The sequence below is a fragment of the Microcaecilia unicolor genome, chromosome 9 (genome assembly GCF_901765095.1).
Source record: "Microcaecilia unicolor chromosome 9, aMicUni1.1, whole genome shotgun sequence".
NCBI classification, from domain to species: domain Eukaryota; kingdom Metazoa; phylum Chordata; class Amphibia; order Gymnophiona; family Siphonopidae; genus Microcaecilia; species Microcaecilia unicolor.
This window is the reverse complement of record NC_044039.1, coordinates 120685592-120757680: the sequence shown is the minus strand read 5'-3', so window position 1 is coordinate 120757680 and position 72089 is coordinate 120685592. Positions and strand designations below refer to the sequence as shown.

Genomic DNA, 72089 nt, shown 5'->3' with positions numbered 1-72089 from the left:
CTTTCATATTTGAAAGCCCTTGTACTACCATGAGGGCATAATTGAATGGGGCACCCAAGTTTTCCTGAGGGTGTCCTCACAGGGGCGTCCCCGCGAAGGGGCGGGGAAACCTGTATTATCGAAACAAGATGGGCGTCCATCTTTCATTCAATAATACGGTCGGGGATGCCCAAATCTCAACATTTAGGTTGACCTTAGAGACGTCGTCCTTAGAGATGGTCATCCCCGGTTTTCGCCGATAATGGAAAACTGAGGATGCCCATCTCAGAAATGACCAAATCCAAGCCATTTGGTCATAGGAGGAGCCAGCATTCGTAGTTCACTGGTCTCCCTGACATGCCAGGACACCAACTGGGCACCTAGGGGGCACTGCAGTGGACTTCATAAATCTGCTCCCAGAAACATAGCTCCCTTCCCTTGTGTGCTGAGCCCCCAACCCCCCCCCCCCCACATACACACACAAAACCCACTTCCCCACAACTGTACACCACTACCATAGGCCTAAGGGATTAGATGGAGACGTATATGGGGCTTATATGTGTGTGTGGTGTGTGTGCGTGTGTGTGTGTGTGTGTTGGTGGGTATAGTGCACTGAGTGTGGTTGTACGCATGGTGACTGTGGGTTGATTTTGTATGTGGGGGGAGGATGGTGGCAATAGTATAGGGGTGCATAACTGTGTATCTGTATGTGGAGGATAGGTATGAATACATGGAGTAAGGGGTAGGGGGAAAGTAGGTGAGGGTATGTAAGAGTTTGTGTGGAAAGTGGTAAATGGCAAGTGACATTATACGGCAGAGGTTTGGGTATGTAGGTGTGTATATGAGTAAGCATGTACAAAGCAATGTGTGGAAGTGTAAAATAGTGGTTGTATGAAAGGAATATGTTTGTAGGAATATATTTGTGAAGTTGTGGTTTTGTGTCAGGGTGTGATCAAGTGAATGGCAAATGTTCATTAGGTACGTTGGTGTATGAGATAAGTAGGTTTAAGGGATATATATCTATATCTATCTATATCTATAGATAGATAGATAGATACATACATACATACATACTATATCACTATATCATTATATTTAATGTTATATAATTAGCTAGTTATATAATATTATTTCCCAAGTATGCCTGGTCTCTCTAATTTGTAATCCACATAGAACTTTGAGGTAGGTGTGTATTGTGATACAATGTAATGTAAATAAGAGCCTTGTGAAACTTTTATCTGTAAGACGTTTTAGTGATGCTCATATTTAGGTGCAGAACAGACGTGGATGTGTGCTGGCATCCCTCATTGACATTTTCTGCACATATAATGTGAATACATTTAGCTTGAATATGTGATGAAATGTCACTTGATAAATGTCTATGTGATGAAGTGTCATCAAATTGACTTTCCCTTTCTCCTAAGCTCAGCTGTTATTCTGGCTCCACAGCTGCCATTATAGACAATGTCTCAGTAGCTTGTTTTTTCCATTTGTCCAACTGCATCGACCCCCATACTGGTTTAGATACTTACCCCAATGTGCCTCAGGATCTCACAGTATCTCTCAGCTCAGGATCCTCAGGCCTGAATCGGCTTCTGACTAGTTCTCCAGATTGCTTACTCCATATCTTCTCAGGAATTCTTGAGCCAGCACAGTGAAAATGACTCAATCATCTAGAATTAAAAAGGATGTCATCACTCAGCGGGGACAGCCCCCACCTTACCCTGCAAAGGACAGATTGCAGGATAACAATGTCTTTTTGGTAGGGAGCTGTCACTAGCGTCATCTAAGGGGAATCCAAAGAAGTCACTCTAAATTTCCCCTTGCTGATTAAAACTGAGCTGGGGGAAATGAAGATGTTAAGATATTTAAAATTTGATATACTGCCCATTATAGGACCTTTCTGAGTAGTTTACAATATATTAGGTAAACCTAGCAAAAATGAAAATGAAAAACGTGAAAGAAAAAGAAGAAAAAAAGAAAGTTACAATTATTTCTGGAGGACAGAGAGAGAAAGAGAGCAAGAGAGAGCAGGGCTGGCATTGGGCGGGGGGGGGGGGGGGGGGGCAAACAAGGCAGCTGCCCTGGGCCCCACAGCTCCAGGGGGTCCCACAGTCCAGGTGTCTCTCCCCCTTCTCCCCACCATAGGGGACCATCAGGGGCCCACTCTTTAATTTGTGCCCCGGGCCCCACCAGCAGACCAATTCAATATTTTTCCTTCTCTGGCTGAAACTAACAGCATGTAGAGTAATCTTCACAGACTCCTGGCTGTTTTCTCAAAGCAGCTACAGCCTGATACATAGGCTACTCCCATATGCAAATTGATATACAGGGGTGGGGAGAATTTGTAATATGTGTCTTATGTGGGTCCTGGTTGAATATTGGCTGGGACATGCATAAATCCAAGCAACAAACGTTTAGCCAGTCAACCTTGAATATTCAATGCCAGTGCCTGCACATGGCTCAGCATTGAAAATTGGACCCCAATACTGCCTGCGGCTGTTAGTCGGTTGAATATTGACCATTATCCAGCTTATAATCGAACGAGAAAAAACGCCCAAGTTCCGACCTAAATCGGGAGATGGGCGTTTATCTCACAAAAACGATTAAAGCGGTATAATCGAAAGCCGATTTTGGACGTTTTCAACTGCACTCCGTCGCGGATGCGGACAAAGTTGATGGGGGCGTGTCAGAGGTGTGGCGAAGGCGGAACTGGGGCGTGGTTATCTGCCGAACAGAGATGGGCGCATTTCACAGATAATGGGACAAAAGTATGCGTTTTTAGCTAGAATTTAGGGCACTTTTCCTGGACCCTGTTTTTTCACGAATAAGGCCCCAAAAAGTGCCCTAAATGACCAGATGACCACTGGAGGGAATCGGGGATGACCTCCCCTGACTCCCCCAGTGGTCATAACCCCCTCCCACCACAAAAAATGATGTTTCACAACTTTTTATTTTGACCCTCAAATGTCATACCCACCTCCCTGGCAGCAGTATGCAGGTCCCTGGAGCAGTTGTTAGGGGGTGCAGTGGACTTCAGGCAGGTGGACCCAGGCCCATCCCCCCCCTACCTGTTACAATTGTGCTGCTTAATGCTTAGTCGTCCAACCCCCCCCGAACCCACTGTACCCACATGTAGGTGCCCCTTTCACTCCTTAGGGCTATAGTAATGGTGTAGACTTGTGGGCAGTGGGTTTTGAGGGGGATTTGGGGGGCTCTACACACAAGGGAAGGGTGCTATGCACCTGGGAGCTCTTTTACCTTTTGTTCTGTTTTTGTAAAAGTGCCCCCTAGGGTGCCTGGTTGGTGTCCTGGCATGTTAGGGGGACCAGTGCACTACGACTCCTGGCCCCTCCCACGAACAAATGCCTTGGATTTATTCGTTTTTGAGCTGGGCGATTTCATTGTCCATTATCGCTGAAAAGCAAAAACGCCCAGCTCACAACTTGGCGAATAAAACATGGACGTCTAATTGTTTCGAAAATACGCTTGGGTCCGCCCCTTCACGGACCCGTTCTCGGAGATAAACGCCCATGGAGATAGGCGTTTCTGTTCGATTATGCCCCTCTATGTAGCCTATACAGTTTGTCCAGCCATACAATCTACTATCTCTTTATGTCCCTAAGAGATTCTATGTGCTTGTTCTACACTTGCTTGAATTCAGATACAGTCTTCGTCTCCACCACTTCCACTGGAAAGCCATTCCAGGCATCTACCACCCTTTCTGTAAAGAAGTATTTCCTTAGATTCAGAAACAGACCATACGTTTGGGGGCCCCTTGGCCAAATAGCAGATAGGATCCCTTCTCCCTTCCCAGACACCACTGCCAAGTACATAGTTTTACTATCCATCACACAGGCACACAGTATACATGCAACTCATTTCTTGCCTGATCTGTTGCCAGCTGGGGGCCCTGGTCGCAATCCACTAACAGACACAAATCAAAAAGATGATATTGGTTTCAACAATTCCAATTCTTTTTTATTTCTTCTTTTGGAAGTTTGCACTTAGCAGTGCCACTTAAAGGCTTATGATCCATTTGATAATAACAATATCAACAACAGCCGACAAAATGTCAATGACAAATTACGTAAAAGGCATAAGCAGGAGTAGGTTGCATAGAGTATGAAACACAGAGATAGGCAGATTTATCACATTCCTGAAAAACACAACCACCAGACTATACAGGTAGGTAGGATACTACGTAAAACCCGCCTTAATAATGAGAAGGGCCCCCCCCAGCCCTTTGGGCCCCTGGACCTGAGCCTAGTAGGCCTGTGCTAGGATCCGTTCCTGCTTAGATTATTCCCGAGATTGTCCTCATTCAGCTTCATCTTATTCCAGAGCTTCTTTTCAATGTCTACCTTCTGTGCATTCATATCACAAAGTGGGGTTGTAGTTTGAGTAGTTAGGGTACTGACTTTAAACCCCTGGATTCTGTTTGAGAGTTAACTATAAAAGGACCACGAAAGTCAATTTTCAGTGAGATGGCTGGCACATGAAGATAAGGGGATGCCAAGTCCTCTAATGCTGGGTTTCAGCTGGCTTATCCCTTGAAGTAGGATTGATACATTTGCTGTCCTAAACTTAAACAGGTAAGCTATCCATTTAAGTCAGAGTGGCTGTAGTGCTGTTCTGCTTAAACTTATACAATTATCTGGATAGTTCTAAATATCAGTTCTAGCCACAGAGCTTTTGTTCCTCTCCCCTTCCGGAAACATCTAGTCTGCTAAAGTTAGCCCCCTGGTTCTGTAATCTTTGCACATACATGTTCACGCTTTATTACACATTGCTGTGCACTCAGGTTGTAGACTATTGCCAGTTACATGCATCAGTTAATTGCCTAATTAAGTATGAATTGACACGAACCAATAATCTGCAATTATTGAAGTTAATTGGTGTTAATTGGCCCTAATAAGCACATAACCGCACTTAGGCACTACTCTATAATATTAGCACCTAAATTCAACTGGGCCGATATTCAGACCATGGGAAGTAGCTGAGCTGCCTCCTGTGGTCAGCGCTAAGCCCGGATATTCAATGCTGGGCCGTTTCTAGTGACAGGCATTGAATATCTGGTTTATTTTTGTCTGCCAAGCTGATATTCAGTACTGGTCAGTCAAGTTCAAACCAGCCAAAAGATATACCAGGTTTTCACATAGCCACATTTGACCGCTTAACTGGCACTGAATATAACCAGCTAGCTGCTATCTGTTGACCAGGGATATTCAGCAAAACAAAAGAGTGAGGCTGACTCATAAAAGTCTTTATTGTAAAAGGCATAAAACCGACCCAACACGGCTGTGTTTCGGCACAATGTTTCGGCACAAAAGGCCTGTCTCAGGGGTCAAGCCAATCTGTTATATGTGTGGAAAGAAACTTGACTTTAAAAGAGATGTCAAGGTCTTGGCTGTTAAAATGATGGGTAGTCCCAAGTGGAAAAAACGCTCTGCAATGCACACATCTTACTCATGAACCGAAACATGGCTGTGTCAAATCAGTTTTATGACTTTTACAATAAAGACTTTTGCATGTTTATATCCTTTCCGAGTCAGCCTCACTCTTTTGTTTTGCTGTTTACATTTGCGTGAGGCATCTTTTCTGTTTTTTTTTTTTCTTCCCTCGACCAAGGGATATCAGCAGGAGACCGCTGGCTATCTCCTACTGAATATTTGCAGATAGACTGTTATGTACCATTAAACCGGCCAGGTGACAGTTCCTGGCCCGTTTAAAGGCTTTGAATATCGGGGGAAATAGCACGTAACTGCAAGAGAGATGTGGACATGAGATGGGCATTGACAGGGCAAAGGCATACCAAGCACTTAAGTACTAAACTTTTAGGGCCCTCTTTACTAAGGGGTGCTAGCATTTTAGCATGCGCTAATGCTAGACACACCCACATATTCCTATGGTGTCTCTAGGGTTAGAGCACGCTAATTTTTAGCATGTGCTAAAAATGCTAGCGCACCTATAGTGCGGCTTAGTAAACAGGGCCCTTAGAATGCTGTCAGTTACGAGCATAACTGCTTGCATTTAGGCACGAACATTTATGCCTTCTACAAAACTAGCGTAAGTACTTGTGCCTAAAGTTATGCTAGTAGACATGCTAGTACTTTATAATGGCAATTAAGTGCTTAATTGTGTTATTGAAATCGCACTTAGCGCATACACTTTAGGCGACCTGTACAGAATTACCCCCTATGTGTTATTTGGCTCCAAATTTGAAAATAAAAAAATGGTTTTATGCAGTTAATTATTTGTTTTCTGTTAATATTGCCTTCAAGTATTATATTTAAGACCAGTGTAATGTCTTGCTCATTATTTCCATGAGCATTGACTGTTTGTGAAAACAGTTAAATTCTATTTAGAATTTCCGAGTATGGCCACTTCATGTTAAATTGTCACAGAGAATTTCTTACTAACTAACTAATGCCTTAAGATTCATTGTTGTGTGTATTCCATTTCTCCTTGTCTTTTATTACCCAGGGGATGTTGTTAAACATAATCAGTGAGGAAAATATAACTTCCTTGGGATGCAGTGTTTCATTTGGAAAACCATCTTTTACAAGGTGTTAATGAAAATCTAATAGACTAGCTGACTGTCTAAATATACTTTGTCATAGCTGTCTGTACACAGTTTTATTATTTGCCTTGATGTTTGATTTTTAAAAAAGTTGTATCTTATCTATATAATTCTTTTGATGCATATTTCTGTTTGTTTTGATAAATATTCTGTAACCTTGGGACTCGGCAACTGGGGTCCCTGTACCCTAAGGAGGGGAGTTATCAACATGGGCTACTGTTAAGACAGGTACATTTACCACAAGTTTCTATTTTATGCAATGAATCCCTGTGCTACATTAGCATGGTAAAATAACCCATCTTAACACTAGTTTACATTGATTACTTACCCCTTAAATGCTATTCAACAATACTCTCCCCTCCCCCTAAATGCTATTCAACAACACTCTCCCCTTCCCCTTCCCAAAGAGCCTCCAGACTGCTTTGCTGGCAAACTTTTTGGCCCAAGCTTTATTAACCACATAAACATTGAACAGTACAAATGAACCATTGAGCTGGAAGTACCTGAGCCAAACTGACAATCCATAACTGCCAAACCCCAATCCTCCTTCCCACCATCAAAACTAGTTGGAAAAAAGGAAATAATTTTCAACCGTGTCCACATGGGAAGCCTGCCCAGTTTATTGTCCCTGTCTTCACCTTGCTACTAGCTAGAGACAAACTGCCACAACTGACCCGCACCCTGCCAGATTGCACAGTTTGCATCCATGCACCTGTTTAGCACCCGCTGGTGGCCATCTGTGGCTCCAGGAGCTCTTCATCTCCAAGAATGTAATGCTAGACTCAAGGTAACCCACCACCTGTTGACCCAGCTGCAACAACTTGACATACCTCAACATATTCCACAGCGGGCAGGGGAAGGAGCAAGGAGGAAAGTAAATGAATCCATCAAAGGCAGTGGTCCCTTTTTATTATCAACCACTAGTAAAACATGCCTGTTTCTGGAGCAAATGAAACGGGCGCTAGCAAGGTTTTCCTTCCGAACCCCCCTCCCTACCCACCCCTTCGGCGTTGTGAAGCCACTGACCGCCATTGCTCCGCACCTCGTCAACGCACGCCACCTTCATCCACTGACGCCATTGCTCTGCCCTCGATCTTTGACGCAATGCTCCACCCTCGACGTCATCACGTTTGACGCGAGGGCGGGGCCCAGACACTGATTTTGGTGGCTTCACCACCACAAAACCCTTCAAACCCAAAGGAAGTGCCCGCAGGAAGTGACACTGACGTCAATGTCCTCAGAACGTTGAGGGTGAGTTTATTATATAGGATGATGATTACAAATGAGTGATTTTTTTTGTAAACATTGGACTGTTTTGAACCACATAGATTCATTTACTTTTATTTTATAGTTTTTACTAATCAGGTGATGTTGTCAGAATATACCTATTGGGTATATCAACTTTTATTTCACCTCTACCAATTTTAGACCCCTGTTTACAAAGCCGCACTAGTGACTGTCAATGCAGTTATGCCGTCACAGCTCATTCGCTATAAATGGGTTGTGTCGGCAGTGCTGAGCGGCAGCCACTAGCGTGGCTTTATAAACAGGGGGATTACTCATTTATCTGTCACCAAATGTCTATGTTTTATTCAATATCATTTGTCTTATTATATATTTATTTACTTTTATGATTTATCTTATTGGACATTATTTCTTATTATTTTAGCAATACTTGTTCCTTATGCATTGTGATAAGGCTACAGCCAGAGGTACAAAATGAAACAAAATCCTGAACTACGTCTCCCAGAATGCATTGCCCGTCCCAGCAAAGGGAGCCCCAGGGATAGACAAGAGGGAGGAGGAAGGAAGAAGCCCAGTTCCCTGGCTCCGTAATCAATACATGATGCCTCCCACCTGTAGAGGGAAGGGTGGGGTGAGAAGCAGGTGGAGGAGGGGGTTAAGGCTGCTGAGCAAGAAGCAGAAGGAGGATGGAATGGGAGCTGGAGAGCCCTGAGGAAGGTAGCACCTAAAGGGGGAAAGCTATGTGTTTAAAAGTTTTGATTTAAAACCTGTTGTAAGGAAGAAGCCTGTTTTGATTTGAACTGTTTGCTGTGGGGGAAGGGCAGAGGACTGGAAGAGTTATAAGCCTGGTTCCCCAGCTGCTCCTGTTTGTTGTGTAAGAACTGTGGGAGCTGGAAACCCTGGGTGGACAGGAGGGAACAATTTTGCTGAAAGGCCAGCACTGCTTGTGATACGTACTTTGGGCCAGCACTGCTTGTGATACGTACTGTGAAAAGGAAGTATTCCAAAGGGGACTATTGCAGCCCTCAAGAAAGGTCAGGACTTTGGATTGCTGGGTGAGGGCAGCACTACCCTGCCTGGGGCTAGCCCTAACCCAGGGCTGGACTGAAGCTTTGTGTTGTAACTTGCAGTGGCGTACCAAGGGGGGGGGGGGCGGTGGGGGCGGTCCGCCCCGGGTGCCAGTGGGTGGGGGGTGCTCCGCTCCCGCCGCCTCCCGTGGCCGTTCCCGCGGCGCCGCACATTAAAAAAACCAGCGAAGCAGCGTCGCAGGCAGCGCCTCGTGCCCTGCTTGTAAAAAAAAAAAGATCAAAGCTCCTTCCTTCTTCTCCTCCTCGTCTTGATGTCGACGTCAAGACGAGGAGAAGGAAGGAGATTTGATTTTTTTTTTTTACAAGCAGGGCACGAGGCGCTGCCTGCGACGCTGCTTCGCCGGTTTTAACGGGACTGAGGTGGGGAAGGAGAGGGGCGAAAGGGACTCGGATGGGGGTGTTTAGAGGGGAGAAGGGGGGACTGGGGTGGGGGTCTCAGACAGGGGAGGAGAGAAGGGGACTGGGGTGGGGATCTCAGAGGGGAGAAGGGGAGGGGAGAAGGGGACTGGGGTGGGGTGTTCAGAGGGGAAAAGGGGAGGGGAGAAGGGGACTGGGGTGGGGATATCAGACAGGGGAGGGAGAAGGGGACTGGGGTGGGGATCTCAGAGGGAAGAAGGGAAGGGGAGGGGAGAAGGGGACTGGGGTGGGGGTCTCAGACGGGAGAAGGGGAGGGGAGAAGGGGACTGGGGTGGGGGTGTTCAGAGGGGAGAAGGGGACTGGGGTGGGGATCTCAGACAGGGGAGGGGAGAAGGGGACTGGGGTGGGATCTCAGAGGGAGAAGGGGACTGGGGTGGGAGTGTTCAGAGGGGAAAAGGGGAGGGGAGAAGGGGACTGGGGTGGGGATCTCAGACAGGGGAGGGGAGAAGGGGACTGTGGTGGTGATCTCAGAGGGGAGAAGGGGACTGGGGTGGGGTGTTCAGAGGAGAGAAGGGGACTGGGGTGGGGATCTCAGACAGGGAAGGGGAGAAGGGGACTGTGGTGGGGGTCTCAGACAGGAGAAGGGGAGGGGAGAAGGGGACTGGGGTGGGGGTGTTCAGAGGGGAGAAGGGGGCCTAGAACTGGGGCCTGAAAAAGGGGCAGAGAGAGAGAGGGGACAGATCCTAGGTGGAAGGGGGAGCGAGAGGGAGGGCAGACCCTGGATGGATGGAGAGGGAGGGCAAATGGTGGATTGAAGGGGCAGAGAGAAAGGGCAGGCAGTGGATGGAAGGGACGGCAGAGAGGGCAGACACTGGATGGCAGAGAGAGAGAGATAGAGTGAAGACGCTGGATGGAAGGAAGACGGTGAAAAGAAGATGAGGAAAGCAGAAACCAGAGACAACAAACTGTAAATAAAATATATTTTTTTATTTTTTTTGCTTTAGGATAAAGTATTGTAGATGTGTTAAATGTTTATAATAGAACATGTAAATAAGGTAATCTTTTTATTGGACTAATTTTAATACATTTTGACTAACTTTCAGAGAACAAAACCCCCTTCCTCAGGTCAGGTTAGGATACTGTAACAGCACTATACTGTATTGACCCGAGGACGGAGGTTTTGGCCTCTGAAAGCTAAATGTATTAGTCCAAAAAAATGGTATTATTTTACTTTCTATATTTGTTTTATTTCTATTTGTTAATTTGTAAAGTGGTGATTGGTACTTGTTAGTTTTTTTCAAATTTACATCTGCTGTCTTTATATTTTGCACAGTACTAGGGGACAGTTTCTGTTTCTGTGGTGTTGCATTGTATGCAGAGTCTGGCATGGGGGTTCAGTTTAATTTTTGTCTAAATAGAAAGTTTATGATTACTTATTCTATAGTGGATTAGGGTGTATCTGTGTTTGTGAAAAAGACATGGCTTTCAGTTGGCATTGACTGTGCAGGATCTACAATCTGTACTATTCTGTCTGGTTTCGTTTTACAATAGGTGAATTGATGTTCTAGTGCTCACTGTAGTGTTTAAGATGCTTTCCTTTTCCTTGTGTGACTCGTAGAAATGACTGCTTATGGTATGGTAGAATTGCTCTATAGGTCCTGAGTGTTTTTGTATTCTCGGCATGCCTAGTACTGGATTTGGGGGGGGGGGGGTTGTTAAAAAATGACCGGCCCCGGGTGTCAACTACCCTAGGTACGCTACTGGTAACTTGGAAACAAAAATAAAAAGAAAAGAATATTTGAAAGTATCTGCTGGTGGCAATTTGTGGGGCTTAGATTAATCCTGGGGAGGAGACTTCCTTCCTCCCCCTACTGGCGCAGCGGTCCCGTTTACAGCATTTATTAACAGTTCTTTATACCTCTGATGCAGCCCTTGTGTGGGTGAAACATGGCCGTGTCGGGCTTCTAGGTTTTAAGTATATGTTGTGGTAAATACATTTTGGTGAAAGACTTTTTTCTTCTGGTCTGCTACTCTTTATACCATTTTGGGTCTTGCAGATTATTTGCCTATTTGTTTCCTTGGACCCATATAGATATTGGGTCTGATATTTCAAATGATTGATTAAATCAGGCTGAGAAGGTCAGGAAGGGATGTTCAGCGGCACTTAATTGATAACCCCTCTGATCGCCATTGCACTGTCTGAACAATGCCAGGGCAGTCTGGGAGCAGACACTGGGCAGAGCCAGGACTTGTGTGGGCATTGTTGGTAAGTAGGACTGCTTATTCGATTACAACATACCCTTGTATTTGTTCTCAACCGGACTTGGCGTATGCCTTTACGGTACTGTGTAAGCCACATTGAGCCTGCAAATAGGTGGGAAAATGTGGGGTACAAATGTAACAAATAAATAAATAGCAGTGCTATTATTGATTAATCAGCTATATGTGTACAATACTGAATAACTGTCATACCCACATAACTTCTGGGTGCCAACGCTGATATCACCTGGCACTGAATATCTAGGTCTCAATTAGCTGGTTGTAGTCAGAGTTTATAAAAATACAGATCACCGTTGCCTCAATATTGAACCAATCATCTTTATCTCATAGAATTCTGCTCTTCGTGTCCCGCTAGTAGAAAGGATGCAATTAAAATTTCTCATATATGCATATGTGGTAAGAGTTTAGCAAAGCAGAGAAATTATAGACAGAGGATCAAAGAGATATCAAAACATTAATAGATGTCCTTTAGAATGTGTACTGAGTCAGTGGGAATCAGGGAAATTATATAAAAACTTAGACATAGAGAGGCGTATCTTCAAAGCTCTTAGACTTACAATGTTCCATGATAACCTAGGGAACTTAAGGGGTCCTTTTACTAAGGTGCGCTGAATAATGGCCTGCGCTAGTGTAAGTGCATGTTTTGGACGTGTGCATATCCATTTTTCAGTGCAATTGTAAAAATGCCTTTTTAAAAATTTTGACCGAAATGGACGTGCGGCAAAATGAAAATTGGCAAGCGTCCATTTTGGGTCTGAGACCTTACCGCCACCCACTGACTTAGCAGTAAGGTCTCACGCGTTAACCAAGCAGTAATGGTCTATGCACGTCACATGCCATTTACTGCCCGGTAGCGTGGTGCACCAGAAAATAAAAATTTCTGATGCGCGTGAAAAATGAATTTACCACCCAGGCCACATGGTAGCTCGGAATTGGCGCACACAGGTGCTTATGCAGCTTAGTAAAAGGGTGCCTAAGTGCTTTGGAAATGAGCCAACATGGAAACAGAAGAACAAATCATCGCACTCAACAGAACAATGCACACACAGCAAAGGTGACTACAAACAATAGCCAGATGATATGAAATATCAAATGTTTATTTTCATCCAAAACTCAACATGAGTCGTGTTCGGCCTAATAGGCCTGCATCAGGAGTCATAAGAGGAAGTATTAAGTATTCCAACTATTGCAAATGCACTAAGAGAAATCTAAAGCCATGCCATACAGCCGGGTCCTTATCTGCGTCTAGCAACTGACGTCCCAATAGCCAAAATCACTGTTATAATGTCTCTATAAACTTCAGCAAACCACAGATTCTAGGGCTCATTTTCAAAGCGAAGGTGACACCAAACAATAGCCAGACAATGTGAAAATACCAAATGTTTATTTTCATTTAAGACTTGATATATTTATAACTTGCCTATCCAGCCATCTAAGCGGGGTACAATATAACACTCATAAAAACAGATAAAACATTACGAACATCCAGTGCCCCAGAAAAGCCTGAAACCCACCCCTCAAGCAAATACTAGTTAGTCAGTTTGGCACTGACTATCCATGCCTATGTTGAGTGATCAAATAGGCTGCTTAAATAGAGCAGAATATCGACATAGCCAGTTAACCTTTTAGCAGCCAAAATAAACCCGGATATGGTCCTGTATTGAAAATCCAGGTTTAACGTCGGCAGTGGATAGCAAACACACTGCCTGCCACCAGCTGAATGTCAGGGCCTCTAGCATTTAAGAGAAAGCACCTAAGCACAGTATTCTGTAACTTATATGTAAGTGGGGGCCTTGCCTATATATACTACCTATACCCCATCCCTGTGTACATTACCTTGCAAATATGTGCCACATAGGTTATGCGGGTATTTGCAGGATAGCATTTAACTGGAATTCTAGCATTTATAGGTGAGTTATAAATGTATCAAATAAATAACGAAATATGTTGCACAATATAGCCGGTTAGCAGCTAACCACTAACTGTGATATTCACCGGGAGATAACTGGTTATCTAGTGGTGTGCTGGTAAATGTTTAACAACAGGCTCTCTCCCTAATCCACCTTTGCGTCCCTCCCCCATCCACCTCTATGCCCCTCATCCAACTCTGCGCCCTCCGTCCACCTCTGCGCCCCCCCCCCCCAATTGCAGAGCTGGCTATAGCCGGGGAGAGCCTGGGGGGGGGGGGGGCAAAGCATTACTCCAGGAAAAAAAATTAAATGATCCCAGGTTCCAATCTAATTCTTGTTTAATGTGGGATAAAATGCCATAAATAAGTAAATAAATATAAACTTTTAATGTTGAGCACCTGATTCTCAAAGTGGACATATTCCAAACACTATAATGAAAATAAAATTATTTTTTCTACCTTTGTTGTCTGGTGACTTTGTTTTTCTGATCATGCTGGCCCAGTATCCGATTCTGCTGCTATCTGTCCTCTTAACTCCATTTCCAGGGCTTCCTTTCCATTTATTTCTTTACTTCCCGCCTTTCTTCATTTCTTGTCCTACATCTGTAAGTAAAAGCTGGGTCCTCCGCAGGCTTCACTGTCCAGTAGATCTAGCTTCTGCCTATTTTCTTAATCCATGTGCAGTTTTCTCTTCTCTTCCTTTTCCCTCATCTCATCTCCTTCCTCACTCTTCCCTCCCCTCCATCCATGTCAAGCATTTCTTCTCTCTCCCTTCCCTTCTCCATCCATGTCCAGCAACCCTCCTCTCCCCCCTGCCCTCACCTCCATCCACCCATGTCCAGCAACTCTCCTCTTCCCTCCATCCACCCATATCCAGCAACCCTCCTCTCCCCCTGCCCTCCCCTCCATCCACCCATGTCCAGCAACTCTGCTCCCCCCTCCCCTCCACCCACCCATGTCCAGAAACTCTCCTCTCCCCTGCCCTCCCCTCCATCTACCCATGTCCAGCAACTCTCCTCTCCCCTGCCCTCCCTCCATCCATCCATACCCAGCGATTCTCTTCTCTCCCCTGCCCCCCCTGCAACCATCCATACCCAGTGATTCTCTTCTCTCCCCTGCCCCCCCCCCCTGCAACCATCCATACCCAGCGTGCCACATATACACAGCAGGAACCTAGATTTGTGAGCCCTTGGGCCACTGCCGAGGAGCGGCAGCAGCAGGAGAATCACCCCAACACAAGACAAGGCAGACCAGAACTGGAACACAGTGGACCGGAGCAAGGCTTCACCTGCACCTGGCCGCTTTTCACCAGAAGTTGAGCTTCTGGCTTCAGGTGGCCGGCAGGACTTACCGGACAGGACAGGGAGGCAGGACTGCAGGACACAGCAGCAGGCTGACAAATAACAGGTAACACTAGAAACACGCTGGGTTCCAGGAAAACCGCAGGCAAACGAACAATCCAGAAACAAGCCGGGTCAGGGCAGGCTGTAGGCAGAAGAATAGTCCAATAACAATCCGGGTCTGGGCAGGTGGCAGGCAGAAGAATAGTCCAATAAACAATCTGGGTCTGGGCAGGCGGCAGGCAGAAGAATAGTCCAAAAAACAAGCAGAGTAAAAGTCACCAAAACGAAAAGCACAAAGGCACTGCAACAACTCACACCAAAGGAACGCCTCTGAAGAACATTGTTGCAAGGCAACTAGGAACCTTACCAGGTGGTTAATAAAGGCAGGTCACAAGGGAGTTCACCAGGTATGGGTGCTGCTTGATTCAAAAAAAACTCCCAAAACAATCTGGAGAGCTGGAAGATCCAGACCGGACCAGCATATCTTCCGGAACAAGGGAAACAGTAAACCATCACTTTGCAGCATTCCCCAGGTCTAAACCCCAGGGACCGAGGTGACTGCGAGCCAGGGACCTGGGTACAACCGTGACACAGCGATTCTCTTCTCTCCCCTGCCCCCCCTGCAGCCATCCATACCCAGCGATTCTCTTCTCCTCCCTTGCCCCCCCTCCAGCCATCCATACCCAGCGTTTCTCTTCTCTCCCCTGCCCCCCCTCCAGCCATCCATACCCAGCGATTCTCTTCTCTCCCCTGCCCCCCCTCCAGTCATCCATACCCAGCGATTCTCTTCTCTCCCCTGCCCCCCCTCCAGTCATCCATACCAGCGGATTCTCTTCTCTCCCCTGCCCCCCCTCCAGTCATCCCATACCCAGCGATTCTCTTCTCTCCCCTGCCCCCCCTCCAGCCATCCATACCCAGCGATTCTCTTCTCTCCCCTGCCCCCCTCCAGCCATCCATACCAGCGATTCTCTTCTCTCCTCTGCCCCCCCTCCAGCCATCCATACCTAGCGATTCTCTTCTCTCCCCTGCCCCCCGCCAGCCATCCATACCCAGCGATTCTCCTCTCTCCCTGATTACCTCCGTTGAAGCGGCCGCATCATTGAAAGCCCTGCCCGTCTCTAGCCTTCCCTTTGAGTTCGTTCCCTCAGTCCCGCCCTCGCGGAAAAAGGAAATGACATCAGAAGGCGGGACTCTGAGGGAACGAACTCACAAAGGGAAGGCTAGAGACCGGCAGGGCTTTCAGTGATGTGGCCTGCTTCAACAGAGGTAATAAAAATGATTTAAGCCCCCCAGGGCGGTGTTATGTTCCTCACCTGGTTCCAGGCCTGCGTGGCCGGTTCGGCAGAGCTAATCGGCTATCTTGGTGGTGTTTCTCCAGGATAGGTCGGCCATCTTGGGATGGGCATCTTAGCTTGTGGCAGCCATCTTGGGGTTAGCTGGCTGCAGGAAGGAAGCCCATATTTGGGCGTTGGGTTTCTCTGCTGATGGGGGCAGCCATCTTGGTTCAGATGCACATGTTTAGGATTGATTCCTGCTCTATTTTAAGCCCTGCCTCCAGTCCTTTGTTGCTTCGGCCTCAATTGTTCTGAGGAGTTGCTGTCGGAGTGCTGTTCGCCGACTGACTTCTGTTCCTGTTTTCCTGTGTACGGACCCTGGCTCGTTTTCTCAGATATTGCTTGTTTGCTGCCTGCCTGACCCTGGACTGATTTTGACTATTCTTTGCCTGTTGGAGTATTAGTTCTGAACTGTGTCTGTTTCCTGCCAGTCTGGTCAGCGGCTGTGCAACCCCGCCGGTTCCAGAAGTCCTGGTGGCCACCTGCAGCTGGGAGCTCAACTCCTGGTGAACGGTGGTCACTTCCCAGGTGAAGCTAGGGGTTGTCTGGCTGCCTGACCGACTGCAGTGTCACTCATCTCTGCCGTGCTCAGTCAGGGCACCGGGGCTCACTACTACCGGGTCATAACAGGCGGTGCAGGCAAACGAGGGCAGTGGTGGGAGGGGAGGTAAACAGAGTAAGCATGGCTTGTGGCGCCCTCCTGCCATGCTTACCTCGTTTACCAGAGCCAGTTCGCCGTGCTGAACAACCGGCCCGCAAGGGTGTTTAAAAAATTAACAACCGGCTCTTGCGAGCCGGTGCGGCTGTTCCCAGTTAAATGTACATGTAAATGTGCATTTGCATGCATAGATGTTAATATTCTAAACTTTTGCTCGTGTGGCATATCTAAATGTTAGACTTTAGTTATAGAATTGTCCTGTAAATATCATTTGAAAATGACCCTCTTCAGCAAAAATACTATTTCCACTAAAACAACAGATTTTCTGATTTAGAAGCTTTCAACAGGAAAATTATGGTCTACTGTGCATATAGTACAAGATAACAGATGTTAATTAAAAATGTCATTATAAAGTTTGGAGCACAATCATTCAAGTACCAAAGTACAAATTGTTAACCCATATAAAAATGAGTTGAAGTCTTCAGTAAACTACTGTATATTGCACATGGCTATAGCTTGTAAACTATGCTATTACATTAGGATAATATCTAACCTGAGCTGTATGATTTTTGCCAACAATTTGATGTCCAAACTGATTAAAGGCATGGATGCATACGCCTCACACTATGACAAGTCTTTCCCCTTTTTATATTTGACAAGTCTTTCCCCTTTTTATATTCTAAAGTTATCAGTGCGTCTACAATTTTTACCTGATGAGGGCATAGGATTTTTTAAATAATTGAGTAGTTCCCAGAGCATCAGAATCATCTCTCCCTTTAAGTATTTATAAAAGTCTAAATGGAAGATATCTGGACCCCTGCTCTTACCCAATGGCATGATTCTGCATAGTCTGGATGACCTCCATCATAGTGATGGGCATCTTCAAATTTTCTTTACATTCTATTGACATTTTTGACAGCTTAAATGCTTTTAAGAAATGCTATAATGTTGTTTTTCTGAAAGCTTGTTGCAGAATACAGGGAAACAAAAATGGGATCTAAGGTCTTTAGTGATTTCAGTGGAAGAATGCCCTATCTTTTATATAATTCATGATGATTCCAAGGTATGTGTCTGAGCATGCTGACCATCAATGACCTCCTGTTTATTTCCTTTCTATACAATTTCTGCTTTTTAAACATAAATATTGTTTGTACCTGGGAACAATGCCTATTGGTTTTATCTGAACCGCCTAATTTTTGCCTGTACTCTGGGTTAGGGGTATCAAACATACCGTTAGAAGGCCATTTTCAGCCCATAATGCTCTCTAATCCGGCCCCCTGAGCACTGCCAGAAATCTCTCCTGAACTGTTTTCTGGCAGTGGTGATATTGAAGGTGCTGGTGAGCAAGGCTTTCAGGAGCAGCAACTGAGGGAGGGAGCGCTGTACCAGTACACACAGCCCCAGCACAAACTTTAGCATCATATCTATATTAGTTGAATGTGCTAATAAGTACATAAGTAATGCCATACTGGGAAAAGACCAAGGGTCCATCGAGCCCAGCATCCTGTCCACGACAGCGGCCAATCCAGGCCAAGGGCACCTGGCAAGCTTCCCAAACCGTACCAACATTCTATACATGTATTCCTGGGATTTTGGATTTTTTCCAAGTCTGTTTAGTAGCGGTTTATGGACTTGTCCTTTAGGAAACCATCCAACCCCTTTTTAAACTCTGTTAAGCTAACTGCCTTCACCACATTTTCCGGCAATGAATTCCAGAGTTTAATTACACGTTGGGTGAAGAAAACTTTTCTCCGATTTGTTTTAAATTTACTACACTGTAGTTTAATCGCATGCCCCCTAGTCCTAGTATTTTTGGAAAGCATGAACAGACGCTTCACATCCACCTGTTCCACTCCACTCATTATTTTATATACCTCTATCATGTCTCCCCTCAGCCGTCTCTTCTCCAAGCTGAATAGCCCTAGCCTCCTTAGTCTTTCTTCATAGGGAAGTCGTCCCATCCCCGCTATCATTTTAGTTGCCCTTCGCTGCACCTTTTCCAATTCTACTATATCTTTCTTGAGATGCGGCGACCAGAATTGAACACAATACTCAAGGTGCAGTTGCACCATGGAGCGATATAACGGCATTATAACATCCTCACACCTGTTTCCATACCTTTCCTAATAATACCCAACATTCTATTCGCTTTCCTAGCCGCAGCAGCACACTGAGCAGAAGGTTTCGGTGTGTTATCGACGACGACACCCAGATCCCTTTCTTGGTCCGTAACTCCTAACGTGGAACCTTGCATGACGTAGCTATAATTCGGGTTCTTTTTTCCCACATGCATCACCTTGCACTTGCTCACATTAAACGTCATCTGCCATTTAGCCTCCCAGTCTCGTAAGGTCCTCTTGTAATTTTTCACAATCCTGTCGCGAGTTAACGACTTTGAATAACTTTGTGTCATCAGCAAATTTAATTACCTCACTAGTTACTCCCATCACTAAATCATTTATAAATATATTAAAAAGCAGCGGTCCTAGCACAGACCCCTGAGGAACCCCACTAACTACCCTTCTCCATTGTGAATACTGCCCATTTAACCCCACTCTCTGTTTCCTATCCTTCAACCAGTTTTTAATCCACAATAGGACATTTCCTCCTATCCCATGACCCTCCAATTTCCTCTGTAGCCTTTCATGAGGTACCTTGTCAAACGCCTTTTGAAAATCCAGATACACAATATCAACCGGCTCCCCTTTGTCCACATGTTTGTTTACTCCTTCAAAGAATTGAAATAAATTGGTCAGGCAAGATTTCCCCTTGGTCAGGCAAGATTTGCTTGCTTATCAGGTGTATCTTTAGAATTAGGCTAACATTGCATTATATCTCTAGTATTTGAATTCCAGTGCTGTTAAATGTCTATATTTTTGATACTGTTTCATGGTAGTTCTATTATTAGGTTTCAATTTACTGTTTTCAAGTTTACCTCATTTATTGTCTTTTAATTTATTCTTGGTTATTTTATTATTGTTTTGCTGTTAAGAAAATTGTAAGTTTTATGTTAAACTGTACCTACTGTACACTGCCTTGGGTGAATCTCTTCATAAAGGCACTTAATAAATCCCAATAAATAATAGCAGCAGCAGTGGTGCTGCAAGTGGCTCCCATAGTAGCGGATGAGGCACAGGGAAGGTGTCTGCCCTGCACTGCCACCACTTTATCTGCTTAGGAAGCAGCAACTGAGGGAGCGAGAGCAGCACCTGCACATGCAGCCCCAGCACAATGAGCAACAGCAGCGGGGCTGCCAACAGGGCCGCTGAGAGACTAGGCCAGGCCCAGGGCAAGGCCGCCCTGCCTCCGGCCCCCCCCCATCACTCCCCCTCCCCTTGCTGCCCCCTGTCACTCCCCCCACCGCTGCAGTCCCCGGTCTCACCTGCTTGCCTCCACGGCTCCGGGCCCCCTGCATTCAAAGCAGCAGTCGCAGATCGCCTCTCTTCTGGCCTTCTCTCCCTGTGTCCCGCCCTCATCTGATTTAACTTCCGGTTACCGTGAGGGCGGGACACAGGGAGGGATGGCCTGAAGGGAGGCGATCTGTGACTGCCGCTTCGAATGCAGGGGGCCCGGAGCCAAGGAGGTAGGCAGGTGAGACCAGGGACTGCAGCACCGGCGGCCTGACCCCGGCGCCGGGCCCCCCTTGGAGGCCTGGGCCCAGGGAATTTTGTCCCCCCTGCTCCCCCTCTCGGCGGCCCTGGCTGCCAGTGACTCCCACAGCAGCAGACGAGGCACAGGGGGAGGTGCCCTCCCTGCACTGCCATCACTTTACCTGCTATGCAGCTCACTTCTCATTCCCAGTGCTCACCTCAACCCTTGTGAAGCCACCACACTGCTGTACTGGATTCCGGCTCCCACAATCTAACTATTTGGGAGGCTGTTTCAATGAGAATGGAAGCAGAGAAGGAACACACTGATACCATTGTGTATTTGTATGTGTGTGTGTGTGTGCTGTCAAAATTATGCCAAACCAGTTAATCACTGTCAATCACCGCCTGGATGGCTCTAACTTCTTTTTGATTCCACAGAGCTCTCATTTGCAGCAGTGTTCCTAGTCTGTGTCTGACTGCCTCTGCTGCAGTGTTATCAAGGAGAAACCATAGGGCACCAGCCAGAGCAGCTGCAGTAGCTATCTTTTTCCCACTGAAGCCAATGACTTAAGTGAGGAGAGATCCAGTCACTGATGGTAGAATTACCAGATGGCACTAAGTCATTAATGACAGGCCAAGTCAGTCCTGCTTTCACTCCAAGAGAAAAATAAAAGTAAAATCTGGACTGGCTCATCCTATCCCTGATGACCTGGATTGATTTGGTAATCACAGTCCTAGTTCTCTCTCTGCTAACCCCAGGGTATTCTCTTTTCCTTCTAACCTCATTGATCTCCCAGGTCCCTCAAACAAGCCAAGTAATTATGTCCATGAAAATTAATTAAAACAAAAATTGATATAATTTGATATGTAAATACTAAACCACATCATCTGAATGCCAGATGATCACTCACTGTGCATCAGAAACACTCTTGCCAATTGCAAGCAGCAGGTCCAGTGTTGCTCCCCCCCCCCCCCCCCCCCCCCCCCCCCCCCCCTGCATACGTTCCATTGTCAATTGCTGGAACAATTCTCCTAGAGAATCCAGGATATCCCAGATGACACTGCAACCCGGAGGTTCCAATCAACAACCAGCAAATTAAAATTACATATCAATAGCACGTCCTCTTTTTAGCAACATTGTAAATGTCTTTAAATAAATCGTTATTTTTCTGCCTATGAGACATCTCTGTACCACTGTAAAAAGATATGCCATTCTTTCCAGATTAATCTAAAGTACCTCCTCTTTACCTCATAAATCCTGCATTTCTGTTGAATATCATTTTTTTAAAATATAGTGCCACTCCTCCCTTTCTTCCTACTACCCTGATCTTTCTAAAGAGATTATAGCCTAGTATACGTATATCCCAGTCATTGTTCTCCATTTATCATGTCTCCATGATCACCACTAAATCCAAGTCAGCTTCTTCTATTACATCCTCTAGATTCAGAACTTTATTTCTCATACTATGGGGCTCATTTTCAAAGCACATAGAAATCTCAAAATGGCAAAAGAAAAAAAACTCCATCTGTCAAAAACATCCAAATTGCAATTTTGGAATGGCGGAATTTGGATGTCACATCCAGGGTAAAAAAAAAAGTGATCTGATTGAGCAGCCAACCACTGTAGGGATTAAGGCATAACCCCACGTGAATCCCTCAGTGATTGTTGTACCCCCTCCCTCTCCCCTGACAATGAAACTGGAAAGGAATACCAGGCTTTATAACAGCATCAGGCATTATGGGCATTCTGAAGAAAGCAGGCAGCAGGTCTGAGGCATAGCCCAGTGGCCAGTGCAGTGGACTGTAAACCAGGGAACCAAGGTTCAATTCCATTTCCGCTCTCTTCCCTTGCCCCACCCCCTTTAAATTATGAGCCCTCCAGAAAAAGACATATATTTATTTATTTGTATCCCACATTATCCCAAACAGAGCTCACATTCAATGTGGCTTAGTACATAGATACTATAGTTATAAATCTTCTGACAGAGGAAAAATGTTGAGTACATCTTCTATTTATGGCCATATGAAACTTTTACAAAAATTAGTTTATGAATTATTTTACAAGGTCGTATTATGTAACAAACATCAAATTATAAGCAGCTATACAGGATAAAGTTTGAAACAACAGTTTACACAAAAGTGATTATTCTTTTCTTTTTAAAAAGTTCCTACAACAAGATAATGAAAGACAAGTTTTTAATAATTTCTGAAAGCAACTGTAATCATGTACAGATCTAACAGCCCTTGGTAGAAGATGTTTGGGAGTTTGGGGAAGTAGTTTATGATTCAATGCTTTTAATAGCCTCCCCAAAGTGTATATATAATTAAAGGATTGGGGAAATATATCTGTAGAGCTGTTCAAATGATTTGAATATTGTGCTTTAAAAATATGCTAAAATGCCCTAAATGACAGAATAGTCCTTCTTTTACCATGATTAAAATTTGTAGTTTCCTGAGAGTTGCTGCTAGGAATCCTTCAGCTTACATCGCTAATTAGCATACCTGGTTGACCTGCAGCTTGCATTTCTGGTTTTAACTATAGCTACTGCGATCGAAGACAACAAATTGTAGGCCAAAGATATTTCCAGCATGCAGCCTCCATACTCATACTTCTACAAACTTTTAATGCATATGAATGTTATTCAATCCATATTTTACCTTGTGCTTTTGAAATTGTATTTTGCTTATGTCTTTTATTAAAGTATTTAGTATACTTATTTGTTTTAGTAGAGTTTTTATTTTTGTGATGGGCTATTTTTGTCAAAGGAGGCTATTTTGTCAAGGGTTATTTTGTGGGAGGGGTCATTTTGTCCAGGGCTAATTTGTTCAGGACCGTTTTGTCAAGGGCTATTTTATTAGGGGCCTATTTGTCAAGGGCTATTTTGTTACAAGGCTATTTTGTCGGGGCTATTATGATGTGGTGCCATGTTTTTCTTACCCCGGGGATTTGTTCACTATCCTCAGCAATCCTAGTTAAAGCCCTCACTGTGCTATTCAGTTAGCTGCAGAAGACACGTCACCCTTTCTTTGATAAATGGACACCATTTCTGCTCATCAGCCTTTGGAAAATCATCCCATGATCCAGGAAGTTGAAGCGTTCTTGATGTCGTCATCTATGCAACCATGCAAGATTCTTGGCCTTGGAATTTACCCTCGACAGGGAGGACTGAGAAAAACACCTATGTATCTGCATCATCTTCTTTCCTAGAGCCACAATGCTGCTTTTGATATGTTTGGGTGATAAATAGCAATATCATTTATGCCAAAATAGATGAATAGCATCATACAATAGTCAGGATGATTGATGAACCTTAGCAAACTCTCTTGGACTTTGGCAACAGGCAGACAGCACACCTCCTAAGACATCATATCTTGTTGTCAGATGGATGTCCATATATCCCTTAGAAGGGTGTCACCACTGCACTATCTTTGCTTCTTAGTGGTTACTGACCTAACAGCTTTGAGATTTTTGAACTCTGGTTCCTGCTGTTCCTGGCATATTTTTACCTCTTCAAATTCTACGGCTGCATGATAATTCTTGAAGGAAGGTAGAGTCTGTTGATTCTGCAGACTCTAGTAATCTGTGTCCAGCTTATCTTTTTACACAGTTTCTTCATCTTCTCCTCTGCTTGAGATACTAGAAACCTCGTGAAGTACTTTATCAATATACTTCTCTTTTAGTTCCTCTGTTTGTTTCCCAATGGAGTCAACCTGTAGGCATCTTGCAACTGAACTTGTTCCTCACTCTGGATCGGACTGTCCAACTAAATAGATGCAGAAGTGGTAAAGTGGGTAACAGCTTTGGCATATACCCCAGGATTCTATATAATGCAACTTAAGTTGCATGTGCAAATCCAGTCATATTCTGGATTTCCCCAAACAACTTAATTAATTCACAAGCCAATCAGCACCAATAATTGCCACTAATTGGCATTAATTAGAATTTACATGCAAACTGTCTAAGCATATTCTATAACACGATGCATGTAAATTCTAGTCTCATAGTTTGAAAAAGGGGCATGGCCATGCATGTGGAATGGGCGGGCCATGGGCATTTCTAAAATTTATATGCATGATGTGTAATCCTGTCCCTTGCCCCTGGGGAGGGGAAAACAGCCCTAGAGGCTGGAATAAGAGACACAGACTTAGATATAGGCGCAACCAGTAAAAATATTTATTAGTATCTCACTAAGCCAATACAAAATAATTGTTCTCTCTGGAGCAGGTTGTCACCCAGTAGCCAGACACACAGACTGAATAACAAAACTGCTCAGCTAAAACTTTCTTAGCCATCACATATATACTGTTCTAAGTTTTGTTTCTCCTAAATCATGTGATTTCTCCTAAACTAACTTGTTATTATATATGGATCTTCCTGTTTCCTTCTATCACAATAATATAGTAATATACAAAAATGCAATTTCCTCCATGTATCATCCTCTCCTCTTGTGTTCACATGCACACTTTGTGGCAATTGGCTAATTCCTTATCAGTAAAGCGTGCTCACAGCATGCAAATAACCATGCAGCAAGCAAGCGAGTAAATGTTATAAACACCTGGTGTCCTTCTTCTCAGAACACATATTTCCATTGGAACATCTTGGAGTCTCAGGGTCCTCAGTCTCTCATCACCACCAAGGTTATATCCAATTGTATCTGCCATATATGGGCCGCATAGCCTCACCTTGCATGTAACATGTACTTTCCATTACTGAGTAAGCACTGTAGCTTACATGCAGCTGCAGGAAGAAACTAAAAATATGCTGATTAACAGCAAGGCTAGGAAACCTGAGGGGCTAGCTGGGCCATATTACAGGCCTAGTATAGGAAGGAATATACAATGGTTATCGAGAACACTTAATTTAGGCGTCGGGATTCGCACCAAGTTTTACTTGGCATAACTGCCCATGGCTAAATTTAGTCACATAGACGGGCACTGAGCGTGTTCTATAAACTTTGCAGAAATTTAGGCTTATTCTATCAACATCTAGGCGTATTTTATTTTAGCACCAATGTTTTAGGCATCATATATAGAATCTAGTCCATAATGGCAACATGAAAATTATAAGTAATGAAGGCTGTGGTGGTTCTTGTCAGTAAGAAAGGGAACGTGGATGAAATTTAATATAGGGAGTAGCCTAATGGTTAGTGCAGTAGCCTGACAACCAGCCAAATCAGATTCAATTCCCACTGCAGCATCTTGTGATTCTGGGCAAGTCACAATGCCCTCCATTGCCCCAGGTACAGAATAAGTACCTGTATATAAAATGTAAACCACTTTGATTGTAACCACAGAAAGGTGGTATAGCAAATCTCATCCCCAGTAGGTGCATCAGATCCACCAGTAGACTGTTTTTCAGCTTCTTGTTTCTCATGTGAAATGCAGGTAGTTAAGAGGGTGAAATCTTTAGGGGTTGTTTTAGTTTTGGCTCTTCCTTTGGATCAGCAGATGGTTAACATGGTTAGGGTGACATGGGTGAAATTGAAGATGGCTTGACAGATTCGTTCTTTGTTGCGACCACAACATTTTTGTAATTTGGCCAGGCAATGGTTTTGACTCGCCTGGACTATTGTAATGCTCTTTATGTAGGGTTGCCTAAATATGTTTTGCGTAAATTGCAATGTGTTCAAAACATGGCAGCTTGTTTGATTACGTTTCGAAAATTATGGGATCATGTTACCCCATTGCCATAGGTGTTGCACTGGCTGCTGATCAAATTGTGTGTTTTCTTTAAATTGTGTTGTTTGGGTTATTGGGTACTTTGGGAAATGGGACTTTCATATTTGAAAGCCCTTGTACTACCATGAGGGGCATAATTGAATGGGGCACCCAAGTTTTCCTGAGGGTGTCCTCACAGGGCGTCCCCGCGAAGGGGCGGGGAAACCTGTATTATCGAAACAAGATGGGCGTCCATCTTTCATTTCAATAATACGGTCGGGGATGCCCAAATCTCAACATTTAGGTTGACCTTAGAGACGGTCGTCCTTAGAGATGGTCATCCCCGGTTTTCGCCGATAATGGAAACTGAGGATGCCCATCTCAGAAATGACCAAATCCAAGCCATTTGGTCATAGGAGGAGCCAGCATTCGTAGTTCACTGGTCTCCCTGACATGCCAGGACACCAACTGGGCACCCTAGGGGGCACTGCAGTGGACTTCATAAATTGCTCCCAGAAACATAGCTCCCTTCCCTTGTGTGCTGAGCCCCCAACCCCCCCCCCCCCCCCACATACACACACAAAACCCACTTCCCACAACTGTACACCACTACCATAGCCCTAAGGGGTACAGTGGGTTTGTAGTGGGTTTTGAAGGGCTCACATTTGCCACCACAAGTGTAACAGGTGGGGGAGGGGGGATGGGCCTGGGTCCGCCTGCCTGAAGTGCACTGCAGTACCCACTAAAACTGCTCCAGGGACCTGCATACTGCTGTGATGGAGCTGGGTATGACATTTGAGGCTGGCATAGAGGCTGGAACAAAATATTTTTAAAGTTTTTTTTTTTTTTAGTGTGGGAGGGGGTTAGTGACCACTGGGGGAGTAAGGGGAGGTCAACCCCGATTCCCTCCGGTGGTCATCTGGTCAGTTTGGGCACCTTTTTTAGGCTTGGTCACAAGAAAAAAAAATGGAACTATTCGACCAAGTGCTACTACTACTACTACTACTACTTAACATTTCTAAAGCGCTACTAGGGTTACGCAGTCCCTGCTCGAAGAGCTTACAATCTAAAAGTCAAAAATACCTAGATGCACAAACATATCTAGTTTGCATTCCTTTCATTGTTCTGTAACTAACCTCTACTTGTGTATGCTATCCATCTTTGCAAGTTGAGGCACCTAGGAAAGCAAATAACATCTCTCTCCTACTGGTGAGGTTCAACTTGTAAAATCTTCACAGTGGAGTCTTGTATTAATTTATTTCACCTTTGACCATCTATTTCAATATGCTACAGAGGACTCCCTCAGACTAAGCACTGTTGTGATGCTTCTGACAAATGCTTCTGGACAAGAGAAAAAAATGTAGAAGAGCAGGATGTAACAGGTATTTGAAATCAGTCAAGGTTTTCTCATGCTCGATATACGAATATTATGGAGACCTCTTACGAACTGGTCTCTGATGCCTTTTTATAATCACTTCTAACAAAGATGTAAGTCTGGCAATTTTTCTCTAATGCGGAAAGAGAAATATAGATAAGACATCATCAAAACTAGGGCCCCACTGACATAGTGCTGTATGATTTATCTCATCAGTCCATTTACTAAATAGCACTTATCCAATACATTCCAGAAATCAAAGCACTGACTGCTTCCTTAAGTGAGCAGGTACCCCCAAGTCCCTGCTCCCAATCAGCTTACATAACAGGAAGTAGCATGGAGGGGAAGATCTACCATGAAATTAGAATTTACTTAGCAAAGCAGAGACAGCAAAGGTTTACAATGAATTCTATGCTTAAAAAATCATAAATTACTGATCAAATTTTCTCATAGAAATCAGGAAACAATTCCACTAAAACTTTTGGCAAATCTTAATTTTTACATTTTCTTACAAACTTTATAGTCAAAAATCATAACTTCTTAACTGAACCAACAGGAATCAACTGACCAGCCTATTGGGTAAATAAGTTACAGTATCCACAAAAAATCCTGGAAAAACTGGGTATTTTTTCTTTTTTGTCTTAGGCTATTGCTAAGTTTTTTGCTCCACAATACATTAAGGGCCCTGTTTACTAACCCGCACTGTAGGCACGACAACCCTTCAGCACACACCAACGACAGAGACACCCATTATATTCCTATGGGTGTCTCTATCGTTAGCGTGTGCCAAAAGGTTTGCACACCCACAGCGCTGCTTAGTAAACAGATCCCTTACTGTTAAATTATCAGAGGAAGTTACTGATTTCCAACATGAGCTTTAAATAACTAGTGTACAAATTCCCACAAAATGAAAACTAAAACTAAGATTTTCATTTATAAAAAGTAAAATACAATTGAACCTCTGGTTGCTGGGTTTAGCTGAACTTCAAATGTGATTATAATCCTTTGAGAGAAGGAAATTGCTATTGTTAAACCATACCACTGTTATGCTATATAGTGGTCCTATTTATTTATTTATTTATTGGTTCTTATGACATGCTGAACGGAATGAAATTCAGACAATGTGGCTTACAATGAGAGAAAGGTAGAAATTACATAGTGAATAGTTACAGTGGGGGAAATAAGTATTTGATCCCTTGCTGATTTTGTAAGTTTGCCCACTGACAAAGACATGAGCAGCCCATAATTGAAGGGTAGGTTATTGGTAACAGTGAGAGATAGCACATCACAAATTAAATCCGGAAAATCACATTGTGGAAAGTATATGAATTTATTTGCATTCTGCAGAGGGAAATAAGTATTTGATCCCCCACCAACCAGTAAGAGATCTGGCCCCTACAGACCAGGTAGATGCTCCAAATCAACTCGTTACCTGCATGACAGACAGCTGTCGGCAATGGTCACCTGTATGAAAGACACCTGTCCACAGACTCAGTGAATCAGTCAGACTCTAACCTCTACAAAATGGCCAAGAGCAAGGAGCTGTCTAAGGATGTCAGGGACAAGATCATACACCTGCACAAGGCTGGAATGGGCTACAAAACCATCAGTAAGACGCTGGGCGAGAAGGAGACAACTGTTGGTGCCATAGTAAGAAAATGGAAGAAGTACAAAATGACTGTCAATCGACAAAGATCTGGGGCTCCACGCAAAATCTCACCTCGTGGGGTATCCTTGATCATGAGGAAGGTTAGAAATCAGCCTACAACTACAAGGGGGGAACTTGTCAATGATCTCAAGGCAGCTGGGACCACTGTCACCACGAAAACCATTGGTAACACATTACGACATAACGGATTGCAATCCTGCAGTGCCCGCAAGGTCCCCCTGCTCTGGAAGGCACATGTGACGGCCCGTCTGAAGTTTGCCAGTGAACACCTGGATGATGCCGAGAGTGATTGGGAGAAGGTGCTGTGGTCAGATGAGACAAAAATTGAGCTCTTTGGCATGAACTCAACTCGCCGTGTTTGGAGGAAGAGAAATGCTGCCTATGACCCAAAGAACACCGTCCCCACTGTCAAGCATGGAGGTGGAAATGTTATGTTTTGGGGGTGTTTCTCTGCTAAGGGCACAGGACTACTTCACCGCATCAATGGGAGAATGGATGGGGCCATGTACCGTACAATTCTGAGTGACAACCTCCTTCCCTCCGCCAGGGCCTTAAAAATGGGTCATGGCTGGGTCTTCCAGCACGACAATGACCCAAAACATACAGCCAAGGCAACAAAGGAGTGGCTCAGGAAGAAGCACATTAGGGTCATGGAGTGGCCTAGCCAGTCACCAGACCTTAATCCCATTGAAAACTTATGGAGGGAGCTGAAGATGCTAGTTGCCAAGCGACAGCCCAGAACTCTTAATGATTTAGAGATGATCTGCAAAGAGGAGTGGACCAAAATTCCTCCTGACATGTGTGCAAACCTCATCATCAACTACAGAAGACGTCTGACCGCTGTGCTTGCCAACAAGGGTTTTGCCACCAAGTATTAGGTCTTGTTTGCCAGAGGGATTAAATACTTATTTCCCTCTGCAGAATGCAAATAAATTCATATAATTTCCACAATGTGATTTTCCGGATTTAATTTGTGATGTGCTATCTCTCACTGTTACCAATAACCTACCCTTCAATTATGGGCTGCTCATGTCTTTGTCAGTGGGCAAACTTACAAAATCAGCAAGGGATCAAATACTTATTTCCCCCACTGTAAGTATGGAACAGTACAGCACTTAATGCAAGACTGGTTAAGCAAGTAGTCACCTCTAGTTTTCAACCCTGATCAAAGCAGCTCTCAGACTACTTTATGATTTCTACATTGTGCCAAGACAAAGCTACTACAAGTTTGCTCTTATTGATGACAGTTTGTCATAAATACCAGGGACATTTTTGGACTGAACAATGAGGGTGGCATTTGCTCATGCCATTAACTCAAGACCGGAAGGATGAGGGTGAAGAGGGGTGCCTGCTTATCTCCTGGCTCCTCCTTTACTCTGCCCCCAAACTGTTCTGACAGTGAGTGCCATAGAGCAAAGCCAATATTCAACAGCATCATCCTGTTAAGTGCCACTGAATGCCAGTTCCTTGGCCATCTAGCACAATTTAACCATGCCTCTCCTGCCCAGTTAAATCACTGTATATCAACCCATGTATCACTTGAAACAAGGGGACAGAATCACCTTCCTGAGGAGTGTCAACCTGACTATAGCCAATTTTGTATGCTGAACTGGTTGAGGCCATAATATATAAAAAAATGTTCATGGAAATCTAGCTCCACAGCCAGTTACAAAAGAAGAGCAATATTCTGCTACTTCTGTGTTGAGTTTTGCACTTTATTACTATGAGGCTTATTTTCAAAGCACTTAGCCTCCCAAAGTTCCATAGAATCATATGGAACTTAGCCTCCCAAAGTGCTTTGAAAATATGCCTCTATATCTATTTTATATATTAAGTGATACTTCATAGTTATATGAATGTGACCTCTACAATCTTTAAACTCCAATAAAGATGATACTCACCTTTGATGGAATGATCAAGGCTACAAGTAACTTAGAGGGTAATTTTATAACTCTGCACAATAAAATATTGTGCGCACAGGCATACTTTCAAAATTAAAGCATGCATATACTTCTGCTTTAAAAATGACTCCAGGAAATTTATGCACTTACATTTATACCTGCCCTTTTGCTATGCACACATTTCCTGATTTTACAAGTATGTTTTATAAAGTATTTGCACAATCGATAACCCTTTCAACATTCTCATCTCTCCTGGGAATACCTCTTCTTAGTCCAGGTAAATATGTGCAAACAGGTTAGAAACATACTGTACAGGTAAATTTATAAAAGCCTAATTCAGCATGCAAAACTCCACCTGTAGAAAAGCCCTTTTAAAAATTATTCTGTCAAAAACATTTTAGAACACAAACACACAGATTACAACAATTAGGATTTCTACATAACACAATACGTTTACAAAGGTAAATTTAGTAAAGAAAATTGGCATAATTTGGCTGAGAATGTTCAATAAATAAAGTAAAAATGTCACTATGTACATCTGCCATTCGAAAGTTCTCTTAACCAAAGTAAGTGCTACTATTCTGAACTATAAACTGTAAAAGCAGCTAATTCGATACACAGAATTAAAGCCTTTACATTTCACATCAAATGTAACTTCAAAAGACTAGAAAAATAAAAAAAACTTAGGCTGTGAAAAACTCTACATTAAACAGCAATAAGTAAAAAACCTTTCAAGTTCTGGAAAAAAAAATGTAAAATAGTGTAACAGATACTACAGGTTTATGTTAAATACAATTCTATATTCAAATACTGAAATTAACAATATAACACCAAAACCTAACAGGATTCCAGCATTCTGCAACAGAAAGTATCCCCAACGGCTGTAGCCATGATCACTAGCATCATTATGCAACATCTCGGGCATCATGTCCACAAGAGCTACATACATGAATAAGCCTGCAGTAAGTGCAAATATCCATAATGTAACATTTTCTGCATAGTGGCCAACAAGAATCCCAGTAACCATTCCAAAGTATGCCAGCAGAGCTGACAATAAATTATAGAAAAATGCTTGCTTCACAGTCATGCCAGCGTTTAGAAGAACAGCAAAATCACCTAATTCATGAGGTAGTTCATGAAAAAACACAGCAAGAGACGTACTTAAGCCACTTGATAAACCTTCAGTAAAGGCAGCTCCTATTGCCAATCCATCACTCAAGTTGTGCAGTCCATCGCCCACAATCACCATCCAGGCTAAAGTGGCAATGCCAGCCTCCTTCAACTCTTCTCGTGAGTAACGCTGGGTATGGCTATGGGGGTGGTGGTTCTGGTGATGATGATGGTGCAGAATATGATGATAGTCATGATGGTGGTGAATGAGGTCATCTGACTGGCCAAGCGTGTCATGCAGATGTGAATGGCATTTGTTTTCACACCCTCTGGGCAAATATTCATTATAACTTTCTTCTGGATGGGAGTGAGCAATCATAACTTCCTCCTCCTCGTCATCTACTGGAGTAGGTGTGGACTGTGACTTGCTTTGCGACTCGGGCCATAGTAAGCTTTCAACATGAACTGTCGCATCCGAGTCAGATTTGTCTTCATTACTTGAAGGACGTAAATCAAAATTAGACAACTGCTTCTTAATTTCCAAATTGCAATCCGCTTTGTACTGTCTTAAGGCCGAAAGTAACGGCTACAAAACTTTAAATTAAATTAATTCTTTCCTAAATACTTCATTGAGGGTCTTAATGCTCATTGGGGCCTTTTACTAAAGTCTTGCCTCTCGGCAACCTGGAACTACTGCCGGCCCAACGCAGGGGCTGGCAGTATTTCCACCCCCAGCACGCATCATTTCTAGTGCTAGCGATAATTATGGAAAAATATTACTACAGGGGGTTACCCAGCAGTAATCAGGTAGTGCCAGGTTAGCATGGGAGCCCTTACTACCACCTCAATGGGTGGCAGTAAGCTCCCTCTGAAATAGCTACTCAGCAAGTGCAAACTTACCGCACGGCCATTTTATTTTTTCCAATTTTCATTCACTGCAGTAAATGGGAACCTGCATGCAACAAAAATGGCTGCCATCACTAGCATAGAGCCCCTTTTACCGCAGCTTAGTAAAAGGGCCCCATTGTGAGCCCTAGCAATATGAAGGAAGCCGGCAAAGTAGCCAGTGGGAATTTGTATCCCTTTAACACCCCATCCATCAAAGAAAGAATGTATAGTTTAATAAACTTGGTAAACTGTACTTCACGAACTTGGTAAACTGTACTTCACGATAAACATAACAGAGGCTTACATAAAAGCAAAATTAAAATAAAGATAGAAAGGAACGCTAACTTTAGATAGTGTCACGCTGGTGAGGAAAAGTGAGCCCTTGGGCCACTGCTGAGGAGCAGCAGCGGCAGGCAAATCACCCAAACAGGAGGCAAGGCAGACCACAGACAGACGGGCACAGGCCGGACTGGAGCAGCTGGACTGGAACAGAAGCACTAAGCAGACGCAGGAGAATAGTCCATGAATCAAACAGAGTCTTACCGGCAGGAAGCAAGGCAGAAGGGAAACCAGGAACCCAACAGAGTCTATAGGCCGGCGGCAATCAGTAGTAAACCAGGAATCCAGCAGGGACTTGGGCAGGCAGCAGACAGTTGAATAAACCAGGAAACAAGCAGAGTCTTGGGCAGGCCGCAAACAGTAGAATACACCAGGAAACAAGCAGAGTCTTGGGCAGACAGCAGACAGCAGAATAAACCAGGAAACAAGCAGAGTCTTGGGCAGGCAGCAGACAATAGAATAAACCTGGAAACAAGCAGAGTCTTGGGCAGGCAGCAGACCGTAGAATAAACCAGGAAACCAACAGGGTCAAAGACAGGCAAAGCAAGCTTTCAGGGCAGGAAACACAACAGACCAACAAGGATAAGAACACAACTGAAGACCTCTGTTGCCAAGGCAAAGTAGCAAGTTTCCAAGTGGTTAATAAAGGCAACATACAAGGGAGTTCAGCAGGTAAGGGTGCTGCTTAGTTCCAACAATCCCAAGCCAGTCTGGAAGGCTGGAAAATCCGGACCGGACCAGACCGGCATGACTTCTGGAACATGGGAAACTGCAAACAGACAGTCCATCGCAGCCACCAGGTCTAACCACCAGGTAGCGAGATGCATGAGAGCCTGAAAGATGGGCACAGTCGTGACAGATAGGATAAGTAAGAATAAAAAGAGAAGAGAAGATTATAGTATATGTTGGTCTGTGAACTGTAAAAAAAATTGCACATTTGGAAGAATGCCCAAGTTTGCCAAAATTAAAATATCTGGGGAATTGGGCCTGATGAAATTTTCTTTGATTATATATTGGGTGCACCACAGGACTATGAATAAAAGTTTTAAGGGCACGACAGTGCTGTTTTCATTAGAAACTGGTATATGGAGGTGCAGGCACAATCCTGAGTTCAATCCGACATGTGAAGAAACTGGTGCTAGAGATGTAGTTATCTGTGATGTCCCCTAACACAGGAACATATACTTTCAGCACAAAATGTTCAGGACATACAGTAGATAGTACAAAACAATACTTTATACCAAGCAAGAGGACAGTGTAGGTTTTACTCTTTTGACTCTAAATTGATCAGTGATTTATGACTGTGTATGGTACAAAAATATATGAGATGTGCATGTGCCACTGATTTCTGATTTCTTATTTTTATTCTCTCTGTTCAGCAGCATTCTCTGCAGGCCTCTAAGTCAGAGCAAGCCACAACTAGTTATATCTAAGTGTTTTCTGAGTCACTGTTTCTGACCCCTTGCTTATTTTTCTCTCTTCCTCTTTCCTGTATTTTCTTCAAATTGTGTTTACTTTCTTTTTTTTTTGCTCTATTTCTTTTCATTATTTGCCTTTTATACGGGACTTTGGCTTGGTTCTCTTTAATCTTCTACTCAAAACTCTTTCTATAACTGAGCTTGCAAAACTTATAAATATCATAGATTCAGTGGAGTACAAAAAACTCAGAGGAGAAAAAGCCTCAGAACCCTTCCTCCACTTCTATATTACAGAAGAAAGTATGGTAGAAATATATTGGGTAGATTTACTTCATCAGCATAAAAACCCCTTGAGAACTCAATTGTTAAAACTCCAATGAAACCAATTTCCATGGATCCAATTAAAGGCACGACGTTATAATAAAGTTCAAATTCAACCTAGCTTGAACATTTATGCAATTCAGCTCCCAATGCAGCACACACTGACAGTGACCAAAATTTCACCAATCAGGCTGTGTCAAGGTGCAAAAGCGTGTCAGCTTGGAACTGCTTTGGCACCTTGGCACAGCCTGATTGGTGAAACTTTGGCCAGAGTCGGTGTGTGCTGCATTGGGAGCTGAATTGCATGAATGTTCAAACTAAGTTGAATTTGAACTTTATTATGTTTAAAGCAATTTTTATTGTGCAGCACCAATATTTCAAAAGTAGTAAAAACTGCATGACATTACAGAGAAATTTGAACGTAGCAACAGAAATGGAAACAATATATGCTTAATTCATTTATGAAAAAAAAATGAAACCTCAAACTCTCTCCCCCCCCCCCCCCCCACCTAATCACCCTGCCCAACCCCTTAATTCCCACAGCAAAAAGTGTACGAAGTCATGCCTTTAATTGGATATTTTGAGTAGAAGTTTGTATATTATCTCTATCTCTTTCTTCCTCTATTATGATAATTAACTTTGGTTCTCTTTAATGACAGGTGGTGTGAAAGGGACAGGGAAATAAAGGACATGTTTTTAATTTGTAGTGCTGGCCTCCAAACCATAAAAAAGTGAGATGTGCAACTACCAACCATGCTTGTAGTGTTACCTGCTTGCATTCATAAACACTATATCAGGATTTTTTTATTTTCTGTACTAAGCTAGAGTATGATGGAAGTCATAGAAAGGTAGGAGGTGACAAGAGTGAAACTAGTCAACTCCATGTACCAAGATCAGTTGAAGAGGTGAAGAGTAAGCTCTAGATAAATGGAGAGGAGACTGATAGAGGGTGGTAGGCTGGATGGAATTGGAGAAAGTGTTTCCATAAGGATTCATGTTCTGGTGGTTTGGGTTATTTGGTGTGATTCAAGTCAGGTCAAATCAACAAGTACGGTCTCTTCGGTGGTAGAGCCTTAGGTACTGTGGCAGCCATGGCAAGGGTGTCAATAGTGAGTCTCTTCCAGTGCAGTCGGTCCTGAGCAGTTTCAGTAAAATCATTCATGCAGAGGCGGAGCTGATTTGTATCAGCCTTGATTTGTCTGTGGTAAGCACAGATGGGATGACTTCCCTATGAGGAAAGACTGAAATGGCTTGGGCTCTTCAGCTTGGAGAAAAGACAACTGAGGGGAGATTTGATAGAAGTATTTAAAATAATGAGTGGAGTGGAATGAGTAGAAGTGAATTGCTTGTTTACCCATTCCAAAAATACTAGGACTAGGGGGCACGCAATGAAGCTACAAAGTAGTAAATTGAAAATGAATTGGAGAAAATATATCTTCACTCAACAGGTAATTAAACTCTGGAATTCATTGCCAGGCAATATAACAGTGGTTAGCTTAGCAAGGTTTAAAAAAGGTTGGAAAGTCCATAAGACATGGACATAATGGACTTGGGTAAATCCACTTCTTATTTCTAGGATAAGCAGCATAAAATGTATTGTACTGTTTTGGGATCTTGCAGGTACTTGTGACCTGGATTGGCCACTGTTGGAAACAGGATACTGGGATTGATGGACCCTCAGTCTGTCCCAGTATGGCAATACGTATGTACTTATGTACCAAAGACGGGGATACTGCAGCCAACAATTGTGGTGGAGGAATACTCTCCAGGGAACTAAATGAAGCTCCCTCAGCAGGTGAGTTGTCTGCTATTACTAATCGCTTAACCCTGGGGGTGGCACGTCTATCTATAGGACCCTTAATAGATGTTGTAAACGTTCCAACCACCTTCTTCTTCTTTCCCATCGGAAGAAATACTGAAAGCTCAATAGGAAATTAATAAAATACTTGAAAATCTTCAGGGGATCCCAAGGGGCCTGGCATGCCCCTTTGGACATGCCCTGTGGTTGCACACCACAGTAGTGGTCCAATCTTATAGGGCAGAAAGAGGTGTGTGAGGGAGAGGTATGCCCATGTCCTGCACATGCGCCATACATGTGTACATCTCCTTACACTTATGTGCTATGCCAATGTTTCAAGTCCAGTCCTAGAGTACCCCTTTACCAGTCAGGTTTTCAGGATATCCACAATAAATATGCATGAACTTGATTTGCATGCATTGCCTCCATTATATGCAAATCTATTTCATGCATATTCATTGTGGATGCTGAAAGGAGAGCAGCCAACCCCCGAAGGAGGTGCAAGATGACAAAGCATAGCCTAATTCCACTGCTCAGTAGGTCTCCAGTCCCTCCTGCTCTCCCTGATATTCAGAACTTGCCATGATAACCGCATAAATAGGACTGCATAAAAGTCAGTCCTATCTTTAGGCGGGGCCCCATAGCAGGTTAAGTGCTAAATATTGCACTTAACCAGCTATGCTTTAGCTGGCTCCGCAAACCTGGAAATTCAATACTGAAGCCCAGACATGGCCTGGCATTGAATTTCCAGGAATCACACCGGCAGCAGGCAGCCAAACACAGCACTACTACTACTACTACTACTATTTGACATTTCTAAAGCGCTACTATGGTTACGCAGCGCTGTTCAATTTAACATAAAAGGACAGTCCCTGCTCAAAGAGCTTACAATCTAAAGGATAAAATGTACAGTCAGACAAGTAGGGGGTCATCAAAATGGGCAGTCTAGATTTCCTGAAAGGTATAAAGGTTAGGTGCCAAAAGCAATATTGAAGAGGTGGACTTTGAGTAAGGATTTGAAGATGGGTAGGGAGGGGGCTTGGCGTAAGGGCTCAGGAAGTTTATTCCAAGCATTGGGTGAGGCGAGGCAGAATGGGCGAAGCCTGGAATTGGCGGTGGTGGAGAAGGGTATTCAACTGCCAGTTGAATATTTACTCCAACAATTCTTTAGAAACTGAACCTGCCAAAGATATCCTAGTCTGTTTCGCAGGTATTTAACAGCCAATCAATTTTCAGCAAAGGATTCTGGAGCTGTCCAACCTGCATTACATTTTACAGTGCTTATTGCTGACTAAACAGAACATTGCTCTCAGCAAGTGAAGAAGCTGACACTAAAGTGACTTGACAGTATTTGCATGAGATCACGTAAACATTGTGGCCCTCCTTTTAGGAGCATCTTTGTGTGTAAATAAATGTGTAGATCACTTATACAGACAAATAACAGTTTGAGAAAGCTGCTGATCTACACCACATTTAGCAAGAGGGCGAGGCCAGGGCATGGAGTGGAAGTGGTTTTGGCAGACCAAAAATGCCAATGTATATTCCCCATTTTGCATGGGGAATATACATTAGTATGAAACAATCTAGACATCAATATTTACACCTGCTCCCAAGGCAAGCATAAGTGCCAGATGGAACGGACAGGAATAAAGACTGAATCCAGCTCCCAACTTTTCCAACTCTCTTCCAACATTAGTACCACCAAACCCCCATTATACAACAACCTATGAGACCCTTCCAAAAGGATCCCTTCCTAGTACAGACTGCTCCCATGAATTTCACAACCCCCCCCCCCCCAGAAAGCTCTCCTACCCCTACCCTTAATCATCAGGGCTCCCAGTAGTCTAGTGGGAGCAGGAGTGATCCTTAGTTGCTTTTACACGTCGATCCCAGATTCAAAATGGCACCTATGATACCTTATATGACAGCCTAACCGCTAGAGGTAGTACTAAGCGATGTAAAAGGACATAGACATGCAGTTAATGCATCCTTTCATACATTTTACAAAGTTTCTACATTTGTAAAGATTGGGAAATGCACAGTTCACCCTATCTGGATATCTCAATTCCCACCTCCACATCCTTTCTAAAATTAGGCTTTGTATCACTATCAGACTTATTTTCGAAAGAGAAGGGCGTCCATCTTTTGACACAAATCGGGAGATGGGCGTCCTTCTCACAGGGTCGCCCAAATCAGCACAATTGAAAGCCGATTTTGGGCGTCCTCAACTGCTTTCCATCGTGGGGATGACCAAAGTTCATGGGGGTGTGTCGGAAGCATAGCGAAGGCAGGACTGTGGCGTGATTAACACATGGGTGTCCTCGACCAACAATGGAAAAAAGAAGGGCATCCCTGACGAGAACTTGGGTGACTTTACTTGGTCCATTTTTTGTTATGACCAAACCTCAAAAAGGTGCCCGAACTGACCAGATGACCACCGGAGGGAATCGGAGATGACCTCCCCTTATACCCCCAGTGGTCACCAACCCCCTCCCACCCTAAAAAAAAAAACTTTTTAAATATTTTTTGCCAGCCTCTATGCCAGTCTCAAATGTCATTCCCAGCTCCATGACAGCAGTATGTAGGTCCCTGGAGCAGTTTTAGTGGGTGCAGTGCACTTCAGGCAGGCGGACCCAGGCCCATCCCCCCGCCTACCTGTTACACTTGTGGTGGTAAATGTGAGCCCTTCAAAACCCACCACAAACCCACTGTACTCACATGTAGGTGCCCTCCTTCACCCCTTAGGGCTATGGTAGTGGTGTACAGTTGTGGGGAGTGGGTTTTGGGGGGATTCGGGGGGCTCAGCACACAAGGTAAGGGAACTATGCACCTGGGAGCAATTTGTGAAGTCCACTGCATTGCCCCCTAGGGTGCCCGGTTGGTGTCCTGGCATGTGAGGGGGACCAGTGAACTATGAATGCTGGCTCTTCCCACGACCAAATGGCTTGGATTTGGTCATTTCTGAGATGGACGTCCTCGGTTTCCATTAATGGCGAAAATCAGGGATGACCATCTCTAAGGTTGACCTAAATTTCATGTTTTGGGCGTCCCCGACCGTATTATTGAAACGAAAGATGGACGCCCATCTTGTTTCGATAATACGGGTTTCCCCGCCCCTTCGCCGGGACGTCCTGCGAGGACGTCCTCAGCAAAACTTGGTGCTCCTTTCAATTATGCCACTCCACATGAGATTCTAGTTCAGTAATGAAGACTAGCATTTCCAGAACCATCTCAAAGCAGAATCTTCTTGGATAGGAGTGGGGAAAATAATGTTTTGGTTCATCAGTTCAGCATCCATGTTTCCATGTTTTAATAGTATAGCCAATGGTACCATTTGCTTTTGGATGCACATAAGAATTAATAAGAAAAAGAAAAACCTTTGAAAATATGAAGTCTAAGATTATTGGGGGCCTATGCTCTGAACTCAAAACTTTTTACCATGACTTTTACTTTGAGCTCTGAATATTTACTATTAGCTCTTGACTCATAACTTGAGCTCTCTGACTTGTTACTGGATTTGTACCTTAGCTGCAGCTACATTGACCTCGTTGTGTAATTCCTGTCCGAATGCCAGTACTGAGAGAATTATGAACACCTCTTGTCATCTTACCCATTGACAGACATGAGCTATGGACTGCGGCTTGGCAGAGCTTATTTTAAAGGACTACAGCCTTGAAGTAGTAGGACCAGTTGCATATTCACATATAGGCTATCCTTCAGAGAGACAGACACTACCTAATAAGCAGTAAGATTGCACTTATTTATTTTATTCTGGGTTATTTAAATCAGGAAATTTTCTCTTCAAAGTTCAAGTTCTAGCAAATCTGATTATAACAGTGTTCGAAAGTTCCTTTAGAAATATAGTTTCACATAGAAACAGTTTGGTTAACTGGAAGCACTTCTAACTTGAGTCGTGCTTGTTGTAAATTATTCTTTTCTCACCTAATAAACTTGCTAATCCAAGTTACACTTGATAATTTGCACGACTGATCGCAAAGGTGCAATTTAGCTTTTGCACTTACAAACCAACCTATAACCCTGGAGGAAACTCTGGATATCATTTAAAAACTTAAGCTAGCTAAATCACCTGATGTGGATAAATTTGGCTCAGAGTATTATAAAATCGTAAGTGATCTTATTGCTAACCCAATGCAGAAAATGCGCCTGGAAACCTTAGGAATAAGCAGCCAGGACACAGAACAGAATAGAACACACGTGATCTTGTTAAACAAACCAAGAAGGGATATAGAGTTCATGGGATCTTATACATAATAATATAAGAACAGCTATACTGGGTCAGACCAATGGTGCTTCCAACAGTGGCCAATAGAGGTCAAAAAGTACCTGACAGAAACCCAAATAGTAGCAACATTCCATGCTACCAATCCCAGGGCAAGCAATGGCTTTCCCTGTGTCTCAATAACAGTCTATGGTTTGTTGCCACTAACTTGTTGCAACACTACACATTGCAAGGAATAATCATGAGGATTTAATACTGGCCATTCTGGACACAGACAAAGTGTTTGATAAACTCTCATGGGAATATCTTTTGTGGGGTCTCTAGCAATTAGAAATACAGAGTTTTTGGACTGAGCGAAGGTCTTGTATAATACGCATGTAGATCAATTGTTGATCAGTGGTTGACTAACAGATCCATTTGAATCGCACAGAGGAGCTGAACAGGGTTGCAATTTTTTACTATCTTTGGAAGCCCTGGCAATGAAGATAAGAGAGTCTAGGGAGATTGCAAGATAAAGGTGGGCAATCAGGAATTTTGTGTAAACCTCTTTGTGGATGACGTTACTTTTGTTGAGAAAGCTACAGCAGTTATGAGGCTGATAACTAATATGTCAGAACCATTTAATAGCTTACTTCCTGTTCCGGGGCAGAGACAGCAAGGAACCAACGGAGCCGACGCAGCTCCCAGCGACTGCACTCGGGGCGGAGCAGTCCTCCTGCCCGCCCCCCTTGGTAAGACTGTGCTCCGGGGGGGGGGGTTGCGCGCTCCGGGGGGGTGCATTCACGTTCCGAGGGGGGGGCGCCATGCTGCACCCGGGGGGGGCGCAGCGGTGAACCGCCACGGGTGTCAGCTGCCCTCGCTACGCTTCTGCCTACTGTACCTAATTATACACCACTTCAGTAGCCTTCAGGCTTGCAGGTGCTTACATATTTAGGTACAGTAAGTATATTTCTGTTTCTGGAGGTCTCGCAATTAAAAAAAAAAAAGAAGAAGAAAGAGTTAAAGTGAGATTTGAACCTGGGGTACCTTGGGTTAAAATCCACTGAGCTGTTAGCTAGCCTATACTTACTTCCTGTTTTTGTTAGAATGCCTGTAATACGTCAGCCAGTCATAGAACATAGTATTCCTTTCTAGTTTCACTTTCGGGGAGAGGGAGGGGGACAGTAACCACCAGGAAATTATGCAGGGGTAATGCCTTAATCCCTGCAGTGGTCAGCAGCTCAATCAGATCACTTTTTTTATTTTTTAACCCTGGATGTGTTTGAAACAGGCCTAACTTAGGACATCTTAAATCTAAGACTTGGACATTTCGTCCTGTTCTATTATCAATGTTGGATGCAAGGAGGTTACATTGAGAACAGAAGATGGCATGAGCCTATCTAGCCCATTATGGGGGCTGAAGCCAGTAAGGCAAAGCTTGCCACCAATAGGCGGAGCTTGCCACCACTTTAGTTCATCCAAAACAATGGCAAACACTATTGAAAACAATAACAAAAGCTTATTAAAAAATAATGGACTATCTATGTGTGGTCCATCTGTAAAAAGTCTAAAGCTGTTGCAGTTGGATAGGCAGTGTCTTAAAAAGTGAGGATAATAGATTTAAAAAAACCGTATTTGACAGCTTTTTTTATTTATTTGAAAGGTTTCCATATCTAGATATAAATATCATGAAATAAATTGAATATCGCTAAAACAGCTTAAAAATTATTGTAGCTGGTTAAAACAGCAGTTATAAACTGTATTTTATGCTCATTTTTCTACACTGTTCTATAGAATACAGTAATACGTGACCAAATTTCAGTGAGGATATCCTGTTTCCTGATGGGTTCATGTTAACTGTTGTTGTAATCCGCCTTGGGAAGCCTGGGGCACATGGAATCACATCTTCACCTCATCTCTTTTGTAGAAGTTTAAATTTTAGATGCACAAATGGATTATTCTGTTTTGAGCATGTTTCAGGGACATGTGGTTTTATAAGTCAAAATAATAAAAATAAATATTTGGCTTCATGCAGATCTCCCATTTGTTGAAGCATAACTAAATGGGCTATAAGCCCCTAATGCAGTCCACTGGTTTTCTTACATTTTGTTCTTGTGATGACTTATATTGTGCCAAAACTGAAAACTCTTATCTCTTCTATTTGATTGAAAGAGCTCATTGTGAATACTATCCACCCTAAAAGGTTGTTTTATGGCTGTACATGAGGCATATATAAGTGTGTGTCTTTATTCCTAGTCATACAGCCAAAAGTTATATAATTATTTCAAGAAAGCCAGTTAATTGTTTAACTTATTCATAACCACAAAGGCATGGTATGGTCACATTTTCAATATAATAATACTAGAGCCCAGCTAAGGAACAGATTATTTAAGTGAGTTTTTACTGGACCAAACTTTCCTTGTGCCATCCCCATCCAAATGGATAGGCAGTGCCTTAAAAGGTGGAGGATAAAGGATTTTTAAAAAATTGACATTTATATTCTGCATTATCCCACGCAAACTTGAGTTCAATGTGGCTTATATTTGAAAATACAGTGAGACAGAATAATAGAATTCAGTAACATCATGGGAGCAGGTTGATAAATATGTCTGAAACATTTAAGAAAGATGAGATTACGTATGACTACCTAAAATTCTGGAAAAAACTAAAAACTAACCTGTTTAAACAGGCATACCCTACCAATCCAACATAAATGCCTGATCTCTGCAACACAACAAAACTAAAGTACGTAATGGACATAACACAACTCTTCCGTTGTACGATTCCCTAATGTGGCTGTGCCACATGAACTTTATCTTACCACAACATCACTTTATATTTGTTTACACTGGAGTCTCCAAACGCCTCTCTGGTACTATGTAAGCCACATTGAGCCCACAAATATGTGGGATACAAATGTAAGAAATAAATAAATAAATATATACCCAGCTGGGCATTTAAAAGTCTGTCCTTTAATGATGTGGTATGTTCAGAAATCAAAGCCATAAGTATAGACAGTTATTCAAACATTATTACATGCACACACCAGAACAGGCATCCATACACATATTGTAAAAATAACAACTTCTACAGCACAACACAGTTTATTCCAAATTGTTTAACCACCCTTAGATTTTGCCTTTGGTTTAACAAGTAATACCATGTGCATGTAAGGTCTAGATAAAAGAATTAAAACAATAAAAGTTTAAAGAAAAAGTCCATAATATTTAATACTTGGTAACAATAATGAAACTGTGATGGAATATTCACATAACAGGCTGCCAACAGATTTATTTTCCACTGAACATAATTAACTTTGTATGGACTTGGCAGCTAATAGTGTGCTACTGGCTACTGTATTTTTGTGGTGTATTGTTTGCCTTTATAATAAAATCACACTCATCTATATATAAACACACGGTGGGAGACAAAGATTTTTTTTTTAAATTCCATTTACAACCACACAGACTTGAAGAAGAAATAAATATATACAGCAGAATTGGACAATGTTGGCACATTTAGACTGACTCTGGACAGAACTTCTGCATGAAAGAAGCTCTTCCCTCATTATTCAATACCTGTCTTTGAAATAGTAGTAATAAAAAAAGCAAGGGCATTTTTACAATATACCACTGCATTCCACAAAACAAAAGGAGCAAGTTCCTACATACTGTCTTTTTCTTTTGATGTACACACAGGAAAAAAAAAAAGATGTTAAATGCTCCCAGGTTTTAACCTAATGTTTAAAAATCTTTATACTTTTTAAAATAGTAATTCTGATTGTTGAGCTCCTGATTCTCATGTCTGTTTTGGTGGCCCTTTACTAGGTGAAAACATCTCTGCATGATTACAGGGAGTCCCCATAACCAGCTCCTCCAAATGACATAATGATTATGATTTAGAACTAATTACTACTCTAATCTATGAAACTGATACTTCCTCTGTGTACATCCGTATGTTGCAGAAGCTGGTATGCTTGAAAATATAAGTGAGATCAAATAAAAATGCTATGAACAATAAAGAATTACAACATAGATGTAGCAGCTGATAGGTTTCTTTGCTTTGTTTAGGGTGTACGAGGATGACGGCTGCGTAGGGCAGGTAGGGCTGAGCTGGCTTCAAATTTTTAACATCATACCATCTCATGTTCTCAATCTAACCTCCTTGGTTGGATGTCCTGTTTTTGGACCCTCCTAGTCCCACCCAAAACACCCTCCTATGCACCCCCAACATGCCCCCTTGCTAGATCAACAAACTGCAGTGCGGACATTTTTTCTGCTTTTTAAAATTGCTGTTTGAACTATTTTGGCAAATGGACCTTTTGGGGGGCATTTTGAGATATCTATGTGCTTTAAAAATGAGCACATTAACCATCCTTCTGACTTTGAGACATGTAATTTACAAATTTTTAGAATCATTAAAAATCCAACAGTTGGCAATTCTCGTCTCCTGAGCTCTGAGCACATCTGACAGGGCCCCCCCTAAACGTTTGGACCCTGGGCTAATACCTAGTTTGCCTATGCCTTAATCCTGCTCTGCCAGTTTCTTCCCATCTAACCCTCCCCCGGTAGTGCTTCGGCATCTTCTCATCTTTACCTTCTTCTACTACTAGCCGTTAAGCCCGTTAAAACGGATGAGTATTGGTATGGGGGTTTTCCAGGGCCCCCTCCCCCTGCAGCTGCAGGGCCCCCTCCCCCCACCTCGCTGCCACTGCAAGGCCCCCTGCTCTCCCTCCTTCCCTGCCAGCTCCAAGGCCCCAGTCCCTCCCCCCCAGCTCCAAGGCCCCCTGCCCTCCCTCCCAGTTCCAAGACCCCATTCCCTCCCAGCTCCAAAGGCCCCCCTCTGTTCCTTCCCCCATCCCAGCTCCAAGGGCCCCCCTCCGTCCCCCCCCTCCCAGCTCCAAGGCCCCCTGCCTGCCCTCTCAGTTTCAAGGCCCCAAGTCGTCCCAGCTCCAAGGGCCCCCCTCCGTCCCTCCCAGCCAGCTCGAAGGCCCCCTTCTGTCCCTCTCTCCCAGCTCCAAGGCCCCCCTCCTTCCCTGCCAGCTGCAAGGCCCTCTGTCCCTCCCTCGCAGCTCCAAGGCCCCCCTCCGTCCGTCCCTCCCTCCCAGCTCCAAGGCCCTCCTCCTTCTGATACCTCCCATGTCCAGCATTTCTCCTGCCCTCCCCCTCCCCCCCCCCAAGGTCGTCACCACCGCCCCCCCCCTCCACCCGGCCCGGGCCCTCTCTTCGTTATTGAACTTACATCGCTGAAAACGCAACAGGGCAGATCAGCTGAGCTGCCTTCGGCCTTCCTTCTCTGCCTGTGTCCTGCCCTCGTGTGACGTAGCATCGGCGAGGGCGGGACACAGGCAGGGAAGGAAGGCCAACGGGAGCTCAGCTGATCTGCCCTGCTGCATTTTCGGTGATGTGAGTTTAATAGTGAAGAGAGGGCCCGGGCTGGGTGGAGGGGGCGGCGGTGACTCCGGGTGGGGGGAGCGGTAGCAGCAACCTCGGGGAGAGGGGAGCGGTTCCCTCCCTCCCTCCCCTTCGCGCAGTTTCCCTCTCTGTCCCGCCCTCGTCATCACTTATTGACACGGGGGCAGGACAAAGAGGGAAGTCTCTACTACGCATTTGCGGGTGAGTACGGTCACTCGCATTTTATATGTTTGATTGCTCCATCTCCCAGCATTCCCATGCATCTCCCAGTGTTTCCCTCTTTCCTCCCCAGCATCTCTCTCCCCTTCCCGTATCTCCTCATCTACCCTTAGAATCTCTCCATCCCCTATCTCTCCCAAGCACCTCCCCCTCTACCTCCCAGTATCTCTATCTCTCTTCTCTGTCTATCCCTCAGCCAGAACCCCAGACCCACAAGCTGTAGCAATAAAAGGTAAAATTATGTCTTACCTGATAATTTTCTTTCCTTTAGCTGCAGCAGATGAATCCATCAACTGGTGGGCTTTGTGTAGCGGGCTGCTCCAAGTCTGAGCTGGCTGATGCTGCGGCCGTAGGAGAGCTGTCTGCTTCCCACGCTGACAGCACTGCTCTGCGCACCATTTTGTCTCTCCCCACCGAAGCGGCTCCTGCCAGTCAGCTGATGGCGGTTTCGGAGCCATTGCTGACGGCTGAGTCAGAGACTCTTCCTTCAGCTTCTCCACGCTTTTCGGATGCCTGTTTCGTTTTTGGGGGCTCTGGGGATCAGTTTTCACCAGAATTTGTTTTGTTGTTGCACTAAGCTTTCCTGTTAAAGAAATCTGCCTCTCAGACTGTTACTCAGGCTCTTGTGCTCCCTGTTCATTCCTCGGAGGCAGGATTGGAGCATTTGTTATCTGTTCAGGACTCTCTCCCTTCTAAGAGGAGGAGAACTGCTTCTATTGCTGAGGGAGTTACTTTGGGACCTGGGTCCTCTTTGCCCTCCTTGGCTGCGCTGTCAGGAGACTCCCTTCGTCCTTCTAGGACAGCAGATTTTGAGGAAGGGGAATTGAAACAGGAAGAACCTGATGACCCTACCGCTGTGCGAGTTTTTCATAAGGATGAGCTTGCTCCCAGTTCATGAGGCTATTCAGGAGTTCATTTCTGCTCAATGGTCTGATCCTGAGGGGAGTTTTAAGGTGGTTAAGGCAATGTCTCGCCTTTATCCGGTGGTTTTGGATCAGGCGGACAAGTATGTTATTCAGCAAGAGGATCCGGAATGCAAGAAAAGCTTCTCCACTCAGCCAGCAAGGTTAGAGTTGTGATAAGGCAAGTAAACGTGACCATAGACAGAAGCAGCCAACCCCAGAACTACCATACCCAGAATCTCTTATGAGACTGAAAGAGTGGGGTGGGCCCAAAAACACAGAAGGGACTGCTAACATTAGCAGGAATGGGAGTAACTCCAGGAAAAGGGGGCCAGTTACCAGCAGTGGGAGCAGAAGTTAAAAAGCCCAATTTCTGTGGTTGCGAAATCAATATATAATTCCTCCCAGCTGTGAGGAGGGAAAGGCAGATCTCCTGAAAGCTCTCAGACGTCAGGGAGGTGAGAATATCTGCTCAGAGCTAAATGAATCTATGGAGTATATGGACAGTGGAAGAGGGAAAGGACCTGCCTCCAGAACTTCCTTGCTTAGAGGAGCAAGCCAACATTGAATGGGAAGATACAAAACCAAACCTTTCCAGCACTTAAAGGCAGTGTGGGAGGCCACAGGAGTTTGTTACTGTGAAGTGGGAGGTGAACTGCCAGCCTTGCTTACTGCAGGGCCTCTGAAGTGTCTGAAGAAGGAAAGGTGATTTGATCATTGTTTTTTTTTTTTTTTTTTTCGTTTGAACTGAACTTTACTGGAGCCTGTGAACTGAACTTTACTTGAACTTGTGAACTGAATTGAGCCTGAGTTTTGAATCTGGCTTTTGGAGTGTGCTTTGTGGAACTGAGCCTGAATTAAAATTTTTTTTTTTTTTGAACGGAGTCTTGATTAAAGTGTGGGACGGCACCGGAACCCTGTGCACTGAACAGGACTTCCTGTTACAACCCCAGAGCAGAAGTGGAGGACCCCTTTACAGAGTTCATCAGTATGTGGTCCCAGGCACCATAAATCCCCTCTTCACGTGCCTTCAGTCTCCTCGCTGTGGATGGACATAGGCTTTCTCTGAGTGGCTGGGAGCTTTTAGGTAACTGTTTGATGACAAAAAAGAGAGGAACAGCGTCTCTGACTAGCTGTGACTGAGTATTCACTGCCCCAATTTGGAGCCCCCAACCGTCCACTGTGATAGACACAGTGACTGCCCTACCCTGAGGAGGCCGCTAGGGGGCGCTCGCCTACAAGGAATAGGGAAAATGCCATGATCTGGTCCCTAGGGGAAGCTCCAATTGGGACATCAGGGTAATGACCTGAAGGGGCCAGCAGAGGGAGCTCCAGCTAAGGCCTGAACATGGGGACCAGGGAGTATTTGTAGCATAAGTACATAAGTACATAAGTAGTGCCATACTGGGAAAGACCAAAGGTCCATCTAGCCCAGCATCCTGTCACCGACAGTGGCCAATCCAGGTCAAGGGCACCTGGCACGCTCCCCAAACGTAAAAACATTCCAGACAAGTTATACCTAAAAATGCGGAATTTTTCCAAGTCCATTTAATAGCGGTCTATGGACTTGTCCTTTAGGAATCTATCTAACCCCTTTTTAAACTCCGTCAAGCTAACCGCCCGTACCACGTTCTCCGGCAACGAATTCCAGAGTCTAATTACACGTTGGGTGAAGAAAAATTTTCTCCGATTCGTTTTAAATTTACCACACTGTAGCTTCAACTCATGCCCTCTAGTCCTAGTATTTTTGGATAGCGTGAACAGTCGCTTCACATCCACCCGATCCATTCCACTCATTATTTTATACACTTCTATCATATCTCCCCTCAGCCGTCTCTTCTCCAAGCTGAAAAGCCCTAGCCTTCTCAGCCTCTCTTCATAGGAAAGTCGTCCCATCCCCACTATCATTTTCGTCGCCCTTCGCTGTACCTTTTCCAATTCTACTATATCTTTTTTGAGATACGGAGACCAGTACTGAACACAATACTCCAGGTGCGGTCGCACCATGGAGCGATACAACGGCATTATAACATCTGCACACCTGGACTCCATACCCTTCCTAATAACACCCAACATTCTATTCGCTTTCCTAGCCGCAGCAGCACACTGAGCAGAAGGTTTCAGCGTATCATCGACGACGACACCCAGATCCCTTTCTTGATCCGTAACTCCTAACGCGGAACCTTGCAAGACGTAGCTATAATTCGGGTTCCTCTTACCCACATGCATCACTTTGCACTTGTCAACATTGAACTTCATCTGCCACTTGCACGCCCATTCTCCCAGTCTCGCAAGGTCCTCCTGTAATCGTTCACATTCCTCCTGCGACTTGACGACCCTGAATAATTTTGTGTCATCGGCGAATTTAATTACCTCACTAGTTATTCCCATCTCTAGGTCATTTATAAATACATTAAAAAGCAACGGACCCAGCACAGACCCCTGCGGGACCCCACTAACTACCCTCCTCCACTGAGAATACTGGCCACGCAATCCTACTCTCTGCTTCCTATCTTTCAACCAGTTCTTAATCCATAATAATACCCTACCTCCGATTCCATGACTCTGCAATTTCTTCAGGAGTCTTTCGTGCGGCACTTTGTCAAACGCCTTCTGAAAATCCAGATATACAATGTCAACCGGCTCCCCATTGTCCACATGTTTGCTTACCCCCTCAAAAAAATGCATTAGATTGGTGAGGCAAGACTTCCCTTCACTAAATCCGTGCTGACTTTGTCTCATCAGTCCATGTTTTTGTATATGCTCTGCAATTTTATTCTTAATAATAGCCTCCACCATCTTGCCCGGCACCGACGTCAGACTCACCGGTCTATAATTTCCCGGATCTCCTCTGGAACCCTTCTTAAAAATCGGAGTAACATTGGCTACCCTCCAGTCTTCCGGTACTACACTCGATTTTAGGGACAGATTGCATATTTCTAACAGTAGCTCCGCAAGTTCATTTTTTAGTTCTATTAATACTCTGGGATGAATACCATCAGGTCCCGGTGATTTACTACTCTTCAGCTTGCTGAACTGACCCATTACATCCTCCAAGGTTACAGAGAATTTGTTTAGTTTCTCCGACTCCCCCGCTTCAAATATTCTTTCCGGCACCGGTGTCCCCCCCAAATCCTCCTCGGTGAAGACCGAAGCAAAGAATTCATTTAATTTCTCCGCTACGGCTTTGTCCTCCTTGATCGCCCCTTTAACACCATTTTCGTCCAGCGGCCCAACCGACTCTTTGGCCGGTTTCCTGCTTTTAATGTATCTAAAAAAATTTTTACTATGTATTTTTGCTTCCAACGCTAATTTCTTCTCAAAGTCCTTTTTTGCCCTCCTTATCTCCGCTTTGCATTTGGCTTGGCATTCCTTATGATCTATCCTGTTACTTTCAGTTGGTTCTCTTCTCCACTTTCTGAAGGATTGTTTTTTGGCTCTAATGATTTCCTTTATCTTACTGTTTAGCCACGCCGGCTGACGTTTAGTCTTTTTTCCCTTTTTTCTAATACGTGGAATATATTTGTCCTGAACCTCCAGGATGGTGTTTTTAAACAGCATCCACGCCTGATGCAAGTTTTTTACTCTGCGAGCTGCTCCTTTCAGTCTTTTTTTCACCATTTTTCTCATTTTGTCGTAATCACCTTTTCTATAGTTAAACGCTAGCGTACTTGATTTCCTAGTTTCACTTCCTTCAATGCCAATATCAAAACCGATCATATTATGATCACTGTTATCAAGCGGCCCTCGTATCGTTACCCCCTGCACTAGATCATGAGCACCACTAAGGACTAAGTCTAGTATTTTTCCTTCTCTTGTCGGCTCCTGAACTAGCTGTTCCATGAAGCTGTCCTTGATTTCATCAAGAAATCTTATGTCCCTTGCGTGTACAGATGTTACATTAACCCAGTCTATATGGGGGTAATTGAAATCCCCCATTATTATTGTGTTGCCCAGTTTGTTTGCGTCCCTGATTTCCTTTAACATTTCCGCATCCGTCTGTTCGTCCTGGCCAGGCGGACGGTAGTACACTCCTATCACTATCCTTTTCCCCTTTGCACATGGAATTTCAATCCACAGTGATTCCAAGGAGTGTTTTGTTTCCTGCAGAATTTTCAATCTATTTGATTCAAGGCTCTGAACTCTTCCAGAACTAGGAGGAGGGGCCCAGAAGGGGTGTGGTGCATAATTGGAAGTCCTATATAAACAGTACCTCCCAAGGAGAAGGGGAGACGAGATGAGAGCCTGGAAAGCCTGCTGGAGGAGGTGTATCGGGAAGATGGAAGAGAGAGAGAGAGAGAGAAGGAGACGCTGAAAGTCTAGGAAGGTACATACCAGACCAGGTTGTTGATGTGAACCAGACCATGTTGTTGAGGGACTTGTGAATTGTTTAAAATGGACTAACAGCCGTGGGGTGGAGGATAGGACTGTAAGGTCAATGAGAGTGAAGAAAGTCCTATCCAGGGGTGGTGGCTGTTTTACACTGAGACACCTGTCTCAAAGTAAAGGGGCTCAGTCAGTGTATTTGCAAGTGAATGATACTTGGAAAGAAGTTGATCCCCACAAGACTGAACCCAAGTCCTAATAAACTGAATTTGCATATGTTGACTTCCAAATTTGCATATTTGTGAAGTCTGGAGAATCCGTGTGAGAGTCCCAGGCAAAGTACCGTGGGTCACTGACTGTGACCCAGAGGAGTGACTGAGGCACACGGGACATAATGGAGAGGGATTTCCAGCAAGAGGAAAGTACAGAGCAGTCACCCTGAGTAAGGGAGGATCCCAGGATATTGAGGTGGGTGCTTGCCAGTGACTGGGAGAAGTCCAGCTGGAGTTCTGCTTAGGAGCCTGGGTCCACTGAGGCCAGATAGAGAGCAGGTACAGCACGTGTCTTTATAAACTGTTGTGAAGCCAAGCGCTAAGGAGCCTCAAGAGGGCTTAGTTCAACAATACCCTGAGAGGGGATTATAAAGGAAACCACTTTGTTTTGAACTGTTTGCTTCTGTGTTGTGCTTGCTGGAGTTACCTGGGTTTTACCATTGGTGGTTTGGAACTGCTTTGGTTGGCACTGTCTGTGGCTGAGCAGTTTGCCTGGCCAATTGCAATACATAGCTTGGCTTGGGAGCCAAGGGAACTCCGAGGAGAGTGGTAAATGAGACTCCAGCCAGCAGAGGGCTGCATTTCCGAAGCTCCAGTGGCCGGGAGGTTTACACCACCTAGTCTGTTCGGTGGTCTCGTACCTTCTTCCTTCACTGCAGAACTGGTTCTAACTAGTTCTGATGTAGTGTTGTTGTTCAAGGTTCTCCACGGCTAGGAACCTAGCTTCGCACCAGGTCCACATAGTGTGCAATAAAGATGATACGTAGGCAGGCAATGTACTTGCTGGCACAGCACATCTTCACAAAACTGCAGTGCAGGAAATTTTGGGGACCTATAAATGTACTCACTCTGCTGCTCCCCAGTATCTCTCCACACTTGTCCTTCCCTACACCCCTTCCAGTGCACTCCGCTCCATGGATAAATCCTTCTTATCTGTTCCCTTCTCCACTACTGCCAACTCCAGACTTCGCGCCTTCTGTCTCGCTGCACCCTACGCCTGGAATAAACTTCCTGAGCCCCTATGTCTTGCCCCATCCTTGGCCACCTTTAAATCTAGACTGAAAGCCCACCTCTTTAACATTGCTTTTGACTCGTAACCACTCGCCTCCACCTACCCTCCTCACCTCCTTCCTGTACATATTAATTTTGATTTGCTTACTTTATTTTTGTCTATTAGATTGTAAGCTCTTTGAGCAGGGACTGTCTTTCTTCTATGTTTGTGCAGCGCTGCGTAAGCCTTGTAGCGCTATAAAAATGCTAAATAGTAGTAGTAGTAGTAGTAGTAGTAGTAGACCCCCACCAGCCAAACCAGGGGCCCAGACATAATTTGCGGGGGCCCAGGCCCCCATGGCCCCCCCATAGCTACACCCCTGGGCTGCATCCAATTCTGACTTGGATGCTCTTTTAAAAATGTTCTTCAATACAATTTACTTGCTTTATATCCCAAAGTGATTACAGTTCTTGACCTTACAACCTACATGTAGCACCAGTCTCTCTGGGACAACTGAAGTACCAGGTGACAGTGCTTGCTCTGATGTGCTCAGCTGTTATGAAATGGGTTAACATCAAATGAAAATTATAGATCTAGCTGTCCTTCAGTGCTGATGCTTGTCTTTTGTATTATACTGTTATCAATAATATCTGATGATCTGATAGCAGGTCAGAAGGTGATTGGCTAGTGAAACCCACAGGAATGTCTTGGACATCATTCTGGACACTTTCTGGGGTTGACTTGACCGCATTGCCCACTTCCTTTGTTTCACAACAGCCAGACAACAAGTTCACAGGTCCTTTTCAGACATGAATGCCTGGACATGTTTCCAATCATAGACAGTTTTTGCTCTGCTCGAGCATGCAGAAGTCTGTCTTTAGAACGAGTGATTTGAGTCTAACAGGCATAGTATGGCAACCTCTGCAATACTTACTATTTGTAGCAGAGGCTGTTACCCCTACAGGTAGTAGGAGAAGAGCCTTAATAAAATGTTATCTCCTGCTGCCACAGGACCAGCCTCAAGTTAAGACCTGTGAGATTTTGCATCTCTTATTGTGAGACTGTTTTCACAGCAGCAGGAGATGAGGTCTTATTAATGTTTCTCCTGCTGCCAATGGAGGGGGATCAGAGAAGCCAAGGGTGGCACATTCTATAGTTGGAAGATTTACTACTACTAATCATTTCTATAGCACTACTAGACATACACAGCGCTATACACATTATATGCAGGTACTTTCTCTGTCCCTAGAGGGCTCACAATCTAAGTTTTGAGGCAATGGAGGGTTAAGTGACTTGCCCAGAGTCAAAAGGAGCTGCAGGGGGAATCAAACCCAGTTCCCCAGGATCAAAGTCCGCTGCACTAACCACTAGTCTACTCCTCCACTCCACTACTAAGAAGTGACTTCAATATGCCAGATATTGATTGGGATGTCCTGGCTACGGGATCATCTAGAAGCAAAAGATCTTAGATTCCCTACAGGAACCAACACGGGATTGACTTGGGGTTTACGAATGAAGAGTACATTTCTGAGGTCAAGATGGAGAACCATTTGGCATCTAGCGATCATCGTATGGTATGGTTCAATATTAAAACAGAAGAGAGGGCTCATTCAAGATAAATTTAGGATGTAGAACAGCAATGGACAAGACTGAAAGGAGCTATATTAAAGGCAACTAACCTTTATGTTAGAAAATTACATAAAATTTACCATTGCTATGCTAGAGATTTAAGGCCAATGAGTGAAGTTTTCTCACAAGCTCCAACCATGTCTAGCACCAGCTCTAGCAGATATACATTCTAAAAACTGACATATTATAATCAATAAATAGAAAATAAAATTGTTTTTTTTTTACCTTTGGGGCCTTATTCTATAAAGGTTACGCTCCTAAATTTACACTTCTAAATTTATGAGCATAATTTATGCTCCAAAATTATGTCCCTACATACATTTAGGAGCATAAATTATACTCCTAAATTTATGAGCATAAATTTATAAGCATAAATTATGCTCATAAATTTTAGGAGTGTAAATTTAGGAGCATAACCTTTATAGGATAAGGCCCTTGATGTTTATTTATGTTAGTCCTAGTCTCCAATTTCTGCTTGCCTCTGTCTTCCATTCTTGTCATAGTTTTCTTATCTATTTTGGCATTTCTTTTCTTGCCATGTTCACCATCCACCTTCCCTCTGTGTTCCTATTTGCTCTGTCCAGCATCTCCTCTGGGTCCTTACCTCTCTCCTCCCACTATGTTCAGCATCTCGACTCTCTGTCCCTGTTCCTATTTTTGACCTGTTCAGCATTGACCTTCTATGTCCCTAAGACACTCCATATATTCAGTATCACTCCTATGTATCATTATCCACCTCCTCTGGTTGAGCATGGCCCCTGTGTCCCTAGCTCCCTCTCCATATTGAGCATTGCTCCTCTGTACCCCTGTCCCCCTCTCCAAGGCCAGCATGTCTCCCTCTTTTCCTTTCTTTTCCTCCTGCCTTCCCCCAAGGGCCAGCATCTCTTCCTCACTCTCTCTGCTCAGCCCCCCCATCCTGTTATTTCTCTCTCTCTCTCTCTCTCTCCTGAGCTTCCCTCCCTCCTAGTCTAGTCATTTATCATTCTCTTTGGTATGCATCTCACCCACCCCACCAGTGGTCATCTCTCCCTCTCTGTCTACTCAGTCTACCTCCATTCTGGCATCTCTTTCTCTTCTCTCTGCTCAGCTCCTCCGCTCTGTTCTGGCATTTCAGATTCTCTCCGCCCCCCTCCACAGCCCTCCAATTTGCCTTAGGTTGTCAGTGGTGGCAGTTCACATTGGATTGATTTCCAAGTCTGCTTTCATATATTTACACTACAGCAGCAAAGGAAATACTTTAGAACAAATGGTATTTAGAACAAATGAAATTCGTATTCACCCTGGTTATTAACATAGTACACTAATGCAATGTTTTATATCTGGTCTTTTGTTTTAAAGTGACCCACCATTGCAGCTCAACCAAAATTTAGGTGTCCTTTTACAAAGGCATACCAGTATTTTTTAGTCCGTGCATTAAATATGCATGCACTAAACGCTAGAGACGCCCATATATTCCTATGGATGTCTCTAGCATTTAGCATGTGCTAAAAACGCTAGGACACCTTTGCAAAAGACCCCCTTAGTCACGTGTCTGTTTGCAAAGTTCTTAGACAATAGTGGTTGTTTTAGAAGCTCTATTCTTGTTTTAAAGCAGAGAACATCAGAAAAATCTTATGTGCCCTAATTATTTATTTGTTTAAAACAAAATCAATATTTTATCAGATGCAATGGAATTATGTTGTTGTTACTGACCTAATCGCTATTGTGCTAGCCACATTTTGTTATGTACTAATGGCTGTGTAAGTAACAGTCCTATGCATCACTGAGTGATTGGTAGTATGTCTCCTTTGTAGAACTAAGATAGGAGTAGTTTGGGTGTGCTGTGAATGCAAACAGGAGAGCTCCTATCACTTTGATCATTTTAAAAAATCTGTTTTTCAATGTTTGCAATTTCAGTTTTAAAACTCAATTTATTTTTAGAAGTACTTACAATAAACCTGAAATGCTGAACACTAGTGTCCAGTGGTGATACTCTGTTGTATAGCTGATGGCATTGTTTGAACAAATTAAAGTTAGTGCTGAAAAACACATTATTATGTCATCAGTTATAAAATGTGATTTTAAGCTCCTTTCTAGGGAAGAAAATTGCATGCGTTTTCCTTATGACTGCAGAAAATGCAAAAGTATTTCCCATTTTTCAATCTCTTGTGTTGATTATTATTGTTGTTGTCATTGTGATTATTGTTATTATTTTGAGCTTCATATAGCGTCCTGCTCAGGGTGCCTAATAATAGCAGTAATGACCAAGGAAAGGGCTGATAGAAAACTCAGGAGTCCACCAAAATACAAGGATGTATTTATTATGAGTCCCAAAATACTACTACTACTTATTATTTCTATATCGCTACTTGAACATGAAGAGACAGTACTTGCTCGACAGAGCTTACAATCTAATTAGGACAGACAAACAGGACAAATAAGAGATAATGGAATTACAAAGGTGGGAATTCAACAACAAATAGTTTATGGCATTCAAGGTGACCCACCATGGCTGAGTTTTGTCATGATATACCTATGTCAGGGGTCCATAAACTGATATGCCAATTTTATAACACTGATTAGTAGAAATTGTTGAATATTTTTAAATTTAATCAAAGTTTGTACTGCACAAGTGGCAGCATCTAACAAATGCTGTTAGCAAAGTAAAGTTTAAGAATATTCAAGAATTTCTACTAACAGTTATAAAATTGGCATATTACAGTTTGTGGACTCTTGACACAGGCATATCATGCCGAAACATGGCCGTGTCGGGTCACTGTGAATACCGTGAACTATTTGTTGTTATTTGGGTCTCATTATAAATAAATCCTTGTTTCTTGATGGACTCTTTCTTGTTACTCAAAACAAGATGGCTGACAAACTGGCTGCTTTGTAATCAACTCAGTGAGCCCGTCCGTCTGGATCCCTTCCCTGCCGGTCCCACCGCCGACTTCATCCGTCCCCGCATTGTGGGAGGCTCTGGGCATTGGATCGTTGTCGGATCGGCGTCGGTTCGGTATCCGATGGCGTCCAACCGCGACCCCTCCATCGGTCTCAGCTGGGCTGGGCACTGACCTGAATCGGCGCTTCCTGCGCCTCCTACTTCGTGTCACTGGCCGGATCAGCTGGCTGAAAACAGTGGAATCAGCCAGTTCGATTGACGGGGGTTGTACCGGGTGGAGTGGCGAGAAGCGGGCAGTGCGGATGAGAGATCGTGAGCAGCGGTAGCGATACGAGCGACGAGAGGCTGTGCGGCCTGGGACCGCGCATCCACATGGCAGCCATTCTCCCTTTGTTCCGTTGCCAGGTAACAGGCGCAGCGTGGGAGATTGAGGCAGGGTGGCAGGGCAGCGGGTCCATCTGCATGGACGTCGGCGCCTGGAGTGCTGCTGGCTGCCTCCTCGATCACAGCACCGTTCCTTCTGGCGTGGAAAGCCAGGAGACCTGGGCAGCCGACCCCTGGCCCTGGTGTTGATCTTTCTGGCTTGGGGAGCCAGGTGACCTGGGGCAGCTGACCCTTAGGCCCTCGTGTTGATCCTCTCCCCAGGCCCACTTTTCATGTCCTGCACCCTTGTGGGCTCTGCCCTTGCCTCCCTGCCACTCTGTCCATCTGCCTTGTCCTAGCTTACTCTGGTCCTTCAGCCCCAGCCTGTTCCAATCCGACTTGTTCCATGGAGGTTCTCTCTTCTCCCACACTTCCCGCCCAATTGGCCGCGGTGGAGGCGTCGGGCTACTACTCTCGCCCTCCTGTAGTTTCCAACTCCTCCTCCTACTGCAGTCTCACTGCTTCTCATCCTTTGAAGCACACTCCATCCTATTCTACCCATTGCCACTCAGAGTGGCAGTCATTTACCGCCCCCCCTAATAAATCCCTCCCTTCCTTCCTCACCGACTTCGATGCCTGGCTTTCCGTTTTTCTTAAACCCTCATCTCCGTCCCTCATTCTCAGAGACTTTAACGTACACGTTGATGACCAATCCGACCCTCACGCTTCCCAGTTCCTCACTCTAACATCCTCTTTCAACCTCCAGCTATGCTCCACCACCCCTACTCACTGAGACGGCGATTGTCTTGACCTCGTCCTCTCTTCTACCGGCTCTCCCTCCAATTTCCACGCTTCAGCTCTTCCTCTCTCCGATCATCACCTGATCACCTTCACACCGTCACCCCCCCCCCCTCAGCCCCGTCCAACTTTAACCACTACTTCCAGAAATCTCCAGGCTATTGACCCTCCCACCTTATCCTCTAGTATTTCTAATCTCCTCCCCTCCATCGTGTCCTCTGAGTCTGTCGACAAGGCTGTCTCCACTTACAATGCCACTCTCTCCTCTGCTCTGGACACCCTCGCACCATCCACCTCTTGTCCCACAAAGCGTACTAATCCCCAGCCTTGGCTGACCTCTTGCATCTGTTACTTTTGCTCCTGCGCCCGATCTGCTGAACGCCTCTGGAGGAAATCTCGCACCCACTCAGATTTCCTTCACTACAAATTCATGCTATCCTCCTTCCACTCCTCCCTATTCCTTGCAAAACAGGACTATTACACCCAATTGACCAATTCTCTCAGCTCCAACCCCCGTCGTCTCTTTGCCACCCTTAACTCCCTCCTCAAAGTGCCCTCCGCTCCCACCCCCCCTCGCTCTCTCCTCAATCACTGGCCGATTATTTCTGTGACAAGGTGCAAAAGATCAACCTTGAGTTCACTACCAAGCCATCTCCTCCTCCTCTTCACCCTTCAACCCTCTCCAACCAACCAACCCAGGCCTCTTTCTCCTCCTTTCCTGACATCACCGAAGAGGAAACCGCTCGCCTTCTTTCCTCCTCGAAATGCACCACCTGTTCCTCTGATCCCATCCCCACCAACTTACTTAACACCATCTCTCATACTGTCACCCCCTCCATCTGTCATATCCTCAACCTCTCTCTCTCCACTGCAACTGTCCCTGACACCTTCAAGCACGCCGTAGTCACACCTCTCCTCAAAAAACCATCACTTGACCCTACCTGTTCCTCCAACTACCGCCCCATCTCCCTCCTACCCTTGCTCTCTAAAATACTTGAGCGCACCGTTCACAGCCGCTGCCTTGATTTTCTCTCCTCTCATCCTCGATCCACTTCAATCCGGTTTTCGCCCTCTACACTCGACAGAAACAGCACTCTCTAAAGTCTGTAATGACCTGTTCCTTGCCAAATCCAGAGGCCACTACTCCATCCTCATCCTCCTTGATCTATCCGCCGCTTTTGACACTGTCAATCATGATTTACTTCTTGCCACACTGTCCTCATTTGGGTTCCAGGGCTCTGTCCTCTCCTGGTTCTCCTCCTCTCTCTCCCACCACACCTTCAGAGTTCATTCTCATGGATCTTCTTCCACCCCCATCCTGCTATCTGTTGGTGTTCCCCAGGGATCTGTCCTTGGACCCCTTCTCTTCTCAATCTACACCTCTTCCCTGGGCTCCCTGATCTCATCTCATGGCTTCCAGTATCATCTCTATGCTGATGACACCCAGCTGTATCTCTCCACATCTGATATCACCGCGGAGACCCAGGCAAAGGTATCGGCCTGCTTATCCGACATTGCTGCCTGGATGTCCAACCGCCACCTGAAACTGAACATGTCCAAGACCGAGCTCATCGTCTTTCCACCAAAACCCACTTCTCCTCTTCCTTCACTTTCTATCTCAGTCAATAACACCCTCATCCTCCCCGTCTCATCTGCCCGCAACCTCGGAGTCATCTTCGACTCCTCCCTCTCCTTCTCTGCGCATATCCAGCAGATAGCCAAGACCTGTCGCTTCTTCCTCTTTAACATCAGCAAAATTCACCCTGGCCTCTCTGAACACACCACCCGAACTCTCGTCCACGCTCTCATTACCTCTCGCCTTGACTACTGCAACTTACTCCTCACCGGCCTTCCACTTAGCCATCTATCCCCCTTCAATCTGTTCAGAACTCTGCCGCATGTCTTATATTCCACCAAAACCGTTATACTCATATCACCCCTCTCCTTAGGTTACTTCACTGGCTTCCAATCAGATACCGCATTCAGTTCAAGCTCCTCCTTCTTACCTACAAATGCACTCAGTCTGCTGCCCCTCGCTACCTCTCTACCCTCATCTCCCCTTATGTTCCTGCCCGAAACCTCCGCTCACAAGACAAATCCCTCCTCTCAGTGCCCTTCTCCACCACCGCCAACTCCAGGCTCCGCTCATTCTGCCTCGCCTAACCCTATGGTTGGAACAACCTTCCTGAGCCCTTACGCCAAGCCCCCCCCTACCCATATTCAAGTCTTTGCTGAAAGCCCACCACTTCAGTGCTGCTTTCGGCACCTAACTCTTACCTTTCAGGAAATCCAGACTGCCCCAATTTGACGGCCCCTATCGGACTGACTGTTCATTTGTCCTTTAGATTGTAAGCTCTTTGAACAGGGATTGTCTTTCTGTGTTAAATTGTACAGCGCTGCGTAACCCTAGCAGCGCTTTAGAAATGATAAGTAGTAGTAGTAGTAGACTCTTGCATTATCTATCATCTCTCTCCTTGATCATCACTCATTTTGTCTTCATTTCTGTGAGAACCTGCCTCTTATGTGTTTTGCCTATAATATTAAACATTTAGGGGCCAGATCTACAATGGGTTGTTCTGTCCTCTGACAACCTTGGACTGGTTTATAATGTGATCCTAAAATGTGTTTAATGACTTTACTGTTATTCTCATTTCTAAGGACTTTCATGGCTGCAGTTCTCACTGCAAAGATACGTGAGCAATGCATTGTGTGTAATGTAGTTCGCAGGTAAATGCAGCCACACTTGCCTGTCTGTATAAGAACTGTTACCATTGGTTGCGCTGCTGCCTAGACCTCCTCTCTTTCTCAGCCAAGCTTGGCTCCTTTGTCTACCTGCTATCATTTCCTGGTCATTCTTACTATCTCTGTCCTGAGAGGTCAGCCAGGTATGACCTTTCCCTCTAATCAAGGGCCGTCCGCTTGGACCTCCCTTGCCACCTTATGGCAGGCTCTGTCCCGATTGGTCTTTGCCTCCTCCTCCCTGGGCTTGCGAGCCTTCTTGACCTGCCTATTCCTCTGGTCATGAGGCATTCACCATCTTACTTCAGACCAGCACTTGTCCTGCTTCCAACTCCCTGGAATGAACTTGTTTTTTTTACCTTGAATATATGTTCCTAATAAGATATTGCACTCTCCAGTCACCCAGCTTTGAGCCATTTCTATCTGCTCAACCATTTCTCATTTCTGCAATAAAACTACCTCTCTTCAGATCTTCACCTCCCCTGTGGCCGACGGACAAGAGCCCTAATGTTGAGCTCCCACACCAAAGTGCTCCCGTGCCAACCTGACCTCCAGAGCCGCAACTCAGAAAGGAGATAACAAGGGTAAGCCGTAGTCGCACCTAGGGCTTCGGGCGGCTACCCCAACGACACTCCTGAACACGGCACCATTGGCAACTAAACCTGACCACACAACCAGCGGCAAGCCCGACCATGCGATAGCCGAAAGGTCACAGTGCACTGACTTCTGTGGACCGAGGACTAGCCCAATCCAGAAAGGAACGGGACCTTTAGCCGAACTCACCAGAGCAAAGCCATGGACGAACTGGGTGGAGAAACGACCCGGACTACGGCAGCACACGAGCCCGTCAGGAGCCCGGAGTCAATACCCATCTGAGTCCACACCGCCCATGAGGTACTTGACCCAATCGTAGGCGAGGGCAGTGGAGAGCCACACCACCGACCTGACTGTGCCGAAGACGAGGATCTAAACAATCTGTACCTGACTCCCAGATCCCTAACAAAGACTCACCCAACCGCAGAGAGCCGAGGAGCGGAACACCTGGCCGTGGCGACACCCGAATTGAGGACCAGGGAAAGCCACATCACTGACCCACGAGGTACCTAACCCGCTCGGAGGCGAGGACAGCGGACAGCCACACCACCAAACCGACTGTGCCGAAGACGGGGATCTAACCAATCTGTACCTGACTCCCCAGATCCCCAACAAAAAAACTCACCCAACCGCAGAGAGCCGAGGATCGGAACGCCCAGCCGCGGCGACACCCGAATTGAGGACTGGGGAGAGCCACATCACTGACCCACCTGTACTGGAGACCGAGAGATAGACTGAATTATACCAACTCCCCAACCTTCGGCTTAGTCTCACCTGCCCTACAGAAAGCCGAGGGGCGAAACGACCAGACCGTGTCGAGCTCATACTCCTGGCTGTCCCGGACACACGGCTGGTCACCAATCGAGTTGACCCGCACGGACCTACGCCGAGTACAACAACTGCGCAGGGAAAGCCCACAACCAACCTAAATGAGGAAAAACCTCCTGAGGTTACTCGATTCACCTACCCTCTCCCCCGCATGGTAGCAGAATCACCGGAGGCCTAACTCGCTTGTCTCCCAACGCCCTGGTACCACTTCCGAATCCTACCAGATACAGGAATCGCCATTGGGAAAACACCACAGAGAAATATAGCGCCAGAAGATACCCACAGTCAACTCAGGCGCCCCAGGACGTCTCCACCGGTCACCGATTGGAGAACAAACCGGTACAGAGACCCACCAACACCTGAGGATTCTACCAACTAGTGTTATTGACTAGCGACCTCGAATGCCCTCGTCGGTCCAATTAGCAATATACTGACCAGATCATAAGCTCAGATTAGTCTTAAACCTGTACAACCTTGTATTATTGAACTGCTTGACTTTAAACTCTAATGCCTTCAGTCTTAAACCTGTATTGGACCAATTAGCAATATATTGTCTGGATAACTAGCTCAGATTAGCCAGAAACCAGTACTACTGTATTTCTAAAATGCTAGACTTTAAACTCTAATGCCTTGTAGTCCTAAACCTGCACAAATGTATTATTGAATTGTTTTGTTGACTTCAAATTCCAAACACCTTTTAAACGCTCTTTTACACATCTCATAGCAATATACCGTATACTGCTATAGCTGTCTCTTAACACTTCCTCTGTTCCTCTTGCATTACACTGAAACTTCCCATGGTCTACAATTACGCACAGTGAACCACACAACTGACTGCAGTCACTAACTAACACCGATCTTGCATGACCAATCACTAAACACCCCGCTCCAATTGCACTACACTCAATCCTGAACATTAACCCACCCCCACTCCAATTGTACTACATTCACTCCCGCTCCAACTGTACTACATAAATTAACACCAACATGAACACTAACAAACTACTCCTAACCTTCTGCTGTCTCTCCTTCATCCACTACATACTGACGACCCCTCTCACAGACAACACTTTACCCACAGCACATAAACCTTGCACACAACCTGAGAGCAACCCACTTACCCAAAAGATCAAAAAATGGGAGTGGAAAGCCCTCCACCTACGGTCAAAACCAACACAAAGGAAAAAAGGAACACAACAAACTCAAATACCAAGAGGACAGACAACTAATAAAAATCATCACATCCTCTACCACAAAGGAATCCCACCAATTAATACAACTAGGCTACACAAATGCCAGATCCATAGTTAACAAAACTACAGCAATATCTGACTGAATCACGACAGATAATCTCGATTTTCGATTTATCAGTGAAACCTGGATTCACGAATTCAAGGACCCCATAATCTTAGAACTCTGCCCCCAGGGTACAAAATTACCTACTGGAGAAGAATTGGAAAAGAGGAGGTGGCATAGCTATAATCTACAGATCACAATTCACTGTCACAACAGCTGAATCCATACTCCCCCAACTCGAAATTGCCTCAGTCAGAATCAGTCATCCAACCCTACAGGATCACCTAACCTTATCCTGTTTTACAGACCGCAAAGCAATTGGCAAGAATGCCAAACACATTTCATGGACTTCATTTCGAATATGTGTATCTCTACCCAAAACCTTCTTATAGCAGGAGACATCAACCTCCACCTTGAGGACACTAATCTAACAAACGTACATGAATGTAAGGACTTCCTCCAATTATGGGAGCTTCACTGGCCAAATACTCAACCCACCCATATCAAAGGACACACACTAGACATTATCACATACAAATTCTCATCAGGACTAAATTTCACACTAACAGATATTAAATGGACAGTCTTACCATGGTCCGATCACTCTAAAGCAAACCTCTCCCTTCAATGGCGAATAAAAGACTCACAACAGAAACAGAAACAACTAACCTACACCACAAGAGACAAAATAGACCCACCAACATTCTGGGAACAATTCTACAGCAACGAATGGTCAGCACCAACAGACTCACCACAATTTCTTCATGATTGGGACAACAGATGCAGAACTTAGATAACATAGCACCACTTCAAACTAGAACCTCACATAGAAAAAACTCAATACCATGGTTCAACGAAGAACTGAAAGAATTAAAAACACAAGTCAGAAGATTAGAAAGAGCATGGAATAAGAAAAAAGATGACTCTCAATTATTGGAAACAACGTCAAAGAAAATACAAATACACAATCAGACAAACTAAAAGAACATAAAACGAAAATCGGACCAGACTACAAGGACACACACAAACTCTTCCAACTAGTAAACAAACTACTAAATACCTCACCGGTTATGTCTAACAACGCAGACACCCCATCAGCAAATGAACTCGCGAACTACTTCAAAGAGAAAAATTATAAAATTACGACTCATGATACCTAGCAACACAACTGATTATTTAAACCTCCTTGATTGTCTAGACCCACCACCTGGGGAACATCCAGCAGACCGATTATGGACCAAATTTGATTTACTTTTGATCGACAACATCTCCCAATTACTTGGAAGATACGCCAAATCACAATGCAAATTAGATATCTGCCTAGCAATCTTATAAGATCTGCCCCACAACAACTCAAAAGAGACCTCACGAGTCATCTAAACCACATGCTACAAAATGGTCTATTCCCAAAGGATAAAGGAAACATTCTACTCACCCCAATACCTAAAGACGCAAAGAAAAGTACAAGTGACCTAACCAACTACCGCCCAGTAGCATCCACCCCACTGATAACTAAACTCATGGAAGGCATAGTGATGAAACAGCTCACAACCTACCTAAATAAACGTTCAATCCTTCATGAATCGCAATCAGGATTTCTGGCGGACCACAGTACCGAGACAGTATTAGTGACTTTAATGAATAAATTCAAACAATCACAACCGGCAATAACATACTTCTGCAATTTGACATGTCTAGTGCCTTCAACATGGTTAACCACGGAATACTACTACATATCCTAGAATACTTTGGAGTGGGAGGCAATGTTCTTAAATGGTTTAAAGGATTCCTGACCACAAGATCATACCAAGTAACTGCCAAGGCGACGATCTCAGACCCATGGACACCTGAATGTGGAGTCCCCCAAGGATCCCCCCTCTCACCAACCCTCTTCAACCTCATGATGATACCCCTTGCCAAGTTATTAGCCAACAAAAACCTCAATCTATACATATATGCAGACGATGTCACGATTTACATCCCGTTCAAAAATGACCTAAAGGAAATCACCAACGAGATCAAACAAAGCTTCCAAATTATGAACTCCTGGGCGGATGCATTTCAGCTAAAACTCAACGCAGAAAAAACACAATGCCTCATACTCGCCTCACAACATAACACAAGTAAATTCACTACCATTAATACACCAAACTTTCCTCTTCCCGTTTCAAATACTCTGAAAATTCTTGGAGTCACCATTGATCGAAATCTCACACTCGATAACCATGTGAAAAACACAACTAAGAAGATGTTCAACTCCATGTGGAAACTCAAAAGAGATAAACCTTTCTTCCCAAGATCTATCTTTCGCCAACTGGTACAATCAATGGTACTAAGTCACTTGGAGTATCGCAACGCACTATATGCCGGCTGTAAAGAACAGACCATCAAGAAACTCCAAACAGCCCAGAATACTGCAGCTAGACTTTTATCTTTGGAAAAACAAAATACGAAAGTGCAAAACCTCTAAGAGAGAAACTACATTGGCTACCACTTAAAGAACGTACCACGTTCAAGATCTGCCGATTGTTCATAAAATCATTTACGGAGATGCCCCAACATACATGATGGACCTCGTTGACCTGCCACCTAGAAATGCTAAAAGATCTGCCCGAACTTTTCTTAATCTACACTTTCCCAGCTGTAAAGGATTAAAATACAGACTAACACATGTGACTAGCTTCTCATACTTAAGCACGCAGCTGTGGAATGCACTGCCAACAACCTGAAAACAATTAACGAAATAGCTAACTTTCGCAAATCATTAAAAACATATCTATTCAAAAAGGCCTACCACGAGAACTCATAACCTAACTCTATCACGCCTCCACTCCGCCATTACTCTGAATGTCTTCTCTCTTTTATCACTTGAATAATTCTTCTTGTCATGCCTTGATCTCATGGTAACCCCAGTGTATCATTTACCCTGTATGGTGACGCCATAACAGATCTATGTAAGCCACATTGACCCTGCAAATAGGTGGGAAAATGTGAGATACAAGTGCAATAAAATAAATAAATAAATAAACCACTGAAATAGCTCTCAGGATTAAGGAGTCTCTTTGCCCTGGGGCAATACTTCTGAACATCTGACTGTGAGTAAATTACCTGTGTTTATGCAATAAAAGAAACTTCAGAAAATAATAGAGACTTCAGGTGTGTCTGGTGTGCCAAGGATATACTCCAAGATATTGAGACTTTAAGTTAACAAGCCTCAAGAGTCTGAACAATAAGAACATAAGTACATAAGTATTGCCATACTGGGAAAGACCAAAGGTCCATCGAGCCCAGCATCCTGTGTCAACAGTGGCCAATGCAGGTGACAAATACCCGGCAAGATCCCAAAACTGTACAGAACATTTATACTGCTTATCCCAGAAATAGTGGATTTTCCCCAAGTCCATTTAATACCGGTCTATGGGCTTTTCCTTTAGGAAGCCGTCCAAACCTTTTTTAAACTCCGCTAAGCTAACCGCCTTTACCACATTCTCTTGCAACAAATTTGAGTTTAATTACACATTGAGTGAAGAAAAATTTTCTCCGATTCGTTTTAAATTTACTACATTGTAGCTTCATCGCGTGCCCCCTAGACCTAGTATTTTTGGAAAGCGTGAACAGATGCTTCACATCTACTTGTTCAACTCCACTCATTATTTTGTAGACCTCTATCATATCTCCCCTCAGCCGCCTTTTCTCCAAGCTGAAGAGCCCTTGCTGCTTTAGCCTTTCCTCATACCTGTTTCCTGTTCCCTTAAGAATGCCCATAATACCTGAAGTTGTCATAGAGTCTGGTATCCCCATCCAGTTTCCCTTTCATTAGAGAGGGAGGGACATAGAAATCACTGTGGGATTAAGGGGATGTCATGCCTTTATCCCTCCAGTGGACAACTGCTCAATCAAAGCACCTTTCTCTTACTTGGACATTCCTGAAACTGGTCTAAATAAGGACGCCCTTCTTTTAGACATGAACATTTCTTCCCCTTTGGTAATCACTGTTGGACATCCAGATTTCAGGCCCTCCCTAGTCCGACCCGAAGAACACACATCTTTGCAAAATCAGATTGGACATTTCAAGCACATGGACGTCCAATTCGGCCTTTTGAGATATCCATATACTTTGAAAATGAACTCCTATATATCTAGATAGGTTATTTTTGTGCATATACTCCAAAATGTGAAGAAATCATAGGAATAAGCAGGGCAATTACAGAAACATGCCTTGACTAAGCACTACAATAAATTCTGATTTTTTTGGAAAACGTGAGATAAAGGAGGCTATTGGAGCTAAAAAGGAATCCTTCAGAAAATGGAAGAAGGAACCGAATGAGGAAAATAAGAAGCGGCATAAGGAATGTCAAGTCAGATGCAAAGCGCTCATAAGAAAGGCAAAGAGGGATTTTGAAAGAAAGATAGCAATAGAGGCAAAAAACTGATAGTAAAAATGTTTTTTAGATACATTTAAAAGCAAGAAACCGGCAAAAGAATCGTTGGCCCGCTGATGACCGGGGTGTAAAAGGGGTGATCAAGGAAGACAAAGAAATAGCAGAAAAAACTAAATGAGTTCTTTGCTTCGGTCTTCACTGAGGAAGATTTGGGTGGGATACTGGTGCCGGACAGGGTATTCGAAGCTGAAGAGTCGGAAAACTTATTGAATATCTGTAAAGTCTGGAAGACGTAATGGAGCAGTTCTGCAAACTGAAGAGTAGCAAATCTCCTGGACCGGAGGGTATTCACCCTAGGTACTATAGAACTAAAAAAAATGAGCTGGCAGAGCTACTGTTATTCAGTTGTAATTTATCCTTAAAATCGAGCGTGTACCGGAAGATTGGAGGGTGGCCAATGTAACGCCGATATTTTAAAAAGGTTCCAGAGGAGACCCTGGAAATTATAGACCGGTGAGTCTGACGTCGGTGCAGGGCAAAATGGTAGAGACTATAATCAAAAACAAAATTACAGAGCCATTCAAAAGCATGGGACTAATGGGACACAAAGTCAACATAGATTTAGTGAAGGGAAGTCTTGCATTACCAATCTGCTGCATTTCTTGAAGGGGTAAACAACGTGGACAAAGGTGAGCCGGTTGATATGTGTATCTAGATTTTCAGAAGGTGTTTGATAAGGTCCCTCATGAAAGACTACAGAGGAAATTAGAGGGACATGGGATCGGAGGTAGTGTCTTACTGTGGATTAAAAACTGGTTGAAAGATAGGAAACAGAGACTAGGATTAAAAGGTCAATATTCGTAATGGAGAAGGGTAGTTAGCGGGGTCCCTCAGGGATCGATGCTGGGCGTCTGCTTTTTAACCTGTTCATAAATGACCTAGAGATGGGGGTAACTAGTGAGGTAATCAAAGTTATTCAAAGTAGTCAAATCGCAGGAAGATTGTGAAAAACTACAAGAGGACCTTACGAGACTGGGAGACTGGGTGTCTAAATGGCAGATGACGTTTAACAAGTGCAAAGTGATGCCTGTGGGAAAGATGAACCCAAACTATAACTACGTCATGCAGGGTTCAGCATTGGGAGTCACGGACTGAGAAAGGGATCTAGATGTCATCGTTGATGATACATTGAAAACTTCTGCTCAATGTGCTGCTGTGGCTAGGAAAGCAAATAGAATGTTGGGTATCATTAGGAAAGGGACTGAAAACAAAAATAAGGGTATTATTCTGCCGTTGTATTGCTTGTTCTTTTGGCTGCTGTCGGTGACAGGGTGCTGGGCTTGATGGACCCTTGGTCTGTCCCAGCATGGCAATGCTTATGTACTTATGTACTGACTTTTGCCTGCACCTGGATTTCTCTCGTCCCGCTGCAAGTCTTGCCAGCCGCCTGCACCTGGGGGCTCAACCCCTGGGGAATGGCGGTCACTGCAGGTGAATTTTGGGATTGCTCGGCCACCAAGCAGTATCCGGGTTCAAGTCTTCACACTCGGCAGCGCTCTACTTGATAGGGCTCCAGAGGGGTATTTGGGCATATCCCTTCAGGTGGACACCTGCAGCCACATGTCACAGCCCACCATAATCTTATTCTCTTGGGACATTCCCTAATGATGATGTCATTGGGCTACCTCTCAACACCCATGGAGATCCTTGGGACAAAAACTCCCCCCACTGTCAAGACAGGCTTCTTCCACGTTTGCAAAGGTATTTCTCCACCTCCTGCTCCCCTGAATCCTCCCTAAATTTAAATCAGGGGTGAAAACCTGGCTTTTTTCTGCAACCCTTCAGTGACTTAGCATTTTGGGTTGGGCACATAAATCTGGTCTTATCACTGCTTTTTCTAACCTTTAGATTTGCAAACTGCTCTGATAGGGGAGCTTTCTTGAAGAGCAGTCTAGTAAATTCTGTAGCCAGATTCACTAAAAGCACAATAAAGAATGCTGACAGGGTGCAATACATTAAACATATTTAAAATGTAGTAAAATGAATAAAATAATGCTTCATTTAGTCTTGCATTTTAATAGCCTAATAAAATTCTCATAGGAGATGATATATATTATCTCATTTAAGCTTTCCAGTATGTTTTACTTGTAAGTATTGCATACAGTTATAGTTAAAGCATACTGTATATCATTAATTTCTTGTTTATTATGAAATTAATAGATACATACTCAGGAGCAGTCAAATGCAGTGTGTTTACACCATTCCATTTTTATGAAAAAGTGAACAAGAATTTATAGATCACAAAAATAATATCAATTTTTCTGAAAATGTAAGTTGCAACCAAGACTCATTTGAGCACGTTAAAAGAGCCCAACATTTTCCTTCTGGTAAATACATTGGTGATTAAATGAGTGCAAGGAGGGCAGACAAAAATCACATTCTGCAGTATGTAATGTTTGAAACTTGTAGCTTGAGCTTTCTGAATAATTTTCCTCTAATACCAAATATGTTGAATTTACTCCTCCAGATCTGAGGAGACTGGAAACTGAATATTTGGGTGCGTTTGGCATTGTGAGATGCACATATTTTTTTTCAATGGCCTGTTAATATTCTGATATGTTTGATACTTAGCTAACATCTAGCTTATGTTGTTGATACTAAGGGCCCTGTTTTCTAAGCGCGCTGTAGGAGCGCTAACGTTTTATCACGTGCTAATGCTAGAGACACCAATATATTCCTATGAGTGTCTCTAGCATAGCGTTAAAAAAGCGTGCCTACAGCGAGTCTTAATAAACAGGGCCCTCAAAAATGTGCAAAACTGAAACTAGTGTTAGGAACTAGAGTTCTTGCAATTCTTATTCTAGTTGTAAATCATAGCAATGTGCACAAGGAAAAATATTGGTTTGTTTTTGATTTGTTTGACCCTTCCTGATTTTCAGACTCTGTTGATTTATTTGGTTTGGCTGTAGCCTATTCAAAAATACATACGAGATGGACGTCCTTTTGGGACGTTCTAACTTGGACATCCTATCGAACATGCCCCTCCACATGAATACTCATTATGAGTATATGGATTAAGTTAAACATCAGTATTTAATTTAAGCCAGTGACCATGCTGGCTGCATATTGGGCCAAATAAGAATGAAGATATATAAAATAAAGTAATATCACAGTCACAATAACAACAGTCATATAGGAAAGACCTGTTACATTGACACAAAACTTGTAGACTGGTCAATAAAATCTGAGATAGAAGCAGAAGGTTTAGTTGAAATATTATTTATTGAACAAAGGATTGGAAAGATGAAAACTCACAACCCTGAACTAATCCTTCAGGGGCATCAATAATTCATTTTTTTCCATTTTAAAGTAATGTTTTGCTCTGATGGCTGC

At 44.2% G+C, this 72089-nt stretch overlaps 1 protein-coding gene across 1 annotated transcript; it reads right to left on the bottom strand.

The window, feature by feature from the left end:
- Window positions 1–31741: 31741 nt before the first annotated feature.
- LOC115477076 (zinc transporter ZIP6-like) lies at window positions 31742–52777 on the bottom strand. The gene is made up of 2 exons (XM_030213692.1): window positions 52623–52777; window positions 31742–32645 (listed from the first exon to the last, which is right to left on the bottom strand). Exons 1-2 carry the CDS (start codon window positions 52775–52777, stop codon window positions 31742–31744), a joined length of 1059 nt encoding a protein of 352 aa, XP_030069552.1.
- Between the last annotated feature and the right edge of the window lie 19312 nt (window positions 52778–72089).

What these genes read in the sequence shown, in the direction of transcription:
- LOC115477076 (XM_030213692.1), bottom strand. Translation starts at nt 52,777, where the DNA reads ATGCAGCCCTCTGCTGGCTGGAGTCTCATTTACCACTCTCCTCGGAGT. An exon ending in CCACCAATGGTAAAACCCAG is followed by an intron (nt 32,646 to 52,622) that starts GTAACTCCAGCA and finishes TTCGGCCTTAAG; the next exon opens with ACAGTACAAAGCGGATTGCA.